The sequence below is a fragment of the Gossypium hirsutum genome, chromosome A12 (assembly GCF_007990345.1).
Source record: "Gossypium hirsutum isolate 1008001.06 chromosome A12, Gossypium_hirsutum_v2.1, whole genome shotgun sequence".
In the NCBI taxonomy this organism is placed as follows: domain Eukaryota; kingdom Viridiplantae; phylum Streptophyta; class Magnoliopsida; order Malvales; family Malvaceae; genus Gossypium; species Gossypium hirsutum.
The window spans coordinates 8,272,822-8,344,910 of record NC_053435.1 but is presented as its reverse complement, the minus strand read 5'-3'; the positions used below and the strand labels follow the sequence as shown (position 1 = coordinate 8,344,910).

General features: G+C 35.0%; 1 protein-coding gene, 1 long non-coding RNA gene and 3 other non-coding genes across 8 annotated transcripts; 3 read left to right on the top strand and 2 right to left on the bottom strand.

The window, feature by feature from the left end:
• The first annotated feature begins 25,539 nt into the window (after positions 1–25,539).
• Positions 25,540–25,646, top strand: LOC121211700 (small nucleolar RNA R71). The gene has a single exon (XR_005906919.1). It is a non-coding gene; the product is annotated as a small nucleolar RNA R71 (small nucleolar RNA).
• Positions 25,647–40,288: 14,642 nt separating this feature from the next.
• Positions 40,289–40,395, top strand: LOC121211649 (small nucleolar RNA R71). The gene has a single exon (XR_005906868.1). It is a non-coding gene; the product is annotated as a small nucleolar RNA R71 (small nucleolar RNA).
• A 6,121-nt stretch (positions 40,396–46,516) lies between these two features.
• LOC121211848 (small nucleolar RNA R71) lies at positions 46,517–46,623 on the top strand. The gene has a single exon (XR_005907066.1). It is a non-coding gene; the product is annotated as a small nucleolar RNA R71 (small nucleolar RNA).
• Positions 46,624–54,699: 8,076 nt separating this feature from the next.
• On the bottom strand, positions 54,700–56,637 carry LOC107939217 (uncharacterized). The gene is made up of 3 exons (XR_001695088.2): positions 56,579–56,637; positions 55,723–55,799; positions 54,700–54,816 (listed from the first exon to the last, which is right to left on the bottom strand). It is a non-coding gene; the product is annotated as an uncharacterized lncRNA (long non-coding RNA).
• Positions 56,638–67,713: 11,076 nt separating this feature from the next.
• LOC107928306 (choline/ethanolaminephosphotransferase 1) lies at positions 67,714–70,524 on the bottom strand. 4 transcript variants are annotated; one of them, XM_041082617.1, is made up of 8 exons: positions 70,105–70,524; positions 69,897–69,972; positions 69,597–69,797; positions 69,150–69,244; positions 68,937–69,005; positions 68,761–68,830; positions 68,248–68,311; positions 67,714–68,162 (listed from the first exon to the last, which is right to left on the bottom strand). In XM_041082617.1, exons 3-7 carry the CDS (start codon positions 69,686–69,688, stop codon positions 68,272–68,274), a joined length of 366 nt encoding a protein of 121 aa, XP_040938551.1. In that variant the 5' UTR covers positions 69,689–69,797; positions 69,897–69,972; positions 70,105–70,524; the 3' UTR covers positions 67,714–68,162; positions 68,248–68,271. The 4 variants fall into 4 exon arrangements, with proteins under 4 accessions (XP_040938551.1, XP_040938553.1, XP_040938554.1 ...); XM_041082619.1 differs by lacking the exon at positions 68,248–68,311 and having other exon boundaries at positions 67,714–68,063; positions 70,105–70,523; XM_041082618.1 differs by having other exon boundaries at positions 68,093–68,311.
• Between the last annotated feature and the right edge of the window lie 1,565 nt (positions 70,525–72,089).

Below are 72,089 nucleotides of genomic sequence, written 5' to 3'. Positions count from 1 at the left end.
TAAGATGCTGCCAATTACCAATCATTACTCCTATATATTGTTGTTGTTAGTCGCTACAAGTAAGTGGCCATTAAAATTTGGTCTAATTACCGCACTTTTTAATGTTATTGTTACTCGCTACTAGATTTAAGGTTAATTCTTGCTTTGGATTAACCGGTTAGTGGTGGAGTTATGAAGCTTTGTTTGATCAGTTTATTTGATTAAAATTTGATGTATCTGAAGATTGTTAAAATTAATTAAATAGCTGAAATGTGTTTAGAATTAATTGACTAGATTAACTTGGATTGTTTTTAAGTTATGTAGCTTAATTTTAAATTAGTCTAACTTTTAATTTGACGGTTTAGATAAATTGGTATAAGCCTATCGATAATGATTGGGCTAAATAGAAATAATTAAATAGAATTTGGTGTAGATGAAGATGATTAGATTTGAGTTAAATTTAGATTAATTAATTAATACCAACTGGAAAGAGACGGTGCGTGGCTCATCATATCTCGACATGGCGGGCTGCAGAAAAAATGTTGAGCAAAAATCCAATGTAACCTCTGAGTAGGTAGGCTCGACGATGGAGAAAAGTCGATCCCATGGAGCTGTCTTGATCAGTGCTTGCACTTTCTTGGCTAAGTGAATCTCCTGTAGAGCCGCCTAGTCGATACAATGGCCCAATCCCAAGGGTCGTTGTCGGAGATGCTGATATTGGTCCTCGTGAGGACTCGGTGGAAACTGGAGACATGGATGGCGTGCGCCAGAGGTGGGGCTCGAGGATAAGGTCACGCTCGGAGTCTTCCACTTTTTCAAAGCGGGAACTGCGACCTTAGATTTACTGCAGGTATTAGTCATGATGTACCTGAAATACAAGATAAAATCAAATATCAGTTAACTAAAAAAAGTAGTGTCACCAACAATTAATCGAGCAAATAGATAAATTGGCATTGTAAATAACACAAATCAGCATGCAATTCATCTCAAGACAACAGCTGGATCACTTAACTGCTATTTTTAAAATCTATTCCTAATACGACATACAACCAATACTAAACTATCAACCTAAAGCTAACATCAAGAATAATAAAAACAATAAATAAGACATAATCAACACATCAAAAATAATAAGACTAATAATAATAATAGTACTAAACTATCATAATACCATTGATGTGTGTTTTCCGTACTAATCAAAATTTACGACAAAGGCAAGCGCACCTATCGAATCATAGTATAGCTATGGTAAGTAGAGATATCGTATCCATGAGTGATAACATGTTAATTTGCATGACTTTTTGTGTTTAATTTGGTTAATTTTTAAATTGATCCCTACTGAATTAGTGCTTTTATGTTTTAATCTTGTCAGAGATGCACAATTGAGATGCTATGAGTAAAAAACAAGCAGAAAGAACCAAATTGAAACACAGTCAATAAAGTGAGGCCGAATAAAAAATATGGAAAAAGCTAAGGACTCATCGTATTCTTTTAACTTTGTAAAAGCTAAAATTAGAAAAAATCTAATTTTATTTTTTATTTAATTTTAATTATATGTTGAAGTGGTTAAAGCCAAATTTAATAAATATCATATATATAAATAGTGCTTTAAGGTATTTTGAAAAGACATATTATATTTGACATTGGACTTCATTTGGAATTAAATAAGAATTACTTTTTTTCCTTCCAATTTGAAATTCATTTGGAATTAAATAAGAATTACTTTTTTCCTTCCAATTTGATGTGTCAGTAGCATACTACTACTTTCATTTTCATTTCTTTATCCTTGACCAAAATTTGTCTAATTGCCTGTCAAATCCTTTCCCTTTCTCGTTTCCTCCATTATCATCAAATCACCTTTCAAAACATATGAAGCATGATTAAATCCATGTTTCACTAAATTCCATCTTAGCTTTAGGCCGGTATTCTTTTTGGTCGGGAATCATGAGATACATATCCATACTAAAAATCCTTCCAATCGGTATTCACATTTTTCCTAAGTATCGGGATTGACAACTCATCCCTTAAAGTTAACTCAATTTCAAGTAAAAAAGTGCACATTGGGTTGGAGTCATGTTTGTTGACAGTTGGAGAAATGAGTCGACTGTGCTATATTCAGATCTCCAAGAATAAATCAAGGGAGAAGTGATCGGGTTTAAACGACCCACGCGATTGAGGCCGTTAATTTGAGTTGAGTTCTTCAGACCACAAGGCTCCTGGAATCTTGAATCAGGAACAGATGTATCTTGGTTAGATAATAGATAAGGGTTGGTTTGCAGGTCGTACCGGGACCAGCTACGAGAGGAAGAATTGGTGGTTAGGACATTCTTAATTGCTATAACAAGCTTATTGTTTGGAGGAGAAAATTAATTTTCAAGGATCGATTCAAAAATTCGAAATCCACCGAGTCTAGGGTTAAAGCTTATTATCTTTGACTACAAAATTCAAATTTAATTTCCAATTTAATTTATAATTTATTTAATTAATTATTTATGTTGTTTCAATTATTTAATTTCTAAACATTCCAAAACTCTCTTGATTTATTTGTTTATTTTTTTATAGGTTAGTTTGGAGTCGTGGGCACGACTTTTGACACGATAAAAATTCTGATCACAAGTTAAATGCAGAAGTTGATTATAACATCCAATCCCTGTTGTAACACCCCAAATCGCCCCAAATTATATGTCACTGCTTTTGCTATTAATTGACAATTGTGTATCTGCTTCAGTGGTTAAGTGTTCTAGGTGTGTGTGAGAGGTCCCAAGTTCAAGCCATGTCTTTGGCAAAAATTTGTTTTTCTTCTAAATCAAAGCCCTATCTCTGGTTAGTAGGTTTTTAAGTAATTGTTTGTAAATACTTAAAAGAATGGGCTTGCTGGTTTAGTGGTTAAGAGGAGTGTTAAGTTACTGAAGGTTAAGTGTTTGAATCCCTGTGTGAGCTAAGGGAATTATTTTTGCTTGATGCCGTATAGGTGTTTCAGTAAAATTGAAATTCTGATGGGAGTGGAATAGTGGAGTTAGTAGGGGGAGTTGAGATTTTATGATTATCAGAAAATATTTTGATTATCCCTTCCCTAAAAAACACAGTTTTTGGCTCTCTTCCTATTTCCCCAAAATTTTTTGTTTGTTTTTTCTTTTTTGACTCCCTACCGTTTTTCCTATTTTTCCTTGCTGCCTTTTTGCGTTTTTCCCATCTATTTCCTAGTGGTCGTATCTTGTTATCTCTGTACCTTTGGGTATTAATGGTAAGGGTGTAAGTATGGTTATCTTTTAGTTATCGAATCGTTATTTAAATGAGGTTTTAATTCGTGTTTAGGAGGCCATTGAGTGGCTGTGGATTTTTGACTGGTGCTGTAGAGTGCAAATTCGCCAGTGTTCGTTCAAATGTAAGGGATTTAATGGTTTTAAGTCGAAATATCTCGTTAAGTTTTCGATCGAATAATGATTTAAGTGACTAAGTTGGGAAAGTATTGGTCAACTATAGGTGCTGGATATCTTGAGAGTGTTTCTACATTGAAAACGAACTAGGTGTGTACTCGAAACGCAGAAAATGACGTTCGGTGAAAAGTCAAAAAAGCTTACTATCGATACCACACGGGCATATGGTCGCCCGTGTGGTAGGCCGTGTGACGGAACACGGGCGTCTGATCGACAAGCCAGGCCGTGCACGCATGACATGGCCGTGTGATGGTCAAGTAGGCCGTGTGTGACACATGGGCCAGACTGATTTGGGCCGTGTGGGCCAGACTGATTTGGGCCGTGTGGGCCACACGAGTGTGTGAGTCCACACGGGCGTGTGAGATTCTAGGCTAGGCCATGTGATCCACACAACCAAGGCCAATTTGGGCCGTGTGGGCTACAGGGGCAGGCCACATGGGTGTGTGAGCCCATTTTTCTGAATTATTCTTTAAGGTTGCACGAGTTGCCCTAGTTGACTATGGACCTACTGTAGGGTCGGTAAGCTTCACTTAGACCCCTAATTATGTGATCTGATTGTATGGTGTCTAATTGAGATGATATCTGTACTGAACTGAATGAATGTTCTGTTATTAGCATATTTGCATGTCATTTATGGTATGTTGCATTGCATCGGGGTGGGATGATGATATTTGGAGGGAGTATCTAAAAGGATCCTAAGCTTGTTATTTGGCAGCTCAACTGCAAACTTCTGATTATGTGCCGCATTTTGGTACCCCATGGTGTGTAGGGATGGGTGGGTTGATTTAATCCCTACATGGTGTGTAGGGCTGGACAGAGATGGTGTGTAGAGGTTGGTAGGTAGGATTATGATTTACTGTATCTACATTCTGTATCTGATATGGGCCAAGGCCCTAATATAATTATGAGATTTTATCTGAATGGGCTAAGGCCCAAATTGATACTGTAATGGGCTCAGGCCCAGACTGTAAATGACTGTATTCTGATGTACAACTGTATGCATGTTTTATGTGAGGATTACACACTGAGTTTGCAAAAACTCACCCATTTCTATTTAATCTGTTCAGGTAACCCCCAGGCTTAGGCAAATCGGTGCAACGGAAGACTCGACGGTGACCACCACTAGGTTGAACTGCTTTATTTTGTTTGTTGGTTTTATACGATTTCCCTTCTATTATTACCGGTATTGGTTATGTAAATTTTGGACTTGGATTTTTTGGTTTTTAATTTGGGACTTTATACTGTTTTTATGGATCTTTAAACTGCAATCAACAAAACACGGTTTTTCCTAAAAACTAAGGTTTTCGCAAATAAGGATGGTTTTTCCTAAACTAATTGGTTTCAAAAACTTCCGCTTAATAGACAAGTTTTGAGGCAAATCATCTAGTGCACGTTTCTTTCAAATTAAATAAAATCTATGTAACTGGAATGATTTTAACTTGACAAGTTCGTTTTCAAAATCCATTCCATGTGACATCGTTAGATTCGGCCATAACATCAAGACCGGGTTTGGGGTGTTACATCTGTGGACTCGACCCTACTACCAATCTTTACTACTATTTAGAGTTATTTTTGTAGGAATTATTTTTACTGATTTCGACGCCCATCAAATTTTGGCGCCGTTGTTGGGGATTGGAGATATTTTTCTAATTCTTGTTTGTTTACCTTATGGAATTGGCCCTATAATTGCAGAAAGAATCCATTCAGTACTGTAAGCAACCAAATCTAGGATTTGAAGCCATATCTTACACCGAGGAAATTTTCCAATTTGACGGACCAGACAAGATGGGCGGACAAACTGTACGCTAACTCGCAGTGGCACCGGATGAATAACAACCCTTATGTATAACCTATCCGGTGGGAGGAACGCTGTTCAAGTCAAAGTCAGGTTTGATTCATTTACTACCCATTTTTCATGGATTATAGAATGAAAATCCGCATACCCACCTTAAAGAGTTCCATATGGTGTGCACAAGCATGAAGCCTTAGGGAGTAATCGAAGACCAAATCAAACTTCGTGCTTTTCCTTTCTCATTAGCTGACTCTGCTAGAGAGTGGCTATTTTATTTACCTCCGGAATCTGTCAACACATGGTTTGACATGTCTCGTTGGTTTCTTGACAGGTTCTTTCATACAGCTCGAGCGGAGAAATAAGGAAGAACATCGTAGGAATCCGTCAGAAGGAGACTGAATCGCTCTATGATTACTAAGAGCGATACAAAAAGTTGTGTGCAAGTTGCCCACAAAATAGACTGACTAAATAGTCACTCTCGCAGTATTTCTATGAGGGTTTACTCTCGATGGAAAAGAAAATGATAGATGCTGCAAGTGAAGGGGCATTTGTTAACATGACTCCTCAGAGAGCACGATAGTTGATATCGACAATGGCTGCTAACTCTCAGCAATTTCGACCAATTACAGAACCCACGAGACGGGTTCATGGGTTAAGTTATCTATCTCTAGAAAATAAAATTGATAAGCTAACTAACATTGTTCAAACTTTGCTTACAGATAAAACGGGCCCAGCATGGTTGTGTGGAATTTGCATTAAGCCAGAGCACCCGACAAACTCATGTCCAATTTTACATGAGGATTCGACAGAATAAGAAAATGTTGTCGGGAACTTTTCAGGACCACCCCAAAGGCTATATGACTCCTACTCGAACTCATATAATGTGGGGGGGGAAAGATTATCCAAATCTAAGTTATGGGTCGAATCCTCAGTTCAATCAACCTTACCAACAAAGGCTACCTTCGAATTAACAATCACCGCCCCCAAAGTCATCTTTGGAGGCCATAGTGGAAAGGCTAGCCAATAGTATTGTGAAGTTTTAGCAAAAAATTGAAATGCATTTCTAGGATTTATATAAGCAAGTGAGAAAGCTTGCACTCACGGTTAGTCGTTTAGAGTCCCAAGGTAAGCTACCGTCCCAAACTGAGCCTAATCCTCGACACAATGTAAGTGCTATGACGTTAAGGAGTGGGAAGGTTTTTGAGCCCGTACTTGGCATGATTTGTGCCTATGACGTTGGTCGAGATGAGAAGAAAATTGACATAGAGGCTCCATTAGAGTCAGCACCAAAAAAATCGGCCAATTCGTCTGATATACTTCTTGGGAGGATGACAACTCGGTCAATTCATCTGACATACTTCTTGGGGGGCCATTCTTGAGTACCGTGTGAATGAAAATTGATGTTTGGAGTGGAACAGTCACCATGGAATTTGACGGTGAAATGGTTAGGTTTAATGTTTATGAGGATATGAGACATCCCAATGATAAGTTACAAATTGTGCCTTGTAGGAATGTAGATTTCGATGTTAAGCAAGAGGAATTATCGACGATAAAAAAACCAATACGTGATGCTGTTATGAAAGCCTCGAAATTAGAGCTCAAATCGTTTCCAGAAGGTACAAGGATTCCAACAGAGAAAAATATAAAGATGAACGGAGAAGCTCAAAGTTGCCTCAATCCACTAATGATAGGGAATCTAGGAAGGGCTTTAAGGACAGTGGGCAAATTTCAAAACCTTTCTACAAGAACATCCAAGTGCATGAGATGGAAAAATTAATTCTCAATGAGCCAAATGAATAACATTTAAGGTCGTTGAGCTAATGATGTTAAACAAAAGCGCTTTTTGGGAGGCAACCCAAATTAAAATATTTATTCAATTTTTTAAATTTCAGTTTAATTTGGATTAAAAATAAAATGAACAATAATGATATTATTATGTAATCAATTTAATGTGTTATTTTCAGGTACATAATGGAGGTTGTCAATTTTCCCAAAATCAGATACTGGTGGTGGCGTGGGCATGCCATGCTAAATGCTGACAATTATTTCCCAACGCTGACAACATCGTTAGAAACACATGGGGAGTATTCTTAACCTTTTCTCTTTGCTTGTTGTTTGAGTTACTGAACTTTATTGCATATAAAACATGCTTGAGGACAACCATAGAGTAAGTAGGGGGATTGAAAATTGTAAGTATGCATGGATGATTGATTGATTTTTGCTGCATGTTTCTCTTTTGCATTTGTTCAATCTTATGCTAGATTTATTTGATAAATTACTTGACATTGTGCCTCTAATCTCATTACTTAGTCAATTTGGACAATTGGGTAATTTTTGAATTAAATTGTTCAAATATCTAGATTAATTGACATGTGTGTTTTAAAGTTGATATATGTAACTAGATTTTTCATAAAAAAAATTGATTGTTTGAAAAAATATCTGCTTGTACATAAATAAATAAATAAATAAATAAATAAATAAAGGCTTAAGTTATGAGTGAAAGTTTTGAAAACGTGACCTAATTTAGTAACTGGGGTGAGGTGCTTGGGTTGTGATTTCATCTCTCGTAAAAAGGTTCGAATGGCAAATCGAAAACTTACAAACATTCTCGTAACCGAGCCTAAAAAAAAAGACTGTTTGAACTGAGTAACCGAGATAGGATGCTTGGGTTGTCATCCTAGTTCACGTAAAAAGGTTTGACCATGTCTAAAATTTTTATTACTGCGTGGTTAATTAATAATACCTTGCAAATTTTGGATTCAAACTCAATTTAGTAAAATGATTTAATTCACATATTTCAGTTTTATGACACTTGTTGATCAAACTAGGTATTTTGAGCATTTATTTATTTTTTGCCTATAATGTTTACCTTGATTATGGATGCGAAAAAGAGGCTCGATTTTTAATAAATTATTTAATAATTTCTAATGTTTGAAAGTACAATATGCTTGAGGACAAGCATGAGCTAAGTAGGGGGATTTGATAACATGTTAATTTGCATGACTTTTTGTGTTTAATTCAGTTAACTTTTGAATTGATCCCTGCTGAATTAGTACTTTTATGTTTTAATCTTGTCAGGGGGGCAATTGGGATGCTATGAGTCAAAAACAAGTAGAAAAGGACCAAATTGAAACACAATCAAAAAAGTGAGGCCGAATAAAAAATGTGGAAAAAGCCAAGGACTCATCAAATTCTTTTGACTTTGTAAAAGCCAAAATTAGAAAAAATCTAATTTTATTTTTTATTTAATTTTAATTATATGTTGAAGTGGTTAAAGCCAAATTTAGTAAATATCATATATATAAATAGGGCTTTAAGGTACCTTGGAAAGACACATTATATTTTACATTGGAATTCATTTGGAATAAAATAAGAATTACTTTTTCCTTCCAATTTGATGTGTCAGTAGCATACTGCTACTTTCATTTCCATTTCTTTATCCTTTACCGAAATTTGTCTAATTGCCTTTCAAATCCTTTCTCTTCCCTGTTTCCTCCATTATCATCAAAACACCTTTCAAAACCTATGAAGCATGATTAAATCCATGTTTCACTAAATTCCATCTTAGCTTTAGACCGGTGTTCTTTTCGGTCAGGAATCGTGAGATATGTATCCATACTAAAAATCCTTTCAATCGGTATTCACATTTTTCCTAAGTATCAGGATTGACAACTCATCCCTTAAAGTTAACTCGATTTCAAGTAAAAAAGTGTACATTGGGTTAAGACGTTCTTAACTGCTATAACCAACTTATTGTTTGGAGGAGAAAATTAATTTTTAAGGATCGATTTAAAAATTAGGAATCTACCGAGTCTAGGGCTAAAACTTATTATCTTTGACTACAAAATCCAAATTTAATTTCCAATTTAATTTCTAATTTATTAATTATTTATTTATGTTGTGTCAATTGCTTAATTTCTAAACATTCCAAAACTCCCCTTATTTATTTGTTTATTTTTTTATAGGTCCGTTTGGAGTCATGGGCACGACTTCTGCCATGAATTTCGACACGAAAAAATTTTGATCACAAGTGAAATGCGAAATTTGATTATAACATCCAATCCTTGTGGACTCGACCCTACTACCACTCTTTACTACTATATTGTTATTTTTGTAGGAATTATTTTTGGTGATTTCGACGCCCATCAAAGAGGACTAAAAGTATTAGTAATTATTGTTTTCTTATTATCTAGCCGACAATTTAGATGATGAGTTTTAATCTAAAATTACTAAACTAATTTAATTAAGAACGCAACAGATAACGAATAAGGAAAATAATTGAAAGATAACCAATGAGCGAGATAATACCCAGGAAAGAATCCACCTAGACTCCTATTATTATTAATCTAATTTAAATGATTTATTCACTTGGTGTCTTGATCCGTAGAAATCCTAACTTATGCTAATATCTGTTTCGAGAGTAGAAGCAACTGACTCTAGGTTGATTAATTGAAATCTCTTTCTAATTAAAACCCTATTGTCGTATTAACTCGATACATGGATTCCTCTATTAGATTTGACTCTAATCCGGTAGATTTATGTCGTCCTATTTCTAGGATTGCTTGCAACTCCACATCAATTATGCTAGATCTGCTCTTAAACAGAGACTTTTTCTCCACTGAATTAAGGACATTAAACAAGAATTAATATCCCAGAAATATTAAAACAAGAAATAAGCACACATAATTGAGAACAAGAATCAAGTATTTATCATGTAAAACAAAAATTAAATAATAGAATTTGTCATAGGTTTCATCTTCCCTAGATATCTAGGGAATTAGTTTATAATTTTGAATAAAAACATTGGAACCCTGAGCAGACTGCCGGTGATAAGCCGGAGGAAGGTGAGGATGACGTTAAGTCATCATGCCCCTTATGCCCTGGGCGACACACGTGCTACAATGGACGGGACAAAGGGTCGCGATCAATCAAATCGCACCATCTCTGTAATAAGTAAATGCCTCTTTTTCTCCTGAAGTTGTCAGAATTATTCGTAATAAGATATTGGCTACAATTGAAAAGGTCTTATCAATAAAATTTCCATTTATCTGCGATCTAGGCATAGGTAGCAATCCATTCTATAACTCTTTTCATTACCCCTCTCAAAGTCAGAAAAACCACAAGAAACAAAGAAACTCATAAAAAACTTCAGAAGAAGTTAAAAGGAGATTTTCGATCTTGATGGAAATTTGCTTCGGAAGTGGCTCTAATGCTGTTCCTTGAGTGTTTTCTTCGATCTTCTCTGATGGCTCCATATCGCTTATTCTATTTGGTATTTATAAACTTTAGAATTCTCAGAAAGCCTAAAAATTGTGTTTTTTTGCGTGTTTGGGAATCAAGGTGCGAAATCGACACGGGCTGGCACATGGGTGTGTGGCTAACCCATGTGGCTCATATGGGCGTGTGCCCATGTAACAACCCGGTTTTAACTAAATCAGAACAATGGTTTAGAAACCACAAATCTAAGGTCGTAAAATTATTTTAATATTATTTTTGGTGTTTATGGCATGTGAATATATATATGTGTGAAAATTTCGTGAGCTAACTTTATCGTTTAATAGCTCAATTTGAGAAAAATGATATAATCGCGTAAAATGAAAAAGTAGCATGCTATAAGTTAAAAGTGCTTAATTACTATGGCTTATTAAATGAAAGGCCCTTATGTTGTAATTAGACCATTGATAGTGGATATGGACATTAATAGCCTTATATTTGATGTTTTAAATGTTTAACAATCAAGGGTAAAGTGGTAAAATATGTATTAAGTTATAATAAATAGAAGAAAAACAATTTTAAGCCTAAATTATCATCAACCTTAGCTAAATATTAGAGAAAGAAAAGAGTGTTTTGAGCTTTCATCCATTCGATCATGGTTAAGCTTTATTAAGGTACAGTTTTAGCTCGATTTTTGATGATTTCTATATTTTTGTGAACGTTGCTTTAAGTACTAGCTAGCCCATGCCTCAATTTTTGAAAGTGTTGATGATTTTGAAAGTTTCCATTGATGAATTCATGTGTTTTTGAATGCTTGATAATGAAATATGAAAGCTTGGTGTTTGATATACATTTTTTGTAAAGTGATTTTGAGTAAAAATGTCAATTAGGGATTAAATTGAGAAAATGTCAAATGTTGTGGTTAAAAGTATGAAATAAATGAAAATATGGGCTGTTATGAAGCTGTAGAGAATTCGGCTAAGCATGGGCCATATTGAATTTTGTGAATTTTGTGTATTTATAAATAGTGACTAAATTGTAATAATGTGAAACTTTAGGGGAAAAGTGCAAAAATGCCCAAATATGTGTTTTTGGACTAGATTGAATGTGTTGATTAATAAAAGAGTTAATTTTGAATGTACATAGATCAAGAACGAAAGAAATTGGATTTAGATCGGGGGAAATCCAAAGTTATTGAATAGTCGATCCGGCTCCTCTATTCCGACTACGAGGTAAGTTCATATGCAAATAAACGTCTTCAAATTGAATTATATATGTTTTATTATGATTGCATTATAATGAATGTTGAAGGAGCAATTACGAGTAGGAACCGACAGAGTTACGATATCCGAAAGTCTCGTACGAACCTTAGGAATAGTATAAGATACATATGTCATGACATTAGGTTAACAAGATTTGATTGCATGTAAGACCATGTCTGGGACATTGGCATTGTATTCAGATTACGTGTAAGACCATATCTGAGACATTGGCCTCGTTAATCGATTTCATGTAAGACCCTGTCTGGGATAGTGGCATTGATATGTGATAACATGTAAGACCATATCTGGGATATGGCATTGTACTAGCTAATATGATTTCTGAGTATCCTTAATGATTTCGAACGGTTCAACGTGAAAGGTTAAGTCGAGAAAGAATATGTGAATGAGCTAAGTGACTCAGGTACATACGAAATTCATACGAGCATTGAAAAGGGAAAGTATTTGATGAACTTGATTAAGACATTGAATATATGTTCAATGAGAAAGGTTTGTGAAATTGAATGTGATTAATTATGTTTAGCAAATTTGAATTGATATGCAAATGTTTATGTAATGACTTTATTTGTATATGGCTTACTAAGCTTTTAAAGCTTACTTTGTGTGTTCCTTCCCTATTTTATAGATTATCGAAGCTAGCTCGGACTCGGGGATTGTCAAGAAACGTCATCACACTATCGATCATCTCGTTGATATTTTTGGAAGCTTTGTATATATGGTATATGGCATGTATAGACTAGTGTCATTTTAGTATGTTTTGAGATATGGTATAGCCATGAGATTTGGCTTACTTTTGTTGTAAATGTTGGTATATATTTGGCCATTTAAGTTGGCTTAAATTATGTGTTGGATAAGCATTATATATGGTGTATAAAATGTCTTGTGTTTTAGCACCATTTGCTATGGTTGTTGGTATGACTAAATGGTTACTCATTTGGTTAATTTTTAATGCTTGAGGAATGTTATATTTGGTATGGTTTATCGATGATAAATTATTTGAAAAGCATGATCTAGTTGATGGAAAGGTAATATAAATACATTTAGAAGTTATGTGAGTTTGATGATTTTGGTACAATGATTTGGTATGTTTTGAATATGAAATTGAGTAGTTGAAATGGTTGTGGATAGTTGGCATGATTTGTGCATGAATTAGCATGTTCTAGCTGCCTATATATGTGTTGAAATGGTACCAAATTTGGTTACTTTGTGTGCATGAGAAAAGGGTGGCAAATTGGCTTTACAAATGGCCTATTTTTATCGACACGGGTGTGTGTCTCAGCCGTGTACGACACACGGTCATGCTGCACGGCTGTGTGTCCCCTGGGGTACCCTTTCGAATTAAGTCAGTATACCCTATAGTTTTGACACGACCTAGGCACATGGGTGTGTCTATTGGCCGTGTGTGGCACACGGGCTGACACATGGGCGTATGGCTGGCCGTGTTGCCAAGTCAGTAATCTCCCTAATTTTCCCAAGGCCATGGCACACTGGCGTGTCTCTGGCCGTGTGGTCCAAGTCAGTATGTATGCCCTATTTTCACATGGCCTGTGACACGGGCGTGTCTGGTCACAGATCTTGTTCACACGGGCATGTGACCCTTAAATGTTTGATAATTTTCTAAGTTTCCCAAAGTTTGCAAATGTTAGCCTGTGACACGGGCGTGTCTGGTCACACGGCTTGTTCACACGGGCATGTGACCCTTAAATGTTTGACAATTTTCCAAGTTTCCCAAAGTTTGCAAATGTTATCAGTTTAGTCTTGAACCACTTCTAAGCATGATTGAAGGTCTCGTAGAGCCTTACAAGGGACATTGTGAATGTTTTTGAATGGATCTTGAGTATAAATGTATAAATTTATGTGAATGAGGTGTGTTATTCGGTAATGTCTCGTAACCCTATTGTGGCCACGGATATGGGTTAGCGGTGTTATAGCCCAGCCCGTATGGCCCCTGAATCTGCTCTTTTTGTCCAATTTTGCTCCTTTTGCTCCCAAATGCTCACCTAAGAATAAGAATATGAATTAAAGGGATTAGGAGCATTAAATTCACCAATTTGCATAAATAAGCATCCAAAAATGCATTAAGAATGAGATAAAATATGTTAGTTTTATCATTTATCAAATATCCCCACACTTAAGCGTTTGCTTGCCCTCAAGCAAAATCATCAACTCTCATTAAAGTTAATCTTTCTCAACTTATGATTCTCATCAATAATGTCTCAAAATAATTTGCAAATAATCATGCATTGAAAATTCAACTAAAATGACACTAAAGATTCAAACAATCCAAGTTGAAAATTTTAAAGCACGAAAACATAAGTTTCTTCCCTTTTCTAAGTAATTACCTTTAATTCAAAATTGACAAGAATTGACATCCTCACTAAAGATTCACTTAAATCACTCAAAGTGTTTAAGCACTCAATAGTCGAACATGAAATGTCATTTCCATAAGCTTGCTTGAAAATCAAATCTCCACCACTATAAAATGATATGACACACCAATCAAAAAGTCTTTAAGAGGTTGTAATGAGACTTAGGTTAATGGTGTGGGAAAAGGCCAGAAAAGTTGGTTATGATCGAGATTGAGTTGATAAATTATCAAACTAGGAAAAATAAATAAATACTGAATTAAAAACAAGTACATCAATAAAGAACTATTCAAGAATAAAAACAAGCTTCTTCTTAAAATATGAATTTAATTGTTCGAGCTCAATCAACAAAGAACTAAATAAAAATTGATAAATAAATATTTTTTTGATTATTATTATTATTATTATTATCTAGAACAATCATAAATAATTCAACTAATCAAACAGAAGAGCATAGTTAGACAACTAACCAAATCAAATCTCGACAAAAAGGGGGTCAATAAAACGGGAAAGAGTTGCAACGAAAAAATGGGTTATGTGTTAACATTAACAGGTCAAGAAACTGGATGTTAGGTTAATGTTAGGCTCAATGGGGTTCACTAAGGGTTAATTAAAAATGGAGGCTTTTTATGGGATAAGTGGGTTAAAACCTAAGTGCCTTTATCATCTCAGTATATCAAATCAAAGGTGTGTTCTCGACATACATAATCGAAGCAAGTTTTAGAATAACAAATCAAGTTGACACACTTATAACCAATAATAGAATGATTATGAAAAATGTATGCTCTAAAGGATTAAAACATCACAAAAAATCATGGTTTTTGATGTCAAACTTGCAAATTTAAAACTTCAAGATAATACCTCAATTTAGGGAATAACCTAAAATTTTTTAATTCTGAAAAATAACTTATCATGCTTGATTCTCTCATGTCTTCAAATTTAAATCAATCAATGCACAAATATCTACAAATTAATCCAAAACACATCAACAAAAATCCCAAATCAATAAAAAATTATTCTAATGGAAGTATGAGAAAATTACTTAAATACAAGAAATAATTCAGGGATTTTATAATAATTACATGAATAATCTCCCCACACTTAATATGTACATTGTCCTCAATGTTCAAATAGAAATAAGCACAGTGTAAGCAGAATATCATAAGAGAGGGAGAAAACTGAAACTGGCCTGAATATTGGATTAAATTGCCAGAATGGTGAAAAGCGGACTTGTACGCAAATATAAATGTAGTGCATGATGTCGAGCAAACTAATAAGAAAATAAACACAAATAGTGATGAAGATTAAAAGGTTACAACTCAATTAGAAACAACCATCAAAATAAAAATATAGTTTAAAAAATAATAAACAAAATAAGTCTAAGAAAATAAAAATAAAACAATTAAAAATAAAAATAAACATAGACATAAAATAAAAATAAAAAAAAAGAAAATAAATAAAATAAATGATCCTTATCGTCAGAGGCATCGGTATCGTGAGTCGTCGATGCTGAAGTGAAAATGTGGAGATGCTGACAGATTTGCTATAAGGTCGCGTTAATACTGTTAAACCGCTAAAAGCAGTGCTGCTCGAAGTGAGTGAACCACTTAGATAGGTTCGCTAAGGTGGCAACAGATGTAGCAGGACGGTGATTGAGATGGAGAATGAGGTGGATCCTCGTGGTGGAAGGGACTTCATCAGTGAGGTCTGCATGCTCATCCTAAGGATCAGAATGAGATAATCGGTATTAAGGAGGATCCACTCCACGCAGTCGCTCGGTCATTCTCATGTGACTCATACTAGATAATCCCTGTGGGGACATCTGTCCAACTAGTGTAAAGGAGAAAGACTATTTTGGTGTGTCGAGGAGATCGAAGTGGCATGCAAGACGAGTCACGTAAGGGCCTAAGCAGATAGGACCCTTCCTACTGTGCTCTGTCTGATGGCAGATAGCTACGACGATGAAATAAGCAAGATCAATTGTGGACCCTATACCATGAAAAATATGCGTCGGTTGTACCGATAACTCCATTGGTTTTTCTTCTATCGGTCAATGTGTGAGCCAAGATGACATGAATGTAGTGCAAGGCCGGAGGACGAGAAGTCGCCTTCGAATGACTTGGGTTATAAGGCATCGTACTCACCATGAGGTCTACCCAATAAATAGATGGCGGGTAGTAGATGTGCCAGTATAATCAGAAAAACCCCTCGGCACCCATGAACTCCTCAGTGTATAGTCCTAATGTAGCTCTGAACTCTGGGACGCTCGTATGACGTGTTGTACCGCCGATTCGGAAAGTAATAGTGCGCTGCTCATCATAGATTGACATCACCTGCTACAAGAGAAATGTTGAATAAAACTCTAAGGTTAGCTCCAAATAGGTGGGCTCGATGATGGAGAAGAATCGGTCCTATGGAGCTGTAGCAATGATGGCGTAGAATTGATCAGCTAACTGAACCTGCTCTAAAGCGGCCCAATCAATACATCAACCTAATCCAAATGGCCTCTGTCGAAGATGCTGATATAAGTCCTCTTGGGGACCCTGTGAAAATAATAAGAATGGATGGTGGGCATCAGCAGAAGCAATCGAGGAGGTGGTCGTCCCCAAAGTCTTCCATTTTTTCGAAGTAGGGACGACGACCTTAGATTTGCTGCGTGTGTTCGTCATGGTGTGCCTAAAAATAAAATAATCCAATATTAGAAAAATAATCAATAAAGCATCACCAATTACGCAAGCAAAAAAAAATAGAAAGATCATACAATTTAAATTGCATCGGTAACGGATAAGCACAGTACGAAAACCAAAACAAAATACCAATATAGCAAGATACTACTCTTGAGGTAACAAGTGGAATCGATACTAAGCAGAATAAAACAATAATAAAAAAGAACAAATTACACTAAACACAATAATAAAATTAAACCTAAAAAGGATAATAGCATGAATAACAAACTAGGAATAATAATAACAATAATGAAATACTAAATGTAAAGAGTAAAAACAATCCAAAAGAAAATAAACAAAACAATAAGTAAAGGCATAAGAAAACAAAAAAAAATTAATTAAAAAAATAATAGTAATAAAATAATCAGTAATAAAAATAATTAAAAATTAAATAAATAAAAATTAATAATTAATGAACTGGAAAAGGTAGAGGAAGGAGCAAACAATGGGTAAGGTGGATGGCTACGGTGAGTGGCGCATACGGCGGAGAAGGGCTGGCGATGATTGGCGTAGGGGAGGAAATCGAGAAGAGGGATGGACGGTGAAGGGTTGCAGATGGAAGAATAAGGAATGGGGAAGAATAAGGGTGGCGTTGGTCGACGGTGAAATAGAAAAGAAAGGAAGGGAGGGTGGAAGGGGTCAGTTACGACACGTAGGGGACTGGGGAAGAAGTCGCGGTGTTGTGAGAGGTGAGGGTAAGGCTATTTGTGGTGGTGTGTAGTATAGGGGGTGATGGGGGAAAGTTTGGTCGCGGAGGGGGGAGAGGCTCGGGGGTGGGGGAAGGTGCGTGGTGGTGAGGGAGTGGGGATGTGTCGTCAAAGGGAAGGGAAAGAATAAGGGACAAATAGTGACAGGGTGGGGGTGAGTGTGGCTGGAAAAAGGGAGGTCGACGTGCACAGAGCGGCAACTAGGGTTAGGTTGGAGTGTTGGAAGGAAGATGAATAGAAAATGTAGGGGGCTAGGGTTTAAATGGGTGACACGGTCGTGTAAAAGCCCGTGTTAGGCCACACAGTTGTGTCACACACTCGTGTGGGTCATCCTCAGCCCATGTGCATTTTAAAATTCAAGCCTAGTCTTTACACGACTGTGTGCGAGGCCGTGTATGATCTCCTTCGCTTCTCCTACGCCCGTGTGAGAGGCTGTGTGGGGCACTCGATCTCACACACTCCCATGTGTCCCAATCGTTTCTCTTGTCTGTGTAACTCTCTGACTTGAAATTAGAATGAAATAAATTAGCTCCAATACTCACACGGCTGTGTCATCAGGCTGTGTGGACCACTATAGGCCGTGTAACAATTGAATTTTGGAAAAATTTAAGTCTCAGGACTCACACGACCAAGGACTCACCTGTATGTCCAAGCTGTGTGCCTCACATGGCAATGTTTTTACACTTTGTAACTTTCTATCAATTGCTCCCTTATGCACATGGCTTGGGACACACCCATGGGTCCAGGCCGTGTGGGTCACATGGCCATGTCACTAAGCCGTGTGACTCACTGTCGATTCCCCTATTGTGCACATGGCTTAGGACACGTCTGTGTGTCCAGGCCGCGTGGATCAAAAACATTTTTTATTTAATTTAATTTTAAATTAGCATTTAATGAATGTAAAAGAATTAACAAAAGTTAAGCACTCAGATTGCCTTCCGAGAAGCACTTATTTAGAGTCTAAGCTCGACTTACCTTGTATTCGTGCAGTCACGGTGGTTCACGGAGCCGAAGCTCCTCTTTCTCATTATCAATTCTATTACCAAAATAAGGTTTGAGTCGAGTGCTGTTTACCTTAAATGTGTCGAATTTAGAATGAGGTACCTCAACTGTACCGTATGGAAAGCCATTCAGTATCGTAAATGGGTTTGATTAGTTTGACTTGAGCTCTGAAGAAGAGATTCGTGGATCCATTTTGCCTAGGAGTACTTTGTCCTCAAGCTTAAATTGGTTTGCTCCATCCACATGCTCATCATGGTTTTGCTTTGGCTCTTCATCGTACCTATTGGTTTTTCCTTTACATGTGTTTGCCATTAATCTAGTTCATTGAGTTGCACCTTTCGCTCTTCATATGTTGTTCTATTTCTGTCACCTTGACTGTAACATAGCTCCATCATGTTTTCTAGAGGGATTTCCCACAAAGAAGGTTGAGCCATATGGTTACTCACTGATGGTCACTAAACTAACTATAAATCTAACTAAGGCAAGCGCACCTATCAAACAATAGTTTAGTTATGGTGTGTAGGGAATATCATATCCACGAGGGTTAAAAGTACTAGTAATTACCATTTTCTATAATTTAACCGAAAAATTGGTGTGATTATTTTTAATCTAAAATTACTAAACTTATCTAACTAAGAACGTAACAGAGAATGAAATAGGAAAACCATCGAAGATAACCAATGAGATAGGCAATACCTAGGGAAGAATCCACCTAGACTCCACTTATTTTTATGAATCTAAATAAAACGAATTATTCACTTGTGTCTTGATCCGTAGATATCCCTAAATTATGTTAATATCTCTTTCGAGAGTAAGAACAACTGACTTTTGGTCGATTAATTGAAATCTCTTTTTAATTAAAACCTCTATTGTCGCATTAACTCGATTTATGGATTCCCCTAATCGATTTGGCTCTAATCCAATAGATTTATGTCGTCTTATTTCTAGGATTGCATGCAACTCCACTCAATTATGCTAGGTCTACTCTTAAACAAGGAATTTTGCTCAACTAAAATAAGCACATTAAACATGAGTTAATATTTTGGAATATTAAAACAACAAATAAGCATACATAATTGAGAACAAGAATCAAGTATTTATCATGTAAATCAGAAAACAAATAATAAGATTCAACATAGGTTTCGTTTTCCCTAGGTATCTAGGGAATTTAGTTCATAATCTTGAATAGAAACATCTCAAAGTTAGGATAACCACAATACATAAAGAAACCCAATAAAAATTTGAAATAAATTAAAAGGAGATCTTCGATCATAATGGAGATCTACTTCTGAGTTGATTCCGATGGTGTTTTTCGAGTGTTTTCTTTTATCTTCCCTGGTTGCCCTCTTAGATCTTCGTCTAATTGGTATTTATAAACTTTAGAATGCTCAGAAAGCCTAAAAACTGTTTTTTTCTTGTATTTGGAAAGCAGGGTGTGAAATCGACATAGGCTGGCACATGGGCGTGTGGCCAACCCGTGTGGAAATGCCCAAACCGTGTGGATCCTGAAAACAACTCTATTTGTCTGATTTTGGCTTGTTTCACTCTTGTCGCTTCTAAATGCTCTTCCAAATATAGAAACATGAATTTAAAGGATTAGGAGCATCAAATTCACTAATTTGCATAATTAATCATCCAAAAATGCATTAAGAATGGGATTAAAATATGTTACTTTTACAGCTCATCAAATATCCCCGCACTTAAGCGTTTGCTTGTTCTCAAGCAAAATCCTCAACTCCAATTAAAATTAACATTTCTCAACTTGTAATTCCAATTAATAATGTCTCAAAATAATTCACAAATAGTCGTGCATTGACAATTCAACCAAAAGAGCACTAAAGTCTCAAACAACCCAAGCAAACATTTTTAAATACGAAAACATAGGTGTCTCCCATTATTTAAGTAGTTACATTTATTTATTATCTACAAGAATCAACATCCTCACTAAAGATTCACTCAAATCACTCAAAGTGTTTAAGGTTCACCGAATGAGCACTCAATAGTCAAGTATGAATAGTCATTACCATAGGCTTGCATGAAAATCAACTCTCTATCACTATAAAATGATATGATACACAAATCAAATGGTCTTTAATAGGCTAGAAAAGTTGGTTATAATTGAGATCAAATTGATTAATTAACAAACTAGAAAAAAATAAACAATTGCTGAATTAAAGACAATTACATCAATGGAGAGCTATTCAAGAATAAAAATGAGCTTCTTCTCAAAATATGAATTTAACTGTTCAAGCTCAATCAACATAAAATTAAATAAAAATCAATATATTTTTTTCTCTTTTTTTTATCTAGATCAATTAGATATAATTCAACAAATCAAATAGAAGAGCATAGTTAAACAACTAACCAAATCAAATCTCGACAAAAAAAGAAGTCAATAAAACGGGAAAAATTCTTAACGAATAAAAAAATGAGTTATAGGTTAACATTAATAGGTAAATTAAGAAACGGTGTGTTAGACTCAACGGGGTTCACTAAGGGTTAATTAAAAAGGTAGGCTTTTTATGGCATATGGGTTTAAAACCTAAGTGCCTTTATCATCTTAGTATATCAAATCAAAGATGTGGTCTCGACATGTATAATTGAAGCAAGTTCTAGAATAACAAATCAAATTGACACACTCAAAACCAATAATAAAATGAGCAAGATCTAAAGGCTCAAAATCTCACAAAAATGTTTAGTTTTTGATGTCAAACTTGCAAATCTCAAACTTCAAGGTAGTACTTGAATTTAGGGAAACATCCTAAACTTTTAATTTCTGAAAAATAGCTTATCATGCTTGATTCTCTCATGTTTTAAAGTTTAAATTAACCAAAACACAAATATCTACAAATTAATACAAAACACATTAATCAAAATCCCAAATTGATAAAAATCCATTCTAATGCAAATATAAGAAAATTACTTAAACACAAGACGTAATTCAAGGATTTTCTAATAATGATAAAAATAATCTCCTCAGACTTAAGATGTACATTGTCCTCAATGTACAAACAAATATAATTACAGTAGAAGCAGAATATCATAAGAGAGGGAGAAAATAGAAACTGCCCTAAATATTGGATGACATTGACCGAATGGTGGAAATTGGAATTGTAGACAAATCTAGATGTAGTGCATGATTCCGGACAAAATAATAAGAAAATAAACACAAATAGTGAAGAAGATTAAGGAGTTATAACTCAAGTAGAAATAATAACCATAAAAATATAGTTCAAAAGATAATAATTAAAAGAGGTACAAGAAAATAAATATAAAAACAAAACAACCAAAAACAGAAATAAACATAATTATAATAAAATAAAATAAAATTAAAAAAGAAAACAAATAAAATCAATGATCCTCATAGTCGGAGGCATCAGTAGGGTGAGTCGCTAGTGTCGAAGAAGAGATGTGGAGGTGCTGACAGATCTGCTATAGTCTCGCGTCAATACTATCGAACCTCTGAAAGTAGTGCTGCTCGAAGCGAGTGAACCACTCAGAGAGGTCCTCTAATGTAGCAATAGAAAAACATGACAGTGACTCTAAGATGGAGGATATGGTAAGTCCTCGTGATGGAAAGGGACATCATTAGTGAAGTCCTCAGGTTCATTCTGAGAGCTAGAATGATATAGTCTGTACTGAGGAGGATCCACTCCACGAAGTCGCTCGATATCCCCTATAGAGACATATAGTTGGCGAGTGTAAGCGTGAGGGACTGTTGCGGTGTGTTGAGAAGATCGAAGTGTCAAGAAGATTGAAGTGTCGAGCGAGTTGAGTCACATAAAAGCCTAGGCAGATAGGACCCTTCCTGTTACGGTCTGTCTGATAGTGGAAGGTAAGGGCGATGAAGTAGGCTAAATAAAAAATATTCCTTGTGGCCATGCTCCATAAAAAATATGCATCAGTGGTACTGATGACTCTGTGCTCTCCCTCCTATCAGTCAATGTGTGAATTAAAAGGGCGTGAATATACCGTAAGGCTGGAGGAAGGGAAGTTGCCTTCGAGCAACTCGTATTATAAGGTGTCTTATTCACCATAAAGTCGATCCAACAAAGAGATGACGAGTAGTGTATGTGCCGATGTAAACGAAGGATGTTGTCAGAACTCATAAACCCTTCAGTATATAGTCCCAAAGCAGCACTGAACTCAGTGAGACTCATATGGCGTGCCAGGCCACTGAGTTTGAAGGTAATAGTGCTTGACTTATCATGGTTCATCATGACATGTTGTAGAGAAAATGTCGAATAGAATTCCAAGGTCAGCTCCATATATGTGGGCTCGATGATGGAAAAGAACCGATCCCATGGGGATGTAGAAATGAAAGTACGAACATGATCAGCTAATTGGACCTGCTCCAAAGCGGCCCAATCAATACATCGGCCTAAAATGAGTGGTCGTAGTTGAAGTAGTTGATATAACTCCTTTTAGGAACTCTGAAAAAAGTGGAGGAATGGATAGCGTGCCTCGACAGAAGCACCCGAAGAGGAGGTCGCGCCCGGCGTCTTCCACTTTTTTGAAGTGGGAACGATGACCTTAGATTTGCGACGTGTGTTTGTCATGGTGTGCCTGAAAAATATAATAATCCACTATCTGAAAATAGTCTAAGAATTACCAAATACACAAACAGAGAGATTGGAAAAACAATCGTGTAAAGTAAAATACGACATTAAGAAGCATCTTATGACGTGCAGGCCAATCGAAACAGTCTAAATAGAGAATCGACTAGTATCAATCATGCAAAAATTAGGTGATAATTCTACTAAATATGCAGACTAATTTAGAAGTAAGAAAAACATTAAGGAAAATAAAAATAAGAAACTAAATAGAAAACTAAAAATGATAACAAAGAAAAAAAACATAATCTGGATACTAAGAACAAAAACAATAAAAGCAATAAAAACAATGAACAAATAATAAAAAATAGATTAATGATAAGAAGATTAAGAAAAATAAGAAAAATAAGATAATGAATAATAATAACTAGCATAATAATAAGCCAAAATAGTAACAAACATAATGATAAAGTGATGATAGTGAAATGAAGAATAATAAGCAAATTCAAAATAATAATAACTAGAGAAAAATTATAATAGTAAGAAATGATAATAATAACAACAATAATAAACAAACAAATAAAGAAATAAAGAAATAAAGAAATAAAATAAAATAAAATAAAGTAAACAATGGGGCGGTGACAAGAGTTGTGGACGATGCGGTGACATAATGGGTTGTACGGTGGTCGATGGGCGCGACTGTTCGACGTGGAAGAGGGAGGTTGGGGAGAGGGACTGACATAAGGGTGGGTTGCGATTTAGGGGGAAAAAGGAGAAGGAAAGAAAGGGAAGAGGTGAAGGGGGTGGCTTGTCGAATGGAGGAATAAGGGGAATGAAAAGATGGGGAGGGGAAGGGTGTAGTGTATCAGTGGCCGGAGGGGACAAAGCTCGGTGAGGGAGAGGAAGGGAGGATCAGGGTGGGAGGCATGAAGAGCGTACGAGGGTGGAGTGTGGGGGCATAACTAGGTCGAATTAGTTAAAGTTGGGGGTGGTTGTGGCAGTCGTGGGGTTGGTAGTTTAGCCGGACGGAGGTGGTCGAAAAATGAAAGGTAAGGAAAAACGACGGTGAAGGTTGAGGAAGAAAGGAAAAAGACAAAGTAAAATAAAATTTTAAGGTTTTAGGGTTAAAAGGGTGAACAGTCGTGTGAGGCTCGTGTTGGGCTACACAACCATGTCATACACTCTTATGGCACTTTTGCTAGCCTGTGTGCTATAAGAAATGCAGACCCAGTCTTTACACGGCCTCAGATACGCCCGTGTGTCCAGATCATGTGTGTCACACGACTTCTCCCATGCTAGTGTGGCTCGGTCGTATCTCGCACACGGCTGTGTGTCTTGCCCGTGTAACTCTCTAACTTGATTTAAAATTGGAAAAATTAGCTCGAAGGCTCACACAACCTAGGACACGCCCGTATGTCCATGTCGTGTGGACTGTTTTAGGCCATGTAATTTTCCTCTTAATTTCCAATAACTCCTTTAAAGATTTAACGTAATTTGGCATCTGCAAAAGAGCTTCAACAAATGGTAATTTAATATGTAATTCTTTTAAGAACTTGAGGAAATTACCAAAATTTTCATTTGTGTGGTCTCTTTTCGTCGCGTTAGGATATAACACTCGAGGTATATTTTCTTTGACAACCAGCTTTTTTTCTTACTTATCTTCCTCAACCTTATTAATATTCACCACAATTTCTTGCCTCAGTTCTTGTTCAAATTCAACTAACCCTTATTCGTCTTGAACAGTAATTGCATGAAGCTGCTCCCTTGAGTTAGTTCTAGTATTGCTAGGCAAGCTACCTTGTGGTCTTTTTGAAATTATCTTAGCAAGTTGTCCTATTTGATCCTCGAGCTCTTGAATCAATGCTTGTTGATTTGTTAGTGCTGCCTCAGTGTTTTGAAATTTAGTTTTTGACATCGAGATAAACTTTGTCAACATCTCCTCAAGGTTTGGATTTTTCTCTTACTGATAAGGTGGTTGTTGGAAGCCTAGAGGGGGTTGTGCTCTCTGATTTCCTTGACCACCCTAAGAGAAATTGGGATGGTTTCTCCAACTTGCATTATAGTTATTACTATAAGGGTTATTTTGAGACCTAAAATTATTACCCATATAATTGATTTGTTCATTCTCTGTGCTAGGAGCAAAGGGTAAACATTTTGGATTATTTATTTCACCTCCATTTGTATCGCATTACATCAACGGATGTACCTGCATAGAAAGATATAAACCATGACTTTTCTTATTTAATACCTCTGCCTGGTTTGATAACACAGTGACTGCATCTAAGTTAAAAACAACGACAGCTTTCATCGGCTTTGTCCGCATGACTTGCCACTGATAATTATTCAATGTCATATCTTTAATAAATTCATAAGCCGTTTTGGGTGTTTTATTGTTAAGTGTTCCACTGGCTGTTGCATCGATTAATTGTCTAGTTGAGGGATTCAAACCGTAGTAGAAAGTTTGAAACTGTAACCATAAGGGTAACCCATGGTGAGGGCACCTTCTTAATAAGTCCTTGTATCTTTCCCATGCATCATATAAAGTCTCTAAATCAATTTGTACAAAGGAAGAGATGTTGTTCCTCAATTTGGCTGTCTTAGTCAGTGGGAAGTACTTTAGCAGAAATTTCTCGGTCATTTGAGCCCATGTAGTGATGAAACCTAATGGTAAAGAGTTTAACCACTGTTTTGCTTTGTTCCTCAACGAGAAAGGGAATAATTGTAAGCGAATAGCGTCATCAGTGGCACCATTAATCTTAAAAGTATTGCAGATTTCTAGGAAATTGGCCAAATGAATATTTGGATCTTCGTCTTGTAAACATCGAATTGAAAAAACTGCTGTACCATTGAATAGTGTTCAGCTTCAGTTCAAAATTATTTGTAGCAATGGTGGGTTGCAGAATACTCGATTCAGCCCCAGTCAGAGTGGGCTTGGCATAATCATACATAATTCGAGGAATAGGAGCTACTGCAGCTGCAGGAGGTAGTTGAATATTCTGATTATCGTCCATCTTCTCAGTAATAATGAGGTCCTCTTGTCTGTTTACTATAATTTGTTGACTCTACCTTGCTTCTCTACGATCTTTGTGAGCTGTATTTTCAATTTTAGTATAAAAAAGTAATGGTCCCGGTGGGTTTCTTCTAGTCATAAACCAAAAGAACCTGCCAGAAGCAAATAAAAGAAAAATTAGAATGTAAAATTAAACTAAAACAAAAATATAAAATAAAATAAAATAGACTAAATTAATAAAAATAAAGTGTTCCTAATATTTTAGTCCTCGGCAACGACGCCAAAAACTTGATGTGTGTTTTTTGTACTAAAATTTTCGACAAAGGCAAGCACACCTATCAAACAATAGTATAGCTAAGGTGAGTAGAGATATCGTATCCATGAGAACTAAAAGTATTAGTAATTACCGTTTTCTTATTATTTAGCTGACAATTTGGAGTGATGAATTTTAATCTAAAATCACTAAACTAATTTAACTAAGATCGCAACAGAGAATGAATTAAGAAAATAATTGAAAGAAAACCAATGAGCGAGACAATACCCATGAAAGAATCCACCTAAACTTCTTCTATTATTATTAATCTGATTTAAAAGATTTATTCACTTGGTGTTCCGTAGAAATCCCTAAATTATGCCAATATCTCTTTTGAGAGTAGAAGCAACTGACTCTAGGTTGATTAATTGAAATCTCTTTCTAATTAAAACTCCTATTGTCGCATTAACTCGATCTATGAATTCCCCTATTATATTTGACTCTAATCCGGTAGATTTATGTTGTCCTATTTCTAGGATTGCATGCAACTCCAGTCAATTATACTAGATCTAATGTTAAACAGGGACTTTTGCTCCATTGAATTAAGCACATTAAATATGAATTAATTTCCTGAAAATATTAAAACAAGAAATAAGCACACATAATTAAGAACAAGAATCAGTATTTATCATGTAAAACAAAAACTAGATAATAGAATTCGTCATAGGTTTTGTCTTCCCTAGGTATCTAGGGAATTAGTTCATAATTCTGAATAACAACATCTCAAAGACAGAAAAACCACAAGAAACAAAGAAACTCATAAAAACTTCAGAAGAAATTAAAAGGAGATATTCGATCTTGATGGAAATCTGCTTCGGAAGTGGCTCTAATGCTGTTCCCTGAGTGTTTTCTTCAATCTTCTTTGATGGATCCATATCTCTTCTTCTATTCGGTATTTATAGACTTTAGAATTATCAGAAAGCCTAAAAATTTCGTTTCTCCATGTGTTTGGGCAGAAATGTGTGAAATCAACACGGGCTAACACATGGGCGTGTGGTCAGCCCGTGTGTCCCCTGAATCTACTATTTTTCTCCAATTTTTTCTCCTTTTGCTCCAAAATGCTCACCTAAGTATAAGAACATGAATTGAAGGGATTTAGAGCATCAAATTCACCAATTTGCATAAATATTCATCCAAAAATGCATTAAGAATGAGATTAAAATATGTTAGTTTTATAATTTATCAACCATTATACATAAACATAGTGAACATCATCATAATAATAAAATAAAATAATAAAACAAATATAATATTAAATAAAATAAAATACAACAAAAAATGGGAGAAGTCAAATGGTGGTGGGGGACAGCAAATGGCAGTGGAGGTAGACGGCGGTGAAGGGACGATGAAGGGACGGTGAAGAAACAGAGGATAGGGGAAGCAAATGGCGTGACAAGAAGAAGACAAAAAAAATTAAAAAAACAAAACCCTTGTTCAAAAGAGAGGACATGGTCATGTATAGGGCTCGTCTTGAGCCACATGGCCGTGCCGCTCACCCGTGTGTGCACTCTGAGGCCGTTTGTAACTTCGAAATTCAAAACAATTACGCTCTAGGTATCACACGGTTCATGACAAGCCTGTGTGCTCAGGCCATGTAGGTTACCTTAGCACATGTTCTTTTTCGAAAAGAAAATTAAAACATGCCCAGTACCCACACAATGTAGGAAATGTCCGTATGTCCAGGCCATGTGAGATGAACCTTCGCTTCTCCCAAGCCCGTGTGAGAAGCTGTGTGTCTAACACGACCATGTCTTTAAATCGTGTAAATTTCTGTTGCTATGTATGTCGAAAGAGAATTGAAAAACATTAGCTCTAGTATGCACACGACCTAAGAAAAGCCCGTGTGTCCAGGCCGTGTGGAGCACCCCAGACTGTGTGACCCTTTTTTTTTTCTTTTCAATTTGACATAGAATAATTAAAATTTTTTAAATATTAGAACCACACTAATAGCCATGGAATTGATAACTCATAATTTTTTTTAATGAATTCTTATGTTGTTCTATATTGAAGCGAAAGAGTTAGGCGAATTGTTGAAAGTGAAGGTCGTCGAGGATTCCTCCCATCCAAGCATTAAACTCTTAGAAAATTTGATTTGTGACCTTTGAATTTCGATTGCCTTATATTGTGGTTAATTTAATTCTGAAGTCATCTTTTACTCAATTCTGCCATGCCATTCTCACTCATATTCCCTAGGCGCATATGCCAAAGTTTAGTAATATCATCATTTGACAAGGAAGAGGAAACAACAGCTGCATCACCAGTAACAGTAGAACCCTGCAAAACATATAACTTGGCAATCTTTCTCTGCCCTTTCATCACAACAATGGACCCTTTGGAAATCTTTAAAACCCCACTTTCAGCTGTGTATCTGTACCATTTTGAATCAAGAGTACTCAATGAAATTAAATCTTTTTCAATTCTAGAACATGCCGTACGTCACTAAGTGTTCTGACAACTCCATCAAACATCTTAACTTTAATTGTTCCAACACCTGCAATTTTACACGAAGCATTATTTCCCATTAAAACAACACCTTCAGACACTGTTTCATAAGTTGTAAACTAATCCCGATTGGGACTCACGTGGAAGGTGCAGCCTGAATCAAGTATCCACTCATCGCTTACTTTAGAATCATTGTTAGAAGCGACTAAAAGTTCACCATCGCTGTAGTCTTCTACAACATCAGCTTCACGGGAATTTTTTGGTTGTTTTCTCTTTTGATTTGCAGCCTCCCTTTTAATCTTATGTTGTAGCTTATAACACTCAGATTTAATGTGCCCTTTCTTCTTGCAGAAGTTACAAGTTTTACCTCTGTTTGAAGACTTCGATCTACCTTTAGATTTACCACGAGGATTCCGTTCTTGTGTCCTACTATGATCATCATTAGTATTCCGATCTTTTCTCCCACGAATAATGAGACCCTCTCCCTGAGAGTCGGGTTTAACCACAAGATGCTTCATCTTATCATACGAGGTTAAAGAATCATAAACCTCATCAACTGTGAGAGACTCGCGGCTATATAAAATCGTGTCTCTAAAGGTTGAATAAGACGGGGGCAACGAACAAAGTAGAATCAACCCTAGATCTTCCTTATCATACTGAACCTCCATGGCCTTTAAGTTTGAGAGAATTTCTTTAAACACTGTTAAGTGTTCGTGTACAGACACACCTTCCTCTAAACGATGAGTATAAAGACGCTGTTTCATATGCAACTTACTTGTTAGAGTTTTCGACATACATATTTGTTCTAGCCTCTTCCATAATGCAGCGACAGTCTTCTCTTTCATCACATACTGCAAAATTTCATTGGACAAATGCAGATGTAATTGTGTTAACGCCTTTCGATCTTTACGCTTCTTCTCTTCATCTGTTAATGTCGAAGGCATCTTATCTATCCTTAGCAGGGCATCCTTCAGATCCATCTACGCAAGAACTGCTTGCATCTTAATCTGCCACAATGCAAATCTGGTGTTGCGATCCAACAGCGGAATTTCATACTTCAAAGACGCCATTACTGTGATTGAGATGAACAACCCGAAAGCTCGGATACCAATTTGTGAAAAATAAAATAAAATAAAGAACACACAAATTTTACGTGGAAACCCTTTCGGGAAAAAACCACGGGCAGAGGAGAAGAAAATTCACTATGTCGAAAAATTTTGAATTCAATACAAGAGGAATAGGATATATCTATTTATAGGCTTGTAAAGCCATATTCTAGTAGGATTGAAACACCTTGTCCTAATCAATATAAAATAGATGGAGTTTAATAAGGTTTAAAAACCTTATTCTAAAATAAAATAAAAGACGTTTAGTTCTATATGGATTTTACTTTTATTTTATTTTCCATCGTATTTTATTAAATAAGAATTCGAGTCACTTAATTCTAACAGATTTAAAGCTATTTTTCTTCGATGATTAAGTGAAGCTCTATTTTAATTGCTATTTTTACTAAATGATGAAAATTCCTACTAAAACTAGTGAGAAATTCTTCAGATATAGTCGGCATGCCGTAGAGTGAAGGGTTTTCCATTGTTGCTTATTTGTGCGTACTGCCTTGAGCGTCCGAAAGTATTTTCATTGTTGGGCTTTGTGCATTTGATGTTCGGTTGGTCATTGATTAAGTCATGTTTTATCACGCATCAGTGGATTGTCATTGTCAAAACCTTTTTTGAAATCGACTTTTATTTTAAAAACGAAAATGGAATCGCCACCAATCCTTTTTTATTTAGGTGTGATCAGATCACCTCAAAACTCGTTCATTTTAATAAAATGTTAGATTTACTAAAATAGTAACCTTCGGTCTACAAAATCTAGAAACATATGAGGAAGGATTAACACTCTCATAACGCCCAAAATTGGAATCGAGTTGATTAATTGATGTTTTGATGTCAAAAATTAATATTTTGAATTAAAACACAACCATCTTTGTATGAAGTTCTTTTGAATTAAAATCACTTAACTAAATTAAATTTTACAGAAAGGTCTTATTTTGAGTTAATCGAGAAGAAAAGATCTTACCCCATAAGTTAGGACACGGTGCTTTGAATCCTCAAAAACAAGAATAATCACCATTTGATCGTTACTTAAATCTTGTTTTTATTTTAAATAGGATATTTGGTTATTTCGGTTCTAAGAAGATGCCATACTTCGTAAGTTAGGAGCACGACTCCTTGAATCCCAAAAATAATGAACATTGCCTCTGTTTGAAATATTTCCTATATGTTAGGTAGAACGAATGTAACTTTTTAAAACGATATATTTTTTAGTATGTTTAGGCGTAGTAATAAAATGGATAAATATTTTTTAACACGATACATGGCATGGTGATTAGCAAAATGAAATAAAATGGTAGTGGGTAAAAATGAAATGATGATGTTAAAATGATAAATAAACGAATGAATAAATAAATAAATAGGTGAAGAAAAATAAGAGGATAAAAACAGTAGAAATGCTATGCTAGTGAATAATATCAATGCAACTATAATGATAATAAAAAAGCATCAATTTATAGTAGTAATAGCGATAATCATGTCATGATTACTATCATAGTACTAATATGAATAAATAAAATAATAACAAGGATAACAAGGATAAAATAAAAATAAAATGTATAAATAAGTAATATAGTAAATTGATAAAATAAAATGTATAAATTTTAAGTGCTAAATAAATGATGTAGTAAATAAAGAGCTAACCAAATAAGGGATTAATTGAAACTTAAGCGAAACTTAAAGCATAAATCGTAAAATAAATAAAGAAAAGGGAATAGAGGATTAAATTGGAAGTCCAAAAAAATCTGATGCCTAAATTAAAAAAGGGATATAAAGGACTAATTGAAATGTGAAAATGAAAAGGGACAGAAATTGGTATTATCCTACCCATATTACAAGTGTCCTTCCCTCGGAGGGTCAACAGTGGGTCAAGGGACTAAATTGTACAAGAATAAAATAAAAGGATAAAAATAAAACAAATAAAGGTGAAATAGGACAAAATTAAAAAGATGCAAAAAAGCGGAGGGACCAAAATAGAAATTATCCCCTCCATGAAAAACACGCGAATCCTAGGGGAGATTCGGGTCGTACTTCAAAATGATGTTGTTTTGGGGCTTCTAAAGTCAGGCCAAAATGACGTTGCACTGAGGCCAATGTGCGTGATAAGTTTTATATTTATGATTGATCGTACTTGAAAACTAACTATTATCACGATAAAGGCAAACATACCTGTTGAACAGTAGTATAGCTTATAGCAGGACCGGAATGTCGAACCCACAGGAGCTAAAAGTACTAGTATTAACCTTCTTTTTATTATCTAGCCTAAAGATAAGAGGATTTGCTTTATCTAAACTAATTAAATAAACTAAGAATGCACAAGAAGTAATCTGGGGAAATACTTTTGGGGAAATTGATTGATTTAGACAATACCCAAGGAAGAATCTACCTAGACTTCACTTGTTATTTGACTTTGAACTAGATGATTTATTCACTTGACTTGATCCATAGAAATCCCTAATTTATATTATTATCTCTCTCGAGACTAACAACGTCTAGCCCTTGGTTGATTAATTGAAATCTCTTTCTAATTAAAACCCCTAGTGTTGCATTAACTCGATTTATGGATTCTCTTATTAGGTTTGACCCTAATCCGATAGATTTATGTCCCCTATGTCTAGGGGTGCAATCAACTCCGCTTAATTATGCTAGATCTACTCTTAGACAGGGACTTTTGCTCCTCTGAATAAACACATCAATACTTGAATTAATATCCTGAAATATTAAAGTAAGAATTAAGAACACATAATTAAAAACAAATCAAGTATTTATCATATAATTCAGAAAATAGTAACAAGATCCGTCTCAGGTTTCATCCCCTTAGGTATTTAGGGGATTTAGTTCATATGTGTAAAAGACAACAACTCAGAAGAATAACAACAAAACATAAAGAAACCCAAAATCCCCTGAAGGAAATTGAAGGGAGATCTTCGGTCTTGAAGGAGAATCCGGCTTCTGTGATGGATTAATCGGCTTTCTTCGAGTAATTCCTTGCCTTCTACTCTGTGTGTTTGCCTTTAGGTGCCTCCTCCCTTAGGTATTCTTCTAGGGTGTTTATATAGACTTTAGAATGCTTCAAAACCCTAAAAATTAGCCATTTTTTTGAATAAAACTAGATCTATGCCCGACAGGGACACACCCATATGGGGTGGCTTAGGCCGTGTTAAAGTCTTCTAAATAGACACGGGCGTGTGGTCTACCCTTGTGAGGAAGTCCTGGCCGTGTTGATGTCCCATGTTGACCCATTTTCTTCATTTTTCACTCGTTTCTCTCTCTTTTTGCTACCCTAGGCTCTCCTGAGTATAAAACATGAAATTAAAGGATTAGGAGCATCAAATCCACTAAAACCAAGGAGATATCACTCATAAATATGCCAAGCATAGGGTAAAAATATGTATATATTACGGTTTATCAAATATCCCCACACTTAAGCATTTGCTTATCCTCAAGCAAAATCCTTAACTCGCAATCAAAATAAATTCTTCCCAATTTATTATTCTCATCAACAATGTTTCAAAATTATCCATAAGTAGTCATACATTAAAAATTTAACCAAAAGAACATTAAAGTTTCAAATATTCAAAGCTGAGCATTTTAATCATAAAATTATAGGTATCCCCATTTATCTAAGTAATTATCTTTGATTCCAAATTGACAATGGTCGACATCCTCACTAAAGGTTCACTCAAATCACTCAATGTGTTCAAGGTTCAAATTAAGCACTCATTAGTCAAACATGAAAAGTTATTACCATAGGCTTGCCGAAAATCAAATCTCCACCACTATAAATGAGATGATACACAAAACAAAAGGTCTTTGAAGGGTTGTAACGGGGCTTTGGGTTAAAGGTGTGGATAAAGGCTGAAAAAGAAATTGTTAGAATCGAGATTAACTTGATAAATTACCTAATTTGAAAAATAACTAATCATCAATTGAATAAACGTGAGCTTCTTCTCAGAATATGGAATTAAATACTTAAGCTCAAAAACAAAGAATTACCACTAAAATGTATGTATGTATGTATGTATATATGTATGTATATATGTATGTATTTTTTTTAAGAACAAGAACAAATACAAGAATAAGAGAATTGTACGATTCGAATAAAAGAACATAGTTAGGCAATTAACCAAATCAAATCTCGACAAAAAGGGAATCAATAAAATAGGAAAAATTCTTAATGAATCAAAAAGGGTTAAGTTATGGTTTATTATTAAGGGGAAAATTAAGAAAAAATAGTTAAGGCCCAAAGGGGTTCACTAGGGGTCAATTATTTGGGTTGGCTTTTTATGAGGTAAATGGGTTAAAACCTAAGTGCCTTTATCATTTTAGTATATCAAATCAAAGGTGTGGTCTCGACATGTATAATCGATGCAAGTTCTAGAATAACAATTCAATGTTGACACACTTATAACTAATAAAATCAGTGATCAAGAAGGATATATGCTCTAAAAGGCTCAAAATCTCACAGAAATTATGGGTATTTGATGTCAATCCTGTAAATTGAAAACTTCAAGATAATACCTCAATTCAGGGAAACAACCTAGCAATTTTAATTCTCAAAAGTTTAATACTTGATTCTCTAATGTCTTAAAGTTTAAACAATCGATGCACAGTTACCTATGATTTAATTCAAAACATATCAATAAAAATCATAAATCAATCAAAGTTTACTCCAATAATGAGAAAATTATTTGAAAACAAGATAAAAATTCAGGGATTTTCTGATAATCACATAAATAACCTTCCCACACTTAAGATGTACATTGTCCTCAACGTACAAAGATATATAATAGCAATGTAAGCATAATATCAAAAGAGAGGGAGAGAAGTGAAACTGCCCTGAATGTTTGGATGAAATCCTTGGAATAGTGAAGGCTGGATTTGTAGATATGACCAATGAAAAGCATGATTCTAAGCTATTAATAAGAAAATAAACACAACTGTGGAAGAGAATTAAGGGCTTACTCGATAATAACCATTAAGATGAATATATCTCAAAATATAAAAACATAAGTTTTTAAAAATAAAAGAAAGATAAAAATAAAAATAAAAGAAAGATAAAAATAAAAATAAAAATAAAATAAGTGGACTCAAAGGTCCTTATCATCGGTGTCGTGATCCGGTGGTGCTGGAGGAGCGATATGAAGGTGCTCGCGAATCTGCCGCAAAGTTTCATCGATACTGTCGAACCTTGCATCAAGACTGTCGAACCTCTGAACACAGTACTGACAGAAATCAGTAAACTCCTCGAATGACACTTCTCGAAAAGTGGCAGTAGAAGAAGCATGGCGGTGGCTCGATGGTGGGGGTTTGTAGTGTGGAGAAAGAGAGAAGAAGGAAAGAATCTATAGGGAAGGGAGGACAAGAGAGAAGATTTTGATTCGTATGGAGGAAAAGGGAGGAGAAAGGGTGGATTTTGGGGTGATGGTGGGGGCTTAGGTGGCGACGGGGGCGGAGAGAGCGGTGGCTAAGGTTAGGGTATTGGGGAAGGGGATGATGAATAGTGGGGGTTTATATTGGGGCATACGGCCGTGAGGCACGATGGTGTATTTCGTGGTTTTCAAATTTGGTCGCGTCTATAATTCGGCCCACGCTCATGTTCTTTGGGCGTGTTGGTGTACACGGCCGTGTCGCACGGCCGTGTTATTTTGATAGTTTCGACCACGGGTGGTGGGCATAGGCGTGTCGCACGCCCTTGTTGATTTGGCAGGATTACCCACGGCCATGTCGCATGGCCGTGGCAACGTATCGAATCCCATGTTTTGGGAAAAAATTTCTCTGTTTTCACATTGCCGTGTCACCGCCCATGGTATGAGTAGGGCTTAAGGCACGGTCGTGTGCCTGGCCGTGTGGATTTGGAAAACCTGTGTTCAAGGACTCAGTTAATAATTTAGATGTTAAAAACTAAAATTTAAAGACATCAACATCGTTAGTGCTCAGGTTGTCTCCCGAGAAGCGCTTATTTAGAGTTTAAGCTTGACTTACCACTCTGTTGCGTGGTCATGGTGGTGCGAGGAGTTTACACTCCTCATTCCTACTATCAATTTTATCAAAATAATGTTTTAGATGAGTACTATTTACCTTAAAAGTGCCGAATTTGGAAGGAGTTACTTCGACTGTACCGTATGGGAAAATGTTAAGTACTGTAAAAGCGATTGCTCTATTGGGTTCAGAATTGGTAATATGAGGGTCTGCCGCATCTAATAGTACTTTGTCTCCAACCTTAAGTTGATTTGATAAAACATTGAATCCGTCATGGCGTGGTTTTGGTTTATTGTGTGTTCTTGGTTTCTGTGTACGCCATTCATCTAGTTTCTCGATCTGTAGCCTTTGCTCTTCGTAGATGGGTGCTTTGTTGTTACTTGAACATGGCTCATGTATGCTCTTCAAACGTGTTTCCTGCAAAGAAAGTTGCACCACATGATCAATATTAGTAGCATGATTTATACAACCACCTTCAATATTCGATGTGTTACTTGAATTACGAGCTTGAAGAGTGATTGTTTCATCACCCACACGAAGTGTGAGTTCACGTGTATCAACATCAATAGTAGTTCTAGTAGTTGCTAAAAAGGGTCGTCCTAAAATCAAAGGGACGTCACTATCCTTTTCCATGTCTAGAACTGTAACACCCCAAACCCAGCCCAAATGTTATGGCCAGATCTGACATGTCACATGGACTTACGACTTAGTATGCATTCGTTGGTTTAAGTGATTGGGGTGATCTTTGTAAAAACAACGGTTGAATGAAAAGCCAGTTTATCAATCTTTAGGCTATCCATTTGTTGTGCTTTTTGAGTCTTGGAAAACGTTCATTAATTTTGAAAACCTACGTAGCCTAACACTAGCAGTTTCGACCTAGTATAAATATAATCAGAAAATAAAACCATAGCGGAAAAAAGAAATTTAAATAGCGGCCTTATTACAACTTAAAACCCAAAATTAAATCAGAATATAAAAATAATAAAAATAAACAAACTTAGAAAAACCAACTTTGTAGATGATGTGGCCACTACGAATCCCTCACAGCTCCAAGCCCACTATGGTTGGGGATTTCCTGCAGAGATGAAAATAAAGGGTGAGTTCGGTAAACTCAGTGTGTAACATAACCCAACCATAGCCTAAAACAGATCAAACCTCAGAGTCAGACTTATCTGGGCCTTGGCCCTGCACAGAAATCAGAATGAAACACATAGGTCCATAGCAGATACAGAACAAATATATCATGAATGCAGAAATCCCAACCCAGAACCATCCATAACACCCCCGTACCGGCCTTACACCATGTGGGGAGACTACTCGACCCACCCAACCGCTACACACCACAGAAATTGCAACGAGGCTACCAGATATTGTGATGAAGTCACCAGATACAAATATTGTGGCTAGGCCACCAGAACAGATATATATATATGTGGCGAAGCCACCAGATTGCAGCGAGGCTGCCAGATATTGTGACGAAGTCACCAAAACAGATATATGTGGTGAGGCCACCAGATTGCAGCGAAGCTACCAGAACGCTTCCTCCATCAATATAAACCCATGTCCCATGCAACAGAAATAATATGTCATGGCATACGTATACAGAAACAGAACATCATGCTTTTCAGAAAAAATAACCCTAGGGGTAAAATCGTAATTTTGCATGCATAAGGGTATTTCAGTAATTATTACCTATTGCTAAGGTTTCATGCTCATTCTAACATTTACCAAGTAATCAGAAGTACCTACCTCGTCTTTTTACCAAAGTGGGCCCATTGGCCCATTGGCCCGTTTTCGGCCCATTAAGCCCAAAAATACCGTTGTGCACGAAAATGCACACTCTACACTCTAATCATCCAAATGTAACAACTATCTCATGAGCGCTCGCACGCTCGCGAGTTCACAAAATACCAACGTTTCGGTATTTCAGCTTTTACGGATTTAGTCTAAGGGAGGGTGTCGTTTACACACCTGGTTGATGATGATTTATGACGATATCTCCCACGCGATAATCCTATAATCGATCACTAACACATTAGACTTACGGATTAATGATAAAACATAAATCCACGTCAACTAACCCAATCATCACACAAGTTAGTCATTTACGCACGAGGGGCAAAATAGTCATTTTACTCTCTAGGGGTAAATCGGTAGTCCTACCCTACAGGGGTATTTTAGTAATTCTACAACTTATCCACTTGGCCTACGGACCCATTGGGACCACATGGCCCATTTCAACCCATCGCGGCCCGAAATAGCCGTCCTACTGCTAGAGTAATGAGAAATACACACCTGTTAGGAGACTGTAGTTAATCCGCGCTCCAAACACTCTTAGCTGACGCCCAACCCAAACGAGCATGTCACAAAGTGAAAGAGATCAACCAAGAAGGGTATGCCTACTCTCCTCATGGTTTGCTCTATTTAAAGCCAGCTCTCCATCCACTCTTATGTTAGCTTCCCGATGTGGGATCCTTCCATCACCAGAGTTTAAAACCAATACCAACTCTTGCCGTCCCAACATAGCAAAATAATCAACCTTTGCGTGCCAAGGGATTCGAACCAAAGTCCTCTCACATGTCAACTCACGCCACCACCACTAGGCCATCAACTCATTTGTGTCATAAATCCAACACATTAAACTTTAAAGCACACCTACTTGCTTCCAGATTTATTAAAAAGAAAAACCAAAATATATTGCAAGAGCCAATACTTGAACCTTGGACCCCTTGCTTCCTCTATGGCGTCACTTCCTTGTCCCCTAAGTGGCACCACCTTGCCACTACACCACACTCCTTTTTGTGTCATCTTTTACCCCTTTACTCTTAAAAGCCCAAACGCCAATTGCATCACCTATTCATAAAATTAAAATTCCAAAGACTACCACAGATTAACTTAAGTTTGGGCCTTCCAAAGGCCCACTAACCTACTAAAATATATATTTTAACCAACCAGAACACACACAAATTTTAAAAATCACAGAAACAAAAAAAACCCGAAAATTGGGGCGTTACAAGAACAACAAAATCAATTGGGAATATAAATTTGTCAATCTTAACAAGTACGTTTTCAATGATACGCCTAGGAAATCTAATGGTTTTTTCTGCTAATTGAATGCTCATCCTAGTTTGTTTGGGTTTCCCAAGATCTAGTTATTTAAAAATTTTATAGGGCATGACGTTAATGCTTGCCCCTAAATCAGCCAATGCATTATTAATATCTAAGCTACCAATTAAAAAAGGAATCGTAAAACTCCCTGGATCTTTCACTTTGTTGGGTAGCTTATTCTGTAAAATGGCTGAGCAAACTGCGCTTAACTCCACATGTGACGCTTCATCCAACTTCTGTTTATTTGCTAGAAGCTCATTTAAAAATTTAACTACATTTGGCATCTGTGAAAGAGCTTCCATAAACGGTAAGTTAATATGTAATTTCTTTAATAATTTAAGGAATTTACCAAATTGTTCGTCTGTGTGGTCTTTCCTTGTCGCTCTAGGATATGACACACGAGGTTTGTACTCTTTACTTACCGGTTTTCGCTCACTGTGGTCCACCTCACCTTTATCTTTACTTACCACAATTCCTTGCCTCGGTTCTAGTTCAGGTTCAACTAACCCTTCTTCATCTCGAAAGGTAATCACATTAAGCTGTTCCCTTGGGTTAGATTCAGTATTACTCGGCAAGCTACCTTGTGGTTATTTAGAAATCAGTTTAGCAAGCTGGCCTATCTGAGTTTCGAGCCTTAGATTGACGCTTGTTGGTTCTTAAGTGCTGTCTCAGTATTCTGAAAACGAGTTTCTGACACCAAGATAAATTTCATTAGCATCTCTTCAAGGTTCGACTTCTTTTCCTGTTGGTAAGGTGGTTGTTGAACACCTAGGGGAGGTTGTGACCTTTGATTTCCCTAGCCACCCCATGAGAAGTTGGGAGAGTTCCTCCAATCTGCATTATAAGTGTTATTGTATGGGTTATTTTGAGGTCTAGCATTATTGTTACCCATATATTGAACTTGTTCCTCCTCGGTGCTAAGGTTGAAGGATTGATATTCTGTGTGTACTCTTCATCCATTTGAATCGCACCTCATCACTGGATGAACCTGTGAAGAACCAAGTAAACCATCAATTTTTCTATTCAAAAGTTCTACCTGATTAGAGAGCATAGTGACCGAATAGACGTTAAAAGGGCCGACCTCTTTCGTCGGCTTTGTCCTCATGACTTGCCACTGATAATTATTTAGTGACATCTTTTATACAAATTCATAAGCCTCTTCAGGTGTCTTATTATTGATAGTCCCACCAGCAGCTGCGTCAATCATCTGGCTAGTCGAAGGATTCAGGCCATTGTGAAAAGTTTGCACCTGTAGCCAAAGTGGTAACCCATGGTGAGGGCACCTTCTCAATAGATCCTTGTATCTCTCCCATGCATCATAGAGTGTTTCTAAATCCATCTACAAAAAAGAAGAAATATCATTCTTTAATTTATCTATTTTAGTTGGTGAAAAATATTTTAGTAAAAATTTTTTGGTCATTTGTTCCCAAGTAGTGATTGACCCTTGTGGTAACGAGTTCAACCACTGTTTAGCCTTATTCCTTAATGAAAAGGGAAACAACCGAAGGTGAATGACATCGTCAGAAATGCTATTGATTTTAAAAGTGTCGCAGAGTTCCAGAAAATTCACTAAATGAGTGTTTGGATCCTCATCCTACAAACCATCAAACTGAACAAACTATTGTATCATTTGAATCGTGTTAGGTTTCAGTTCAAAATTATTTGCAGCAATAGCAAGTCTAACTATACTCGATTCAGCTCCTGTTAAAGTATGTTTAGCATAATCATACATAGTATGAGGAGTAGGATCCTGATTTATAGGGTTCGCAACAGCCACAGGAGGTAGCGGATTATTATGATTATCAGCCATCTCCTCGGTTGTGGTTTGAATATCGTCCTCTTGCCCTTTCTCTATGTATCGTAGGCTTTGCCGTATCTCTCTTCGATTCCTCCGAGCTGTGCTTTCGATCTTACTATCAAAAAGTAGAGGTCCTGATAGGTTTCTTCTAGTCATAAACTATAAAAACCTGCCAGAAGTAAATAAAAGAAACTTTAGTGATATAAACAAAATTAAAATAAAAATTAAATTGCAATAAAATAAATGGCTAAAGTAATAAAAATTAAGCGTTCCTAATATCTTAGGTCCCTGGGAATGGTGCCAAAAACTTGATGTGCGTGATAAGTTTTATATTTATGATTGATCATACTTGAAAACTAACTATTATCACGATAAAGGCAAGCGCACCTATCGAACAGTAGTATAGCTTATAGCAGGATTGGAATGTCGAACCCACAGGAACTAAAAGTACCAGTATTAATCTTCTTTTTATTATTTAGCCTAAAGATAAGGGGATTTGCTTTTTCTAAACTAATTAACTAAACTAAGAATGCACAGGAAGTAAACTGGGGAAATACTTTTGGGGAAACTGATTGATTTAGACAATACCCAAGGAAGAATCTACCTAGACTTCACTTGTTATTTGACTCTGAACTAGACGATTTATTCACTTGACTTGATCCGTAAAAATCCCTATTTTATATTATTATCTCTCTTGAGATTAACAACTCCTAACCCTAGGTTGATTAATTGAAATCTCTTTCTAATTAAAACCCTTAATGTTGCATTAACTCGACTTATAGATTCCTTTATTAGGTTTGACCCTAATCTGACAGATTTATGTCATCCTATGTCTAGGGGTGCAATCAACTCCGCTTAATTATGCTAGATCTACTCTTAGACAGAGACTTTTTCTCCTCTGAATAAGCACATCAATACTTGAATCAATATCCTGAAATATTAAAGCAAGAATTAAGAACACATAATTAAGAGCAAATTAAGTATTTATCATATAATTCAGAAAATAGTAACAAGATCCGTCTTAGGTTTCATCCCCCTTAGGTATTTAGGGGATTTAGTTCATATGTGTAAAAGACAACATCTCAGAAGACTAATAACAAAACATAAAGAAACTCAAAAACCCCTGAAGGAAATTGAAGGGAGATATTCAGTCTTGAAGGAGAATCCAGCTTCTGAGATGGATCAATCGTCTTTCTTCGAGTAATTCCTTGCCTCCTACTCCGTGTGTTTGCCTCTAGGTGCTTTCCCCCCTTAGGTATTCTTCTAGGGTGTTTATATAGACTTTAAAATGCTTCAAAGCCCTAAAAATTAGCCTTTTTTTGAATAAAACTAGACTTGGGCCCGACAGGGACACACCCGTTTTACACATCCGTGTGGGGTGGCTTGGGCCATATTAAAGTCTGCTAAATAGACACAAGCGTGTGGTCTACCCTTGTGAGGAAGTCCAGGCTGTGTTGATTTCCAACATTGACCCATTTTTTTCGGTTTTGGCCCATTTCTCTCTCTTTTTGCAATCCTAGGCTCTCCTGAGTATAAAACATGAAATTAAAGGATTAGGAGCAACAAATCCATTAAAACGAAGGAGAAATCATTCATAAATATGTCAAGCATGGGGTAAAATTATGTATATATATACGGTTTATCAGAGGCCTTATATGTAACACCCCTAACTCCTATCCGTCGCTGGAATAGGGTTAAAGGCATTACTGAACATATCGAAACATTTCACAAATATTTCATAATCATCACAACATTAAAGTCACACAACAATACAAAGTCCCTTACATAGGTCAACGAGACCTTAAACATGCTTTAGAAAGTGGTCGGGACTAAACCGAGCTCATACAAAAAATTTCGAAACTTAAACATCTTTCAAAGTTATACAGGTCACACGCCCGTGTAAGCAGGCGGTGTGCCTCACACGACATTAGACACGCCAGTGTGTCTAGGCTGTGGAAAAACAGGGCCACATGACACGCCCGTGTGTTAGGCCGTGTGAAAATTAGGAAGGCTACTGACTTGGTTCACATGGCCAGTCTCATGTCCGTGTGTCTAGCCCGTGCTCAAAACTGACTTGGCCACACGGCTTAGTACACGCTTGTGTGTGCGACTGTGTGGTTTGCCCAGGCTCATTTCAAAATGGCCATTGAGCAACACGGCTGAGACACACGCCTGTGTCCCTGCTCGTGTAGGTAAAAATAGGCTATTTACAAAGCCAAATTGCACATCAAATTTTCAACCATTTCACAATCAAAATATTCAACATTCATGTCATATCATTATCAACCAATCTCATGTTTATAACACATAACAATTCATGTCATTCCATAATCCAAAAATATACCAAAACTTACTAAATTGACCATTTCTTTTGGCCAACCAAGAGCACATCATAATGGCACATTGCATCACATATCATATATCAAAATCAAATCATAAGTTGAAATAAAAACTAGCCATATCACATGGCATGATATATACATTACAAAATATATCCAAATTCTTTTAGCCTATACATGCCATACTTTTATATTCACAATGTCAAAAGGTACCAAAATAAGGTTCGATAGTGTGATGACGATCTTCGACGATCCCTGAACTCCCGGTAGCTGATGGTCTCTAAACAAACTAAAACTTTTGACTAAGGCAAGCGCACCTATCAAACAATAGTATAGTTATGGTGAGACCAGAAATATCGTATCCACAAGTACTAAAAGTACTAGTAGTTACTATCTTTTTATTATCTAGCCCAAGAATTAAAGGGATGTTTTTAAACTAAGATTAACTATTTAATTAACTAAAAATAGGACACAGATAAGAGTTGGAAAATACTTTTGGAAAATACTGAAATTGAAGGGTACGTCTTTCTCTAGAAAATTCGTTAAAGGATTAGCTATTTTAGAAAATTTTTTAATAAATCGTCTATAAAATCCAGCATGACCTAAAAAACTATGAATAGCCTTAACTGTATTAGGAGGGGTAATTTTTCAATAGTTTCAACCTTTACTTTATCAACCTCGATTCTCTTGTTAGAAATTTTGTGGCCTAACACAATCCCTTCACGAACCATGAAGTGACATTTTTCCCAATTCAGGACAAGATTTGTTTTTTCACATCTAGTCAAAACTTGTTTAAAATTTTTAAGGTAGAGGTGGACAGAATTACCGAATACCGAGAAGTCATCCATGAATACCTCCATAATGTCCTCCACGAGTTCATAAAAAATGGCTAACATGCATCGCTGGAAAGTAGCAGGAGCATTACATAATCCAAAAGGCATTCGTTGATAAGAAAACATACCGTATGGACATCTGAATGTCATTTTATCTTGGTCCTCAAGAGCTATTGGGATTTGGAAATAACCGGAGAGTCCATCTAGGAAGCAATAATACATATGTCCAGATAATCTTTTAAACATCTGATCAATGAATGGTAGGGGAAAGTGATCTTTTCTTGTGGCATCGTTCAATTTTCTATAGTCAATGTAGACTCTCCATCTTGTGACTGTTCATGTTGGAATTAATTCATTCTTCTCATAGGTCATGATAGTCATGCCTCTTTTCTTAGGAACAACTTGCACAGGACTCAACAAGGAATTGTCAGAGATAGGATAAATAATTCCAGCATCTAAAAGTTTAATTACCTCAGCTTTTACAACTTCTTTCATGTTAGGTTTCAATCGTCTTTTCGCTTGCACACAGGGTTTGAATTCATCTTCCATTAAGATTTTATGTGTGCAAAAAGAAGGGTTAATCCCTCTTATGTCAGAAATCTTCCAAGCTATGGCTCTTCTATGCTCCTTTAAAACTTTGAGTAACTCGTCTTTTTTGGTTGGCTGTAAATCTGAAGCAATAATGTCTGGTAATATGGAATTATCTCAAAGAAACACGTATTCCAAGTGATCTGGTAATTGCTTTAATTCTAATTTAGGTGGTTCTTCAACAGAGGGTTTTAATTTTAATTCATTGTTTACCTCAATACCCTCGTAGTTCTTCTGTCTCAATGAAGGTTCATTGGAATTTATTTCAGCTTTTATCTTACCTATCTCAGAATCATCATCATTTTCCTCCTCTCCTTGGACAAGTCACAGTTCCAACGCGTCCTTATGTATGATTTCCTATAAAGAGTCTTGAGTAGCATGATCAATAGAGTCAATAAAATAACATGAGTCATCCTATTCCTTAGAAAATCTCATAGCATCATAGATTTTGAATATAATCTCTTTGTCACCTACTCGAAACACAAGTTTACCATCACCTACATCAATAACAGCCCTAGCAGTGGCTAAAAATATACGACCTAAAATTAAAGGCACCTCGACATCTTCATCCATGTCAAGCACAACAAAATCAACAGGGAATATAAATTTATCTATTTTTACAAGTACTTTCTCTATAATACCTCTAGGATATTTAACAGATCTATCAGCTAGTTGAATACTCATCCTAGTGGGTTTTGGTTCCCCAAGACCAAGTTGTTTAAACATTTTATATGGCATCAAATTAATGCTAGCACCTAAATCAGCTAGTGCCTTCTCAACATTCAAACTACCAATTAAACAGGGAATAGTAAAACTTCCTGAATCTTTCAGTTTGGTTGGCAGTTTATTTTGGAGTATAGCTGAGCATTCCTCGTTGAGTTTCAATGTAGATAAATCCTCAAACTTCCTTTTATTTGTTAGAAGCTCCTTTAAAATTTTTGCATATGTAGGCATTTGCGAGATAGCTTCAACAAAAGGTAAATTAATATGTAATTGTTTAAAAAGTTTAAGGAATTTACTGAATTGTGCATCCATGCGGTCTTTCTTCAACTTTCCTGGGTATAGGATTGGTGGTTTATATTCCCTTAACACCGGTTTTTTATTGTCTTCAGGTTTTTCGTCCTCACTTTCTTTTTTGTCAACTTCTGGTTGCAGCTTTTTTTCAGATTCAACTAGCACCTTCCCATTCCTTAATGTACTACTTTCACATGCTCTTTTGAGTTAGGTTCAATATTATCAGGTCAGCTACCTGGTGGTCTCTTTGAAATCATCTTGGCTAGCTGTCCTATTTGATTCTCGAGTCCGTAAATTGATGCTTGTTGATTTTTAAGTGCGGTTTCAGTATTCTGAAAACGAGTTTTCGCTACTGAGATAAATTTTGTCACCATATCTTCAAGGTTCGGCTTTTTCTCTAGCTGGTACGGTTGTTGTTAGAAGCTTGGAGGAGGTGGTGGTCTTTGATTTCCTTGGCCTTCCCATGAAAAATTTGGGTGGTTCCTCCAACCTGCATTGTAAGTGTTACTATAAGTATTATTTTGAGGTTGAGGATTATTACCCATATAGTTCATTTGCTCATTCTCCATGGTAGGGCAGTATGATGGATAGTCTAAATTGCTTATTCCACCTCCACTTGCATCGCACTGCATTACTAGATGAACTTATGAGGAGCCAAGTAAACCATCAAATTTTCTAATCAAAAGTTCTACCTAATTAGAGAGCATAGTAACTGAATCGATGTTAAAAATGCCGGTTGCTTTTGTTGGCTTTGTCCTTATAACTTGCCACTGATAGTTATTCAGTGATATCTCTTCTATAAACTCATAAGCCTCTTCAGGTGTCTTACTATTAATAGTCCCACCAGCAGCTGCGTCAATCATCTGTCTAGTTAAGGGATTCAAACCGATGTGGAAAGTTTGAACTTGTAGCCAAAGGGGTAAACCATGGTGAGGGCACCTTCTTAATAGGTCCTTGTATCTCTCCTATGCATCATAAAGAGTTTCTAAATCCATCTGCACAAAAGAAGAAATATCATTCCTTAATTTAGCCATTTTAGCTGACAAAAAATATTTTAGCAAAAATTCTTCAGTCATTTGTTCCCAAGTGGTGATTGAACCTCATGGTAACGAGTTCAAACACTGTTTAGCTTTGTTCCTCAATGAGAATGGAAACAACCGAAGGTGTATAGCATCATCAAAAATGCCATTGATCTTAAAAGTGTCGCAGAATTCCATAAAATTTGTTAAATGAGTGTTTGGATCCTCGTCCTGCAAACCATCAAACTGAACAAACTGTTGTATCATTTGAATTGTGTTAGGTTTCAGTTCAAAATTATTTGCAGCAATAGTAGGTCTAACTATACTCGAATCAGCTCCTGTTAAAGTAGGTTTAGCATAATCATACGTAGTACGAGGAGCAGGATCCTGATTTACTGGGTTTGCATCAACCACTGGAGGTAACAGATTAATTTGATTATCAGCCATCTCCTCGGTTGTGGTTTGAATATCTTCCTCTTGCCATTCCTCTATGTATCGTAGGCTTCACCTTATCTCTCTTCGATTTCTGTGAGCTATGCTTTCGATCTCACTATCAAAAAGTAAGGGTCCTGACCGGTTTCTTCTAGTCATAAACTATAAAAACCTGCCAGAAGTAAATAAAAGAAAATTTAGTAATTTAAGAAAAAATAAAACTAAATTGCAATCAAAATAAAAATGGATAAAGTAATAAAAATTAAGCGTTCTCAATATCTTAGTCCCCGGCAACGGTGCCAAAAACTTGATGGTCGTGAAACTAATTAAAAATTCGACTTAAGGCAAGCGCACCTATCGAACAGTAGTATAGTAATGGTGAGACTGAAAATATCGTATCCACGAGGACTAAAAGTACTAGTAATTTCTATCTTTTTATTATCTAGCCTAAAATTTAAGAGAATGTTTTATCTATCTAATTATCTAATTAACTAAAGTAACGACAGAGATTAAAGTTGGAAAATACTTTTGAAAAACTGATTGAGAAGACAATACCCAAGAAAGAATCCACCTAGACTTCACTTATTACCTTTGACTTAGACGATTTATTCACTTGACTTATTCCGTAGAAATCCCTGATTTATGTTAATATCCCTTTCGAGACTAAAAACAACTGACTCTAGGTTGATTAATTGAAATCTCTTTCTAATTAAAACCCCTATTATCGCATTAACTCGATCTATGGATTCCTTATTAGATTTGACTCTAATCCGACTGATTTATGTTGTCCTATCTCTAGGATTGCATGCAACTCTACTTAATTATGAATGATATACTCTTAAACAGGGGCTTTTCCTCCACTGAATAAGCACATCAAAAACCTGAATTAATATCCTGGAATATTAAAGCAAGAATTAAGACTCACAATTAAGAATAAGAATAAGTATTTATCATATAAATCAAATAATAATAAGATTCGTCTTAAGTTTCATCTCCCTTAGGTATTTTAGGGAGTTTAGTTCATAATAATAATGGAAAACATCTCAAAGTATGGAAAACAATGAAACATAAGGAAACCCAAAGAACTTTTAGGAAATTGGATGGAAATCTTCAGTCCTAATGTGGATCCTGGCTCCGAGGTGATTCCGATGGCTATTCTCGAATATTTTCTACCTCCAACTCTACGTGTCCCCTCTAATCCTCTTCTAGGTAGTTTATATAGGCTTTAGAATGCTTCCAAACCCTCAAAAGTGGCCTTTTTAGAGTAGAACTAGACTTGGGCTCGACAGGGACACGGCCGTGTGCCACGCCAGTGTGCAAGTTCTCAAACCGTGTGCAATTCTAACATGGATTAATGTCGACATGGCCATGACACATGGGCATGTGGTTTACCCGTTTGGAAGTGCTTAGGCCGTGTGAAACATTGTTTTAAGCCCAATTTGTCCATTTTTGGCCCGTTTCTTGCTTTTTTTTTGCTATTCTAAGCTCTCTTGAGTGTAAAACATGAAATTAAAGGATTAGGAGCATCAAATTCACTTAAACGAAGGAAAAATCATTCGTAAATATGCCAAGCAGGGTAAAAATATGTATAAATTATGGTTTATCAATAATCATCTTACTAAACTAATCAACCATGATAGCAGAAAAATTAGTATGCTGAACTAACAGGGACAAATTAATGTACATATGAAAGATGTAAATAATAAAGAGATAACCAATCTATAAGACCATCAGAGTAATAAAAATTCCGAATGAAGAGAACACATAGCAAGAAGCATCATGACAAAATAATGAATTACCAATTAAGCTTCAAACCTCAAAACCCTATTTTTCCTTTTCCTTTTCTTTCTTTCTTTCTTTCCCCCACTTTCATTTCTTTCCCTATTCTATTATATTTACTTTATTTCTTTATTCCTTTTTATTTTATTTTATACTTTATTATATTATTATATTATATTTAGTAATAATTATTATTTATTTATATAATAAGTAAATACATATAAGTTTTTACAAATGTGAAAACATGTATATTACAAATGTACCATATTTTTACTATACACTTTTTTCTTTTTGGTTTATTTACTAATTTAGTCCTTTGTCTTTTCTTTATTCTACAATTCAATTTTTACCTTATATTCAATCTAGTCCTTCAACTAAATTAGCCTTAATTCTAGCTAATTCACTTAACCAAAAATCTAATTAACCACACTACTAGCTTCATAAATATTTATAATAATATTTACAAATTCATTTTGCAGAAATGATGACCCGAAAATTTAATTTTCCAATACCCGTAAATTTTGGGTTGTTACATTTCTCCCCCTTAATAAATTTCGTCCTCAAAATTTACCTAAAAAGAGATGGGGGTACTGTGATCTCATTGTATCCTCTGGTTCCCACGTTGCTTCTTCAATATTATGAGTTCTCCATAACACTTTTACTAAAGGAACTCGTTTATTACGTAATTCATTTACCTCACGTGCCAGTATTTTAACCTTTTCTTCTTCATATGATAAATCAGGTCGAATCTCTATATCTTCAGTTGAAATCACATGAAAAGGATCAGATCTGTATCTTCTAAACATTGAAATATGGAAAACATTATGAATCTTCTGTAATTTAGGAGGCAGAGTTAAACGATATGCTACCGGTCTAATTCTTTCTATAATCTCATACGGTCCAATGTATCATGGACTCAATTTGCCCTTTCGACCAAATCTCAAGATTTTCTTCCAATGAGAGACTTTAAGAAATACTTTGTCTCCAACTGAGTACTCTATGTCTCGACATTTCAGATCTGCATATGATTTTTGCATGTCAAAAGCTGCCTTTAATCTTTCTCGAATTTTTTTTTCTATTTCTTAAATCAACTCTGGACCAACCACTTTCCTTTCATGTAATTTTGTCCAACACGTTGGTGATCGACATCTCCAACCATATAAAGCTTCATACGGTGCCATTTGAATAATTGGTTGGAAACTATTATTATATACAAACTTAGCTAACGGTAAATAACGTTCCCAACATGATTCAAAATCAATCATACAAGCTCGGAGCATGTCTTCTAAAATCTGAATGACTCATTCTGACTGTCCATCAGTCTGTGGATGAAAAGCTGTACTAAAATAAAGTCGAGTACCAAGAGACTCATGCAACTATTTCCAGAACCTCGATGTAAACCGTGGATCCCGGTCGAAAATTATTGATACAAGAATACCATGTAGTCTCACAATTTCTTGAATATAAGTTTCTACCAACTTTTGAAGTGACCAATCCATTCTGACTGCTATAAAATGAGCTGACTTTGTGAGTCGATCAACAATTACCCACATAGCATTTTTCTTACTTGCTAACAATGGTAACCCAGTTACAAAGTCTATTGTGATACAGTCCCATTTTCATTTACGAATATTAATAGGCTAAAGTAATCTAGTCGGAACCTGATGCTCAGCTTTGACTCACTGACATGTCAAACATATAGCTACATATTCCATTATATATTTCTTCATACTTGGCCACCAATATAGTTCTCGTAAATCACGGTACATCTTTGTTCCTCTAGAATGTAATGCAAAAGAACTGTCATGTGCTTCTCGGGGTATTGACTCTTTCAATTCTGAAGTAGTTGGAATCCAAAACCGATTCTGATATCTTAAACAATCATGTTCATCAATACTAAAATTTTCTATCATACCATCCTGCACCATATCTCTCTTCTTCATTAACCTTTCATCTTCTAACTGTTCCATTCTGATTTGATCAAACATTATTGGTTTTACTCTCAATTCAGCCAAAAGACTTCCATCATCAACAATACTGAGCTGTGCAAACATTGCTCTCAATTCAGTTACAGCCTTCCTACTTAATGCGTCCGCTACCACATTAGCTTTTCCCGAATGATAGTTAATAACACAATCATAATCTTTTAAAAGTTTTATCCACCGACGCTGTCTCAAATTCAACTCTTTCTGTGACAGAAGATACTTGAGATTTTTATGATCAGTGTAGATATAACATTTCTCACCATATAGATAATGTCTCCAAATCTTTAGAGCAAAAATCATCACTGCTAATTCCAGATCATGAGTCAGATAATTACGTTCATATGGTTTCAATTGTCGCGAAGCATAAGCAATTACTTTTCCACTTTGCATCAGTACACACCCGAGACCATTTAAGGAAGCATCGATGTACACAAAAAATCTTTTCCCGACTTCGATAAAGTCAATACTGGTGCTTCTGTTAACACTTGCTTCAACGTTTCAGAACTTTTCTGACATTGTTCACTCCAAACAAATGGAACATTCTTTTGTAACAACTTTGTCATCGGTAAAGCTATCTTTGAAAATCCATTCACAAACCTTCGATAATATCCGGCCAAACCAAGGAAACTACATACCTTTGACACATTTCTGGTAACTTTCCATTGAATTATGGCTTCAATCTTCTTTGGATCTACTCTAATCCCGTCTGCTGATACTACATGACCAAGAAATACAACTTTTGTTAACCAAAACTCACACTTACTCAATTTTTAATACAATTGTTTCTCTCGCAATATTTGTAAAACAATTTGAAGATGTTGTTCATGTTCAGTTTCTGGCTTTGAATACACTAGAATATCATCAATAAAAACCACTACAAATTGATCCAAGTATGGCTGAAAAATCCAGTTCATAAGATCCATAAAAGCAGCCGGAGCATTTGTTAATCCCAATGGCATCACCAAAAATTCATAATGTCCATATCGTGTATAGAATGTTGTCTTCGGTACATCACTCTTCTTTACCTTTAGTTGATAATATCCCGACCTCAAATCAATTTTTGAAAATACAGAAGCTCCTTTTAGTTGATCAAATAGATCGTCAATACGAGGTAATAGGTATTTATTTTTAACAGTTACCTTGTTCAATTGTCGGTAACCAATACAAAACCGCATCGAACCATCTTTCTTTTTAACGAATAACACTGGAGCTCCCCACAGTGATGTACTAGGTCGTATAAAACCTCAGTCCAATAAATCTTGCAATTGTATCTTCAATTTTTTTAATTCAGTGGGTGACATACGATATGGAGGTATTGACACTGGATCTGTACCCGGGTATACTTCAATCACAAATTCAACTTCCCGATCATGAGGTAATCCAGGCAATTCTTCAGAAAACACATCAGGAAATTCACGTACAGTTCAGATTTTACTACACTGACTTTCAACTGAATCGGAATTAATAACATATGCTAAGAAAGCAGCACATCCTTGATTAAAAAGCTTACTAGCTTTAATTGTTGAAATAACACGAACTGTCCCACTGGTCTGAATACCATTTACTTCAATTCGATCACAACCTTCATTTTGAATAGTGAATTTTTTTTGTAACAGTCCAAAATTACTCCATGTTCTGATAGCCAATCCAAACCCATTATAACATCAAAGTCGCCAAATGACATAATCAACAAATCAATAGAAAAGATTTTATCCTGAATCATTAATGGACATCTTCGACATATCTGATTTACTAACATAGTTTCCCCAAATGGACTAGACACTTCTATCGTTGCTCTGGACAATTCAGGTTTTAAATTTTCCATCTCAACCAGTTTTGTATTAACATAGGAATGTGATCACTGCAGCAAAATTAACTTTTAGCGGCGTTTTTAAGGTCTTTAGCGACGCTTTTAAGCGCCGCTAAAACTATTTACGACGTTTTTACAAGCGCCGCAAAAAACGCCGCTATAGATAACGCCGCTAAATTTTGTGGCGTTTATTTAAAAAAACGCCGCTAAAGGGCATGACCTTTAGCGGCACTTTTCCCACAAACGTCGTTAAAGGTCATGACCTTTAGCGGCGCTTTTCCCTCAAACGCCGCTAAAGGTCATAAAATTTAAAAAAATAATAAAATATTATAAAGGTCATGAAAAATATAAAAAGTTTAAAATTCATTATCAAAATATTGAGAAGAATAATATCCATGATATAAATATAAAAATTTTCTATTAAAATTCATTATCAAATTAAATTTTCTATTAAAATTTTAACTTTAAAACTACATACAAAAATTAAAGAATTTAAATTTAAAGTTTAAAATAATAAATTAATAACACAATTAAAATCCAAAAGTTAAAACTCAAGTTATCTTAAATATTAAAATAAAAATAAAAATTTTGAATCAAAACTAAAATAAATAATAAAAATGAAATTAAATATAAAGATATCAATAAAATAAGGTATTATAATGAAATTACTTAAATGAAATAAAGACTTAAATCATAACCATGTAAAATGTAAGATTTGAATATCCATTCCCATGTGAAATATCAACATTGATTATTTAAATTGATTAAGCTGCTAATGAATATTCTATTTTCTAAGTCAAAATTACAATTCGTTTTTTTCTTCTTTCAACTCAAATAAAAATAAAAGGTTGAAAACAAAACAATTACATAAAAAATAGAATAATTAGTTGCCACGAGATTATTATTAAATATATGCAAATATGCAAGTAGACTATTACAAAACTAGGTGTAGTTTTTGATCAACTAATTAGTTGATCCTACTGCAGGTTCTATCTATAATCTGCTTAACTAACATACAAACATAAGGCACTCTAATACTTTTTTGCACATAAAATATCTGAAACTCACACCTGAATTCGAATTCAAAGCACATACGGTGTCAACTGCATGTTGATCAATATCATTCTTATTCGTTGCTGCAATGCCTCCCACATGCATTTGTAGAGGTAGGAGCCAACCATTATGTGCCTTCTGCAAATTGTTCTTGGACCGCAATCTAGTGTAGTTGGTTTTTCCTGTTCCATTTTCCACCAGTCAAAACATAAAAGAGCTATATTATGGTAACTCCATCAGCTTACACAGTAAATTATAGCTCGCATGTTTCAAAGGTATGATTCAATCAGTGGAGATTCTGGTAAAATAACAGTCGTTGAGAAGGCAAATTGATGATAAATTAGATAGGAGCAGAGAATATATACTATATTTTATCTGAACAAATGTTAATTTCTTCAAATATATTGGAATGAATAATGATTAATTTGCATCATCAACGCTAGTGAAAATCCATAAAGAAAAAAAATGATAGTTAGAATGTAGCATAAAATTAGCTTAATTCTGCTGGGAAAAATTAGACAACTGCATCCCAAACACCATCACTAGAGATAATCATCCTACCACTAGCAGTAGACAACTACAGAAAATAGGCTAGTTGGTAAAAGAAAAAAATTAATAACAATCAAGAAAATTTCTTCTAATTTTAGATAAAACACTAAATCGTTCAAGCAGACCCTTTTAAAGAAAACTGATTAAGAAAGAAAATTTCAAGTGCAAAAGCACTTCAACGTGCAAGTATAGGACACATGAGGATACGGATATGAAATTAATGGCTCTACTATGGAGTTAATAATCACAAATTCAGAAATGTTACTGGTTTGAAAGTTTGAGGAACTCCATTACAGCCAAGTACATATCCAATCTCTTAAAACAGTGGCACAAAGGAAAAAATTAACAAATAAAACTTATGCCAAGATAAACAAGGGTTGTTGAGTATTTCAATTTAAAATCTGTGGAAGACCAAAATGCAGCAGCTGATAAAAGTAAATCACATTTTAACGAGGCAAAGATAAAGCATAAGCAGTACCTCTCTTTCCTTGAGAATAAGCTGCACTTGTATTTTGAAACAGGTAGCAATGAAATAAGTTCTTGGGTGAGACCCCGACTTTGTGTTCCAACACTCTCCCCTAACTCAAGTAATTCCTAAAGAGATAAATGTAATCATGAATGATTAATAAAAAAAATAAAGAAACAATTCACAAAGGCTAAATTATTGTGTTCTAACCTAATAAAATTAAGCAACGATTTCAGCTAAGTCTAAGGATGAGTATGGACTGGTTTGGATTGGTTTTAAGGAATAATCACATCAAACCAAAATATTTTGGTTTCCGAAATTTTGAATTCAAATCAATCTAAATTATAACAAAAATCAAACAAGCAAATCAAAATATTTAAATGAGATTGTAAGGAACCTATAATGAATAAAGAGGATGACCATGGAACAGGACCAGTATATAAAATAAAGAAGATATAAATAATGTTTATATACAATGAAAATTATACTTGAACCAAAAAGTCGTAAATTAAAAAAAGTTTATATACTCAATTACTCATGAACAAGCATGAATCAATGGTGAAGCTTGGAGAGTACTGGTTTGAAAAAATGTCAAAAGATTTTTTAGTGTCAGCATATAGGAAAAAATGTCAATTGTTGTTAATTTATTCATGAATCCACTGATCTTTATTTACAAATAGAAGATTAGTAAGCTTGCAACATATATAACTCATAACCATACAATGATAAGAAAAGAAAATTTTGACTTCCTAGTTTCTCACAATAACTTCTCTTATATATTTCAATCTTTTAAATATCTTTGTGATTATTTTATGAATCAATTCGCATGTTTAATATAACATTAAGAATGAAAGCGGGTAGATATAACAAGACCTACCATTTTTGGACGTGTCCTGCCAATCCTTCACCCAAAATTTTCCCAGTCTAAATTTCTGGAATTTAGTAACATTAGGGGAATAAATGATAAACCCTCATAAGGAAGGTTGGTTTTAAGGGCTAAAATGGAAACGCGTAAGTTAAATATAAACACTTACTTGTAAATGACTCTTAACATGGTAAAGATTGAGTCCATCTAAATCCATCAGGTCCAGAATAGTCTTCGGTGTTGCTTCTAAAACTAAGATTTATGGTCAGTTCTATGGATAATTAATAGTTACTTTGCTTACCAGCAGCAACGGCAAAACCCCACAGTAACTTAAGAATTCAGTACTATTGAGAAAAATATATACACAGTTGAGTTTCAGAGACCAGAAAGCACAAGCCAAAGTTCAGTTCATGCATGAGGACTACCCGGTAACACATGTCATCCAAAATAGAAGAAACAAGCATGAAATTCTCTAGTAGCAACTTACGAAAGAGCCTGAACAGGATCCAATTTTAAATCACAAAAGAATATGGAAATTACATATAAGCAATTACACAAACAACGACCATAAAAGCAATAAACTAGTAGTTAAGAAGAGGTGAAAGGCTAGGTGGTTGTCATCTAACAATTAAGGCTAGGTGGTTCTTGTTATATCACCAATGGATCGTGAAAGTTTCATATGGGATGACTTCAGGTGGAATGGAATATAATGGAAGTAATGAAGTGTAGTTTTGAGGGTCAAGGTAAGAAGCAGGAAAAGTATAAGGCGACTCAAATGCATTCCAGTAGCATTCAAGACCATCTGCAGCAGCAAGCTGAGTCTCACTCTCAGCTTCAACTGTTTTTCTTTCATTCATTGGCACATCAGTTTGCCATTCGAAATATGAACTCAAAACCATGGTACGTAGCTATTGAAAATGCTGCAAAAAAAGAAAGAAAAGAAAGAAATTTATATTACAGGAGACCCAAAATAGCAAAAGATTATAGAAAATAAAAAAAAATGGTAAAAGAGAAGCTTAACATACCTGAAATAGAAGAAGAAAACTGTGAAAAATCAGTTTTAGTGCTTATCGACTACCTGTTGAGTTTGAGACAGAAAGATTTTTAGAAGACCAAACTTTATACAAAAAAAGAACTTAATCAAAGTTGTAGACACTCAATTTGCCCGGCCCATTTCAGTATTTAAAATAATAAACCCCCAAAAAACGAAGTCCAAGTTTAGTCCAGAATTAAAAATATAATTTGGCCCGATCGGAATGGCTCATTACTTGAAAAGATTTAAGGTCCATCTACAAGCTTGACTCATATGGAAATATAATCTTCAATGATATGTAATCTTAGATATGATACAATCTTAAATATGATTGCAATCTTAGATATGATACAATCTTAGATATGATTGCAATATTAGATATGATACAATCTTAGATATGATTGCAATCTTAGATATGATATACAATCTTAGAAGATATGATTTTGTAATCTTGGAGATTTAATTTGTAGATATCCTTTGATCTTAACCGTTGATGTAATTGATCTGTACCGTTGGATTTGGGGAGACTCAACTATAAATAGAGGCCTCTCCCTTCATTGTAAAACACTTGAGTTTTGGGAAGCAATAAGAATTCTTGAGAGCATTCACTCAAATTTCTTTCTCTCTTGCGTTCTTACTCTCTCTGGTTTGTTCTTATTTTATTCTTCGTCTATCTTAATTTTTCAACCTTTTTTAATTTCACCCCTTTTTTATATAATTTTAAACTTATTTTTAATTTATTATGTATATTATTTATTATATTATTTATATTTTCAAAATTTGTAAATTATTATTATATATTATATTTTAACTTATATATCTTATATATTTATTTATATTATACATTATTTTAAAAACTTACATTTTTATATTATATATTATAAATTATTTCATTTATTATTATTTTTATATACTATCATATATTATCTATTTTAAAATTCACTATTAAATATTATATTTTATGTATTATTAAATGTTTATATTATTTGATATAATACAATATCATATTTTTTTATTATTTTATCTTAAAATTAAAGTTTATCTATAATATATTATTATCACCCATTTCTAAATTGTATTTTAATTATATACACATATATCCAAATTACTCACTTTATTTTATTAAACCTTTTTATATTTTTTATATTATAAATTGTCCATGTATTAAATGCTATGTTCATGATTTTATAAAGTGTTGATTGCTTGATAATATATGTTACTATATTATTATTATTATTATTTTATATATTATTGTATTTGTTTGTCTTGTTTTGTTTTTATACAATCATACATCATGCATCATTTTCTCGTTTATTAATATGTTTAAATATATGTTGAATTACATGTTTATATATTTTATCTATTCTTCTTTAATATATGTTTTTTTTTATGTATATTTTACTTATTTAAAATTTGCCATATTTTATATTTCTTATATATATATATATTAATTAATTAATTAATGTATGACATTTATGTTATTGTTATTATGCTTTTATTTACCTATTTCTATAATATGTTATCTTGTATGTTATGTTTTATTATGTTAATGTGCTCTTTCATGCATCAGTTTTAAAAACGAGACTTTAAAGTTTTCAAAAATAAAAAGGCAATGCTAGGTGTTTGGAAGCTTCGAAAAAGTAGTGCCCTAACTTATTGGGTTGCAACTTTTCTCGTTGAGTTCGAATAGTCAAGTACCCTTTTAATTTTTTTAAGGTTTTCAAAATACGAGCAACTGTCTTGGAATTTCAAAGCGTTGTGTCCTAACTTATTGGATGTGGCATTTTGTCGTTTCGAGATAGGGATTTCAAAAAGGGGGGCTAACTTAGTGTCAATATTTTGATACGAGTGAATCTCAATTTTCAAAATCAAAATATTCTAAAGAGGATTGCATCTTAAAATTTTTGAATTTCCGACATTAAAGACACTTGATAATCAATTAGGTACCAATTTTTGGGCGTTACGAGGGTGCTAACCATTCCTCGTACGTAACCGGCTCCCGAACCCATTTTCTGATTTCGTAGACCAAAACTAATGATTTTAAAACAAAACATTTTATAAGGTGATCCAATCACACCTAAAAAGATTGGTGGCGACTCCCGTTTTCGTTTTTTAAAATCGATTCCCATTTTCCAAAACTCGATTTGAAAATGGTTTCGACAGCTTAGCGACTCCACTAGGGACTAATAAGAGAGTCAAGCCGTGTAATTGATTATCTCTTGTCTTAATGTCGGAAATTAAAAATTTTAAAATTTAATCTTCTTTGCATTACATGTGTTTTTGTTCTTGCATGTGTTGCTATATTCTAATACGCATTGCATTTGCATGACCGTTGTGGTCACACCCTTAAGTGAGAGTGAGAAGCTACGCCTTCGTGAGGTTTTCGCCTCCGTACAGGATAGTGGATCACTTTCGGGATACATCCGTACCTATGGTTTCGTGAGATTTTCATCTCCGTGTAGCCATAGGGAAATGTGTCCCCCTGAACTGAACTCGATTCAAATGAGCCTATAATGGGTGAGGATCGAGGAATCTGCTGGTTCAGGTACCTCAACTTTAGAACTAAACCACATATAGAAGGACCGTAAGAGCTCAACCTAGATAGAATTATACCGTAATTATTACCCTTGCAGGTTATCTTTGAGTTTATTGTTATCATGTGATACTAACTATCTCCTTTCTTTTGTTGCATATCATTTCGCATTTAAAAAGTATCGATTTTCGGTCAGTTTCTAAGTTAGAGAGTTTTATTATGGAGAACGGACTTCTTGATAGAGTGGAAGACAACGCTAATGTCCATATATGGTCAGAGCAAACTCAGTTAGTAAAGGAAAATAGTCTAGCCATGCGATATGTGTCAAAGCTGTTAGACTACATTCGTATCACACAGGATAATCAGCATGAGTTAAAGGAAATATGGGATCAATGGGGTAGCGAAGCCAAGCAGTTGTTCTGCAACAACCATGGGGACTTGCAGTACTTGCTTGACTTGGGAATAGACGAGAATTTGTTTTGGGCCATCACTCAGTATTTGAATCTTGTATACAGTTGCTTTAGATTTGGAAAAGCCTATACGGTACTCGTGGTGGATGAATATTCAATTTTGTGGCGTTGTCCTATGATTCAAGTTGATAAAGTTTACTCAAGGGCTAACTGTATTCCAACTTTTGTGAGGAAGTTGATGAATGTCATAGGGAGAGGGAGTGAGCTAAAATGGAAAGAGCAGGAGGGAAAAGGGGCAGTCTTGGAATTCCTGCCTCTTCCGCCACTAGTGCGTCTTAATGTTGTTTCCAATCAAAGCAGAATTGGATACGAAGAAGATTGTTCAACACTCTATGGCAAGGCGTGCTACAGGGCAAAAGGTAATGTACTCACCAATCATTTTAAGGTGAACAAGAAGAGTATGGGTGGACATTTCCACCATTACAACATTTCTCTTTCATAGGAAGATGGTCGATGGTAAGAGTGTTGGAAGAAAAGTGATTGACAGAATGCATAGACCTACAAAGGTGAGTTGGATGGAAAGAATTGTGCCTATGATGGTAAAAGGCTTATTTATTATAGAACCAAACAACAAGCATGAGTTCACTATGTTGCACTTATCAGAGATAATGGAAATGCAAGCCCTGATGATCTGTCAAAATGGACGCAAAAGAATGAGATTAAAGAAGTCCATATCATTTAAAAGACCTTTAAAGTAGAGATTAACTATACTGAGAAGATACTCATCTAAGCATTTCAAAATGCTTTGCGTGGACAGGAATCTGAAAGTTCTCAAGAAACCCTAAAGGTGTTGGATATCATTTTAAGGTAGCATGTTAAGCAGGAATGTCCACTTGTTTGCCAATCTTTCTTTCAAGATAATCAGAACAACTTCACAGACATTGGAAGAGGTGTCCATAGATGTAGGGATTATCTTATGGGTGAAGCCATAGCTCAAATTCGGGATGGTAGTAGATCATTTACGGACCATGAAGGTACAAGCTGATACATTGAGCACAGTCAGATCATTGTCAAGAGTTAGCTTTGTTGAGTTAAAACTTTGGGCCATGGGACGAAGGCGTATTTGTAATCCATTCATATGTAAAGATATTCTTTTTCTAAATAAAGTTTTCTAAATGAAATTAAGTTGAGATCGATACCTTTTTGCATTCATGCATTTGTATTACATCACATCGCATTATATGCATTTAAATTATAAAAAGACCATAATTAGTTAAAGTTATTAAAAAAGAAAGAAAAAGAGATAGAGAGAGAGAGAGAAGAGGGTCACGGCTAAGTGAAAAAGAGACGTTCCCTTACATATCCCTGACTTTTGTGTCAAGAAGGATAGCTTACCCGGAGAAGGGGGTGTTTGGAAATGAAAATAATCCCATCAATGTCATACATGAGGAAGGGACTGAACAAAGAAACCTTGAGGGCATTCGCCCTTACGAACCGGGAAGTTCTTTAAACAATTGGACTGCAGAAGAACTTCCTGTAATCTTTAGGAATTTTACGGAGTAATATTCAGAACACTCTTGTTGCTCTAAAGCCTAGGAGTAATGAGATTTCTTTTGAGAAGTGGGCTCATGTTCAGACATTTTTATTTTCAATAAAACATACTTTTATTATTTATCCGAGTAAATATTCTTTCATTCTGATTCTTTTGACCTTTGATATTCTTTATAAATTTTCATTTCATGTAAATAGTCATTTTTGAATTCATTTATTCCTTTTATATTCTTTTGTGTGCCTATCATAGATCCCTAGATATCAATGACACGAGCAACGATACTACAGATTCAGAGTTCCTTTTGAGTGCGATATGTGTTTAGAGGAATCTCAGTACTTTAAAGGTGACAGAAATTGTGACTTGTTTCTGAATTTGTTGAAAATGGTTTTTACCCCATGAAGTGGTGGTAAGAAATATAGCCTTAGAGGAAGGAAAGATTGCGAAGTTGGAATTAGCTGAGGAGACAAAACAAGACCTTGTTGAGACTATTATGGGAATTCAAAAATATGGTCCAAAGACGCATGCAGGAGGATTTGCAATTGCCAGGATAAACATGAGGTTTTGGGGCACTATTGGTCCACCATGGAAAGGGATCGCATCAGTTGTACAATGAATGCCAAATTTAAAGGAGTAAAGACTTATGGGGCATGTATATTATGGGCCCGAGCTCATCAAAAGTTTCAAGCTGACAATGACTCATCTTTGTAGACGTCAACTACTCCATTAAGAGGGGGAGATAGCTTCATATGCCAATATTACAAAGTCAAAAGTCATCTATTTCAAAAAAAAAAAGATTATATATAACTGCACAATGGCAAAAGTTTACAGTCTTTTCAAAGATAATGCGCCATACCACAGTACAACAAAGGTTGCCAAAAGAAAAGAAAAGGAAGAAAAAAAACAAATTACAAAAGATGACCGAGACTGGTAAAAATTGACATAAGAAACTACCGCCTAATCTCTATGCTTACGCCGGGGCAAACATCTTCAATTCCAGTTGTTTCAAAGGTTCCAACCATCATCCTTGGAATGGGTGCATTGTTTGGCTCTCCTGAACAGTCTGATGTGCCGTCAATAGCTGCGATGGTTAGCTCCAGGCGGTGGCCATTGATTTTCAGCTATGGGGCATCAGGCCGTACACAGTCTCTGAAGCTTAAAATGATAGATTCTTTCTTCAAAACCAGTTTCTAACAAAGTTGATGACGGTATCATGAAGGAAGCTCTCTTAGACTTCTATACAAGTTCAGAGAAGAGGAAACCTGATCAAATCATTATTTTCAGGGAGAGGGTTAGCGAGTCTCAATTCAATCAAGTTTTGATCAAGTTATTGAGGCTTGCAAGTTCCTTGGCGAGAAGTGGAACCCTAAAGATTGTGGTTATTATTGTACGAAAAACCATCATACCAAGTTTTTTTTTCAGCAGGGATCTCCTGACAATGTGCTACATGGTACTGTCATTGACAACAAAGTATGACATCCAAAGAACAATGATTTTTACATTGGTACCCATGCTGAAATGATTGGAATCACGAGGCAGACCCACTATCATGTTCTCTTAGACCAGGCGGGGTTTTCGGCTGATGATCTGCAAGAGTTTGTTCATTCTCTATCCTACATGTATCAAAGGAGCACTATAGCCATATCTGTTGTGCCTCCTATTTGCTACGCTCATTTGGTAGCTTCACAGTTTGGGGCAATTTATGAAGATTAGGGATGCTTCAGAAACATCATCGAGTCATGGTGGGATGTATGCTCCAGGAGTAATCTATGTACCTCAGCTTTCCAAGTTGAAGGATAAAGTCAACAATTTCATTCTTGTCTACTGAGAATCATTGAACCATCTTTTTGTAGGGTTTGACAAACAACAGCCAGGATGGCTGCTGGGGTAATCCCTTTCTCATGGGTTTATGAATCAAGATTTTTCCTCCAAGCTTTGATGGAGTCAAGAATTGAATACCTCTAGTAAACTTAACTTGAAAATATTCATCCTAAGCAAATGTACCAAGAATGGATGACACAAACTTATGACAAAGAAGGTTCGTCCAAAAGAATCTCATAAAGGAAACCTTGCAAAAAGATGCCGAATTGGGAAGGGCCATATGTTACGAAGAGGGCTTTCTCTAGAGGTGCATTGATTTTGACAAGAAATGGATAGGAAGAATTTATCTGATCCAGTGAATTCGAACTCAGTCAAAGAGTACTTTGTCTGAAGGAGAAGGGAAGCCAAGGTGAAAACCCGCAAAGGGCACTTTGGGACTTCTATTTCAAAAAAAAAGATAAAAAAAAGAAAAGAAAAAGAGAAAAAAGAAAAAAATGGAGAGGCTAAGGTGAAAACCCGCAAAGGGCGCCTTGAGACCAAAGGGGTTTTAAGTTGAAAACCCGAAAGGGCAGCTCAAATTTGAAAAGTCATGCAGTGACCTTGCTATACCGGATTCGACGAGAAGTGAAGTATGTTACATATCGAGGCATCAATGAATTACTTTGGATCTTTTAAACACATGTTGAACTCAAGAAAGTCTTCATGGAGCTGGTGTATAGACGCTCAAGCGGCGATATCTGAGGCATCTGATTTTTTGTCCTGTTTACTATCTTTGGATTCTCTTTCTTCTCAAAGATAGATTCCTAGATTAACCTTCTTTGTCTTTTTGATAAATCATTATCCTCAAGATCAATTTATTCGTCCCATTATTCATAAAGTGTGTTGCATAGAAATAATGATTGATGAACTAAATATCTTTACAAACGAAGTTTTGCATATTACTCTGGAAATTTCTAGATAATACAAGAAACTAAAACAAGACAATTGTTTAAAGAATTTCCATATTTGAGGGTCGGATGTACTCGGGGAAATTTCTTCTTCAGTCCAAAAGGTGGTTGGACATTTTGAATTGATCTTAAGAAAGGATCATTTCATAAACATCTCCAGCGGGTCACAACATTTGGAGAATGGCACAATAGGACTAAGTTGATTCAAAGCATACAAGCAAAGTATGATTGATACATCAAGAAGTATAAAGTTAAAACTTCGATGAGGGAATGAGTGATGACGCCCGAAATAAGGGTCATATTCATAACATTTTGCATTATAACATGTCTAATTAGGAGAATTTGACTCACTTCGATCATAGGCATGAACTCATACGCATTCTACAGGTTATGTCTTTTATGGGACAATGTAGATCAAAGAAACAAGATTTGGCATCCCTGTGTTTATAGGGAACAGATCGAAGATAGTAGATCTGACATTCCTACGCTCTCTGCGAAGCAGATTGAAGATTTCAGCATGGCATCCCTGTGTTTATAGGGAACAAGTTGAAGATAGCAGATTTGGCATCCCTGTGTTTATAGGGAACAGATCGAAGATAGCAGATCTAACCTTCAGATGTTTATACTAAAGCAGATCCAAGATGATTTGGCATTCTTGTGTTTACAAGGAACAAATCGAGGACATAGCAGATTTGACTCTCAGACGTTCTCAAAGATAGCAGATCTAACCTTCAGATGTTTATACTGAAGCAGATCCAAGATGATTTGGCATTCTTGTGTTTACAAGGAACAAATCGAGGACATAGCAGATTTGACTCTCAGACGTTCTCAAATATAGCAGATCTAACCTTCAGATATTTATACTGAAGCAGATCCAAGATGATTTGGTATTCTTGTGTTTACAAGGAACAAATCGAGGACATAGCAGATTTGACTCTCAGACGTTCTCAAATATAACAGATCTAACCTTCAGATGTTTATACTGAAGCAGATCCAAGATGATTTGGTATTCTTGTGTTTACAAGAAACAAATCGAGGACATAGCAGATTTGACTCTCAGACGTTCTCAAATATAGCAGATCTAACCTTTAGATGTTTATACTGAAGCAGATCCAAGATGGTTTGGCATCCTTGTGCTTACAAGGAACAAATCGAGGACATTGCAGATATGACTCTCAAATGTTCTCAAACAGACTCAAGATGGTTTGGCATCCTTGTGCTTACAAGGAACAAATCGAGGACATTGCAGATATGACTCTCAAATGTTCTCAAACAGACTCAAGATGGTTTGGCATCCTTGTGCTTACAAGGAACAAATCGAGGACCTTGCAGACATGACTCTCAAATGTTCTCAAACAGACTCAAGATGGTTTAGGCATCCTTGTGCTTACAAGGAACAAGTCGAGGACCTTGCAGATATGATTCTCAAATGTTCTCAAACAGACTCAAGATGATTTGACATCCTTACAAATCGAAGAAGCAGACTCAGTGTCTCTGCATTCGGCAGAAAACAGATCAAAGATATCAACATAGCATTCTTGAGGTCGTAGGGAGAAGGTAGAAGACCATTCGAGGAAAAGATCGCAAAGATTGGGCTAGGCCGGGCAAATTTGGTCCTTTATGGTCTTTGCTCAATTCCTATTACATAGCAATGAGCAAAGAGGGGCAGCTGTAGACACTCAATTTGCCCGGCCCATTTCAGTATTTAAAATAATAAACCCCAAAAAAAACGAAGTCCAAGTTCAGTCCAGAATTACAAATATAATTTGGCCCGATCGGAATGGCCCATTACTTGAAAAGATTTAAGGTCCATCTACAAGCTTGACTCATATGGAAATATAATCTTCAATGATATGTAATCTTAGATATGATACAATCTTAAATATGATTGCAATCTTAGATATGATACAATCTTAGATATGATTGTAATCTTAGATATGATACAATCTTAGATATGATTGCAATCTTAGATATGATATATAATCTTAGAAGATATAATTTTGTAATCTTGGAGATTTAATTTGTAGATATCCTTTGATCTTAACCGTTGATGTAATTGATCTGTACCGTTGGATTTGGGGAAGCTCAACTATAAATAGAGGCCTCTCCCTTTATTGTAAAACACTTGAGTTTTAGGAAGCAATAAAAATTCTTGAGAGCATTCACTCAAATTTCTCTCCCTCTTGCGTTCTTACTCTCTCTGGTTTGTTCTTATTTTATTCTTCGTCTATCTTAGTTTTTCAACCTTTTTTAATTTCACCCCTTTTTTATATACTTTTAAACTTATTTTTAATTTATTATATATATTATTTATTATATTATTTATATTTTCAAAATTTGTAAATTATTATTATATATTATATTTTAACTTATATATCTTATATATTTATTTATTTATATTATACATTATTTTAAAAACTTACATTTTTATATTATATATTATAAATTATTTCATTTATTATTATTTTTATATACTATCATATATTATCTATTTTAAAATTCACTATTAAATATTATATTTTTATGTATTATTAAATGTTTATATTATTTGATATAATACAATATCATATTTTTTTATTATTTTATCTTAAAATTAAAGTTTATCTATAATATATTATTATCACCCATTTCTAAATTGTATTTTAATTATATACACATATATCCAAATTACTCACTTTATTTTATTAAACCTTTTTATATTTTTTATATTATAAATTGTCCATGTATTAAATGTTATTTTCATGATTTTATAAAGTGTTGATTGCTTGATAATATATGTTACTATATTATTATTATTATTTTTATATATTATTGTATTTGTTTGTCTTGTTTTGTTTTTATACAATCATACATCATGCATCATTTTCTCGTTTATTAATATGTTTAAATATATGTTGAATTACATGTTTATATATTTTATCTATTCTTCTTTAATATATGTTGTTTTTTTATGTATATTTTACTTATTTAAAATTTTCCATATTTTATATTTCATATATATATATATATTAATTAATTAATGTATGACATTTATGTTATTGTTATTATGCTTTTATTTACCTATTTCTATAATATGTTATCTTGTATGTTATGTTTTATTATGTTAATGTGCTCCTTCATGCATCAGTTTTAAAAACGAGACTTCAAAGTTTTCAAAAATAAAAAGGCAATACTAGGTGTTTGGAAGCTTCGAAAAAGTAGTGGCCCAACTTATTGGGTTACAACTTTTCTCTTTGAGTTCAAATAGTCAAGAACCCTTTTAATTTTTTTAAGGTTTTCAAAATACGAGCAACTGTCTTGGAATTTCAAAGCGTTGTGTCCTAACATATTGGATGTGACATTTTATCATTTCGAGATAGGAATTTCAAAAAGGGGCTAACTTAGTGTCAATATTTTAATACGAGTGAATCTCAATTTTCAAAATCAAAATATTCTAAGGAGGATTGCATCTTAAAATTTTTGAATTTCTGACATTAAAGACACTTGATAATCAATTAGGTACCAATTTTTGAGCGTTACAAGGATGCTAACCCTTCCTCGTACGTAACCGGCTCTCGAACCTATTTTCTGATTTCATAGACCAAAACTAATGATTTTAAAACAAAGCATTTTATAAGGTGATCCAATCACACCTAAAAAGATTGGTGGTGACTCCCGTTTTTGTTTTTTAAAATCGATTCCCATTTTCCAAAACTCGATTTGAAAATGGTTTCGACAAAAGTATATAAAAAAAGTACCAAAAAAAGCCACAATTAATTTATATAGCTTGTTATGACCTGATTTTGTTTCTTTTCTATCAACTAAATATTTAATAAAATGATAATCTAATTTCTATATTCAATCTATTATTTCGATTTTTAGGATTCATTAACTCAAATACTACTTTCTGCACTTTAAATTTTATTATATTTACTACTAATATATAATAAAAGGCTGCATTCTGTAATAACCCTGTAAGTTAGAGAACCATCAGAACAAGAACAAAAATATATACTGCATAAAAGGCTGCATAAAAGGCTGAATCACTTCAGTAGATAAAGCATGCCTTTGAATATTTAGGATCCACTTCAATTGCCTTAGTAGCATCCTGTATGGCACTACCATACTCTTCCAATTTGGTGCGAGAGCAAGTGAGCGATTGGCCCAGTACACTGCATTCTGATTATTTAGCTCTATCGCCTACGTGTACAAGTCAATAGCCTGACCATATTTGTGTGCTGAATAAAAGAAAGAAGGTGAACGTTGTTATAAGAAAAGATGACAAACTCAAATTACCAAATGAGCACTCCTCCCATGAGTACAACAAAAGGATAAAGCTGACAAGAAAGAACAGAAAACACCGATTAATCATTTAAGCATACATGGAAGGAAGAAAGAAACACAATGAATTTACAGAATTACCATTGCTAATGCCAGTAACATGCTTCATTTTCTTGCCTTAACGATCTTATGGACATTGCTTATATTGCAATAGCAACCATACAAGCACATAAGAGAAGCTTATGCGGACACTAAAAGACAGCAGTACTATGAACAAAAAATAAATGCAGGATGGACTAAAACAAGGTGGTCTCATGCATAGAAACCCTGGCCTCTGCATTACACATGAAGCTATGAGTTGAAAACAAAAGGGGAATTGATAATAACAATGCAATTAGATCATTTAACTCAGCCTAATAATCCATAGCTCTAGTATAAGGCTACAAGCCAACAAGAAGCCAAAAATGAAAGCATGAGAAGCTTCAGCTCTCACATTGGACTACTAAAGTGGACAGTTTTCCACTAAAGGTCAAAGAATAAGTAATTCAAAGCACTAGCGTGAAACTACAAGAGTGCTAAATAGAAATTATAAGAAGCTTCAGCCATGAAAGCTGAAGTAAATTTTGACCATTTAGGATGCAGATAACCACTTACTTGCAAGCCACTGTAGGTAAAATAGCAATTGGTGTCAACAAATACACAGCAGCTTTATATGTTGGAAGTTCTGGAAAAAAAAAAGGTGAATAAGTAATAAAATAGTCAAAGAAAAATGGCAAAGCAACAAGAAATCCAATATAAGGTGCTAACCCTTTCTTAAACAAAGAACTTACCATTAACATAAGGTATCCAACTCAAGAAGGGTATCGATTGCTGAAATGGCTGAGCCCACCACTGGGCACCTTGAGGGGAAGCAATCATAAATAATAATAGAAGAAAAGAATTAAAAAGAAGTTTCAAATTTTTTATACGTGGAACACAAGTAATATAAAGGTTTAGTACAGACTGTCAAAGGCACCCCCATAACATCGAGTGAGGAAACATACCAACAATTGTTGTCATAAAGTGCAATCCATATATCAGCGCAAGACCCTCAGTCGGCCCATTGACAACAGGAAGGATAAGTGCATTGGTGAAATAGCTGCAGAAAATGACACAACAGAAGTATCAGCATTGGTAAAAGAACGTTCCACTGCATGCTACAAAAACCACATTATAAACTCCCTTCTAAAATTTTATGTAGAAAGGATGGAGACATTCAAGAGGAATACATATCAAACAGAATATTTAGAATACCTCAAATATACATCACGAAGTTATCACAAAATCCTTTCAAAAAATTACCTAACATTGAATAAAGTTTGATAATTGAAAACAAAATTTATAAACCCTCTATAGAATAAACCAAGTAATTTAAGAACTGCAAAGTGTATGGCAGGATTTCTTAGAAGGAATACAAAATACAAAACTAAATTACACTTTTGATAACTTACTGTTCCCATGTAGCTCCATAAAATGGTATAGATGAAATTACCCAAAACCAGAAACTGTCCCCTCTGCACATGGCAGTGCTCCCAAAAGCCATGGTTTCGAACTTAAAAAGAATCAATATTGTATAATGGCAGAATTTTATTAGACATTGTTATGTAATGAAACAAGTTAAATACATGCCGCACACGCAAGTGCATCACACCCTGCAATATTTCAAGACCACCAAAAATAATTACTCCATCAGAAAATTCTCTAATAAAAATAGCAAATGATGGAAAGAAGAGATTATAAAGTGAACTTACCATGGTCAAAAAGTTCTCCAAGTGGACTCGAGGAGTTTGTTTGTCTAGCTTGTTTCCCATCAACAGCATCAAAAGTCTAGCAGGTAATTACTAATATGTGAAAAAGATCCCATACTTTGAATACATTGCCAGAGAGAAAACATTCACGCTCATCCCCCTTCCCCAAAACACCAAGGAAATAAAGAAAGAATAAGGTGGAGGTATAAACCTGATACAAAAATAGAAGCAACCCGTGTGCAAAATGAACCCATCTTGGTGGAGGTGAATCCAAGCGAGGGGAATAAACCTGAAACAGTAATACAAATAAAAGAATTGAATGGAATGCTAACCATGCATTTTGTTTTTATTCAACAATTCTTCGACAGTCGAAAATTTGCGGGTGGGTTTGTCAATCTTTCATCGAAATGAGTGTGTGGAAGTGGGAATGCGAATGGGAACGAAGTAGCAAACAGTTAGTAGGGACTTGAGACAGCTAGGGTTCCTTCGATAAGAGCTTGGAGACGCTGCTGGAGAGTTTCTTCATTGAAAAGAGCAACGGAGGGGTGAGATTGGGGTGTTTTGGCGATACCGATTTTAGGGGGAAAAATTAGGGGTTTGGGTTAAATTTTGGGGATAAAATAGCGCCTATTTTTAGGTGAAATGATTTTTTTTTGCGTTTTTATAAAAACCGCCCCTATTGTTAACTTTTTGTGTGGCGTTAAAAACGCCATCAAAAATTATTTTATTTTAAATAAAATGACACCATTAAAAATTATTAGTTAAATGATTTTATAAAATATTTATTATTTTTATTTTTATAAATTGGTTTTTATAAATAAAAAAATTAAGTACTCTAAAAATAAATATCGTATATTTTAATAAGAAAACAAATAATTAAATGGCTGTAATTAATTATTAAGTTAGAATTATCCAATGTAAGCAATCAATCTCTCACATATCAAATTTCTATTAAAAATTGAGACGTTAATCATGATTTTATATTATTCTTTGAGGTTTAATTTCTCTTCTAGTTCTGTTTTTGGCGATAGAGTATTGTGGTGAAGAAGCAACTCTAATCTCAATTTTTGTTCTGGCTTGAGGAGTTGACTTTGTATTAATCTAATGCTCCACCTGCTTTTGATTTTCTTTATTGGAAGAGTCTTTAAGAGATAAGTTAGGTAGCATAGCAGTTTCATCAAAAACAACATCTCTGCTAATCACAACTTTTCTATTTTCAGGACACCATAACTTATACCCTTTTATACCAGCTTTATAACCAAGAAAACGCATTTAATGGATCTCGGTTCCAATTTTCCATTATCAACATAAGCATACGCAGGACACCCAAAAATCTTTAAATCAGAATAATTAGCAGGATTACTAGACCATACCTCTTGTGGAGTCTTTTTCTCAATGGTAACGGATAGAGATCGGTTGATCAAAAAACATGCAGTAGAGGCTGCTTCTGCCTAAAATGACTTCGGTAAGTTGGCATTTGACAACATACATCGAACCTTCTCCATGATTGTTCTGTTCATTCGTTCTGCAACGCCATTTTGCTGTGGAGTATGACAAATTGTCAAGTGTCTCATGATCCTTTCTGACTTGCACAATCTATTAAACTCATCAGAACATAAATCTAAGCCATTATCTGTGCGGAGGTATTTTATCTGTTTTTTTGTTTGTTTTTCAATCATAATTTTCCAAGACTAAAATGCGGAAAACACATCGCTTTTCAGCTTCAGGAAGAACGCCCAAACTTTTCTGCAAAAATCATCAATAAAGGTTAGCATATAATTAGCTCCACCTCTTGAAGGCACTCTGGATGCCCCCCACAGATCAGAATGAATATACTCCAACGTTCCCTTCATGTTATGGATTCCTCTAGTGAATCGAACTCTCTTTTGCTTCCCAAAAACACAATGCTCACAGAAATTCAGTTTGCAAATTCCTTGCCCATCAAGAAGTCCTCTTTTGCTCAATTCTACCATGCTATTCTAACTCATATGCCCTAGGCGCATATGCCAAAGTTTAGTAATATCATCATTTGACAAGGAAGAGGAAGCGATAACTGCATCACCAGTAACAGTAGAACCCTGCAAAACATATAACTTGGCAATTTTTCTCTGCCTTTTCATCACAACAAGGGACCCTTTGGAAATCTTTAAAACCCCACTTTCAGCTGTGTATCTGTACCTTTTTGAATCAAAAGTA

Excerpts from the sequence above, each read along its gene's own strand:
- LOC107928306 (XM_041082617.1), bottom strand. The coding sequence starts at position 69,688 with ATGGCTTTTGGGAGCACTGCCATGTGCAGAGGGGACAGTTTCTGGTTT. Across the intron at positions 69,006-69,149 it reads CTTTATGACAACAATTGTTG|GTGCCCAGTGGTGGGCTCAG; the intron begins GTATGTTTCCTC and ends CTTCCCCTCAAG. Across the intron at positions 68,312-68,760 it reads TTACCTACAGTGGCTTGCAA|TATAAGCAATGTCCATAAGA; the intron begins GTAAGTGGTTAT and ends TTGCTATTGCAA.